General features: G+C 39.4%; 2 protein-coding genes across 3 annotated transcripts; one reads left to right on the forward strand and one right to left on the reverse strand.

Annotated features, from left to right (window-relative positions):
- Positions 1-1,356: 1,356 nt before the first annotated feature.
- On the forward strand, positions 1,357-26,495 carry YME1L1 (YME1 like 1 ATPase). 2 transcript variants are annotated; one of them, XM_067291827.1, is made up of 19 exons: positions 1,357-1,481; positions 4,173-4,304; positions 6,774-6,936; positions 9,046-9,144; positions 10,994-11,103; positions 12,330-12,480; positions 12,572-12,679; positions 13,530-13,612; positions 14,759-14,849; positions 16,898-17,050; positions 18,794-18,926; positions 19,430-19,492; positions 20,064-20,176; positions 20,554-20,709; positions 21,353-21,504; positions 22,415-22,541; positions 22,640-22,713; positions 23,390-23,476; positions 24,665-26,495. In XM_067291827.1, exons 1-19 carry the CDS (start codon positions 1,452-1,454, stop codon positions 24,806-24,808), a joined length of 2,169 nt encoding a protein of 722 aa, XP_067147928.1. In that variant the 5' UTR covers positions 1,357-1,451; the 3' UTR covers positions 24,809-26,495. The 2 variants fall into 2 exon arrangements, with proteins under 2 accessions (XP_067147928.1, XP_067147929.1); XM_067291828.1 differs by lacking the exons at positions 1,357-1,481; positions 4,173-4,304 and adding an exon at positions 5,027-5,047.
- A 3,203-nt stretch (positions 26,496-29,698) lies between these two features.
- LOC106490030 (patched domain-containing protein 3) lies at positions 29,699-38,353 on the reverse strand. The gene is made up of 4 exons (XM_067291834.1): positions 37,537-38,353; positions 37,277-37,398; positions 34,581-34,726; positions 29,699-31,641 (listed from the first exon to the last, which is right to left on the reverse strand). Exons 1-4 carry the CDS (start codon positions 38,257-38,259, stop codon positions 30,020-30,022), a joined length of 2,613 nt encoding a protein of 870 aa, XP_067147935.1. The 5' UTR covers positions 38,260-38,353; the 3' UTR covers positions 29,699-30,019.
- Between the last annotated feature and the right edge of the window lie 33,393 nt (positions 38,354-71,746).

Below are 71,746 nucleotides of genomic sequence, written 5' to 3' on the forward strand. Positions count from 1 at the left end.
GGTGCTTTCAGTAGGGAAGAACAATGAAGAACAGTGATCAGACAAAAGAAAGAAAATAGTAAAAATAACCAAAAATAATTGGAGAGGACATGGAAAAATAGCACAAGGATGATTATCAAAGACCAAATTCTGCCATATGTAGAGGCATGTGCCCATAATGACTTTGTTTAGATTACCTTCTAACTGAATGTGAGTAACAGCATTTAGTTTATTGATATGTATTTTAATTTGTACAGATTTCTTTCTAAATATCGTTTACTCCAACTCCCTGAAAAATATTTTTAGTACTTCAGGAAGTCATCTAGAATAGTGATTATAAGGAATGTGACCTAAATGACTGCATGTGACAAAACCTGTCTAGCTCAATAATCAGTAAAGAGCCTCTTCTGATATTCTTGCAGAGCCCTCGGTTTTGGCTATTGATTGTCTGTAGGGCTGACATGGCTTTAGGATCTTTTCCTTAAATGCCAAAGCTAAAATTAACTTACTTCTGCTGATCTTAATCCATGTAGAGTCAACTGTGGTCAAGAACCAAAAACTTAAGATAGGTCTGTAATACGATGGCAACATGAAAGCAGCACAGGCATTCCAGAGAGGGCTTAAACGGCCGAAGTCAGGTACCAATAGCAGCCTGGAGCTCAGCACACACTACCTGCCTGGCTACAGGCGGTACATACAAGGTCTCCAGTGGGTTGTGTGCTGTAGCTAAGACGCGAGGGATACCGCTGTGGATACCCAGTGCGTTGGCAGCTACACTGCACCGCGTTTACCGTAGCGGCTCGTCGGACACACCTTGAGCTGAGCGCTGAGGCAGCATTTCCCACCCACCTACACCCCCCTCGCTGGAAGTGTTTGTCTCAACAGGCATCCTGATATTTGGGGGTCTAGATAGAGCCTCCGGGCTCCAAGCGTGCTCTGACTTTGCAGCGGCGTCAGAGCTCAAGCACAGCCCGGGCCCGCCCCGGGCCGGCCCCGCGGGCCGGCCGCAGCCTCCTCGGTTGCCCGCCGCCTCGGGCTCCCCCCCCCCGCCCCGGCGCGCCTGCCGGGAGGATGGTTTGCCCCCCGCCGCCCCCCGCCCTCGTAGCTGGTGGTTTGACCCCGCGCGCGGCGTAACGGGCAAACGCGGGAGCACACAGTGGTTGCCGAGTGACTTGGTTGCTAGGCGGCGGCTGCGGGACGGGGGAGGGGGGAAGACGGAAGGGAGGGCGACCCGGAAGCTCTGCCATCTCCGGTCGCTTCCGGGACAGCCCCAGGCCTGGTCATTGCCGGCCGCCCGGGGCGGCCATCTTCGCGGGGAGCGGAGCGGCGCGGCGCTCCGTCTGGCGGCGGCGGCGGCGGCCGCGGGGGCTGGGCGGGCGGCCGAGGCTGACGGGCGGGCGTGCGCGGCCTCTACTTCTGGCGCGGGGAGCGGAGGAGGAGGCGTTGTGGCCGCCGCCGTCCCAGCGGGGAGGATGTTTTCCTTCTCCACCGTGCAGCCTCAGGTGAGGGGGCCCGTGGCGGGGCGCGGCCGCGGGGCCGGGCGGGGGCACTCGGGAGGCCGGGAGCGGCGGGGTTGGGAGGAGGAGCCAGGCCCCGGTGTCGTCGTGTTTTTTTGGCTTTGGAGGGTGGGGGCGCCTCGCGGGGCGGCCGTGGGCCAACCCGCATCGAGTGCCGCAGCGGAGAAAGAGCGGGTGGGACCGGGTGGCGTTTGCACGCCGTCGGGAACACTGAGCAGCTCTTCCGTGAGAGACTGTAGCAGTTCAGGATTCTTAACTTGGGGGGGAGGGGGTGTTAATAGACGAGGGAGAAGGTACAGTAAAAGCTTATAAAAGTCAGAAATGAGGCAACCAGAAGACTTTTTAAAACCTGTTTTTATAGCAGAAATATGTGGTATTGTTCCCCACCCCCAGCTAATAAATTATGCAACTGTCACATGTTGTTGGGAAGGTCAAAAATAAATGGCTGTAAAATTAGGCAAGTTAGTGGAGGAAAAGTTCTTTCGCTATTTGTTAAATAGAGCAATATGGATGCGATCTGGAAGGCATCTTTTATTAACCAGTGAGTAAGATGGGACTAGCGCTTATATGGGCTCTGACCCAAACCACTGCTTTTATTCTCACGTTTTGTGTTAGGACATTAGTGTGTGATAATCCTGTTCCACAGTGGGATTTAATTGTTTTTTTCCAGATGCAAATTTGTTCAGTATTTTTGTTAGTGTAGTAAAACAATAAAGTTGTGATATTTTCAGGGATGTGTCATTCCACCTTTTCATAGTGGGAAATGCAGAGGAAAGCTTGCTTAGTGGTTAGGATGCTAGCTGGAACCTTAGGAGGCTTTACTGTTTTACCAGGAACTTCTAGAGTTTAATTAAAGGCTTGTACAATTAACCTTGAGTGGGTTTTCATGCCACACAGCTTTGTCTCTCTTGATACTCTATCTAGTTAACCCCAGAGACAGAGGTTTTTGCAGAAGGACATTCATAGCAGGGGCTTAATCAGGTATTGCAAGGAATGCAAGGAATTGTGCCAGCAATAAGAGGTGCATTCCAACTCTCTCTTTCTTGCATAGCAACACACGTAATAAGACTAAGGCTTTTTTTAAGTGTTGGAATTACTTGTACCATGTATTGTAAGCATAGTCATGTGCTATAGGAAGGGCCTGACATATACACTTGGACTTATGTACTGATCCGTGAGATGGATCTTACTGAAATGACTGAGTGCTGCTGAACTGCAGAATTAACTGTGGTACATGTATGTACTTTGTATTGTCCAGTTTGATACTTAGGTATGTTGTTAAAGTAGGAACCCAAGGAAGAAAACACAAAGGAAACTTTTGGGAATAACCTGTATAATGCAGGAAAATATATATATATTTCAAGTTACATAAGTATTAATTTGTAAATTAAAATAGGTGATGTTTGGAAAACATTTAGTACGTGAGGCAGTAGTACTTAAGAATGAAGATCTCTGAATTAGTAAGTCTTTGATAAAACCTTGTGGTTCTCTGTTGTTCAAAAGCAGCCACTGAACTTCCTGTTCAAGAGAGCTTGATGCTACCTGCTTAATCATACCTCTTGGGTAACTGTCCATGGATAATCTAGAGTCGACTATGTAATGATATTTCAGATTAATGTCTGAAGTTAAGACCTACCACTAAGTAGATGATGTACCTCATTTACCATTCTTGGCTTTTTTCTACATATGTTGTTTGAAGAGCATTACTACTTCTTCTATATAGCTGTATTATGAAGTGTATTAGAAAGGTGATCTTCCAAGTTTTGTCTTGGCAGACACCAAGACAGTCTCAGGATTATTGTGAACAAACATTTCTTTCAAAGAAGAGTAAGTGTCTGAAGGACAATAACTGTTAACATGTCTTAAACGTTTTGAGAGATGGTGTCAGCTTGCAGACTTTTCAGTATAAAAGTAGCTTGTTACTCTTTTTTTCTCTTTTTCTCCTCGTATTGATTGCATTTCCTTTTCATGTATGTCTTTTGTTGCTGTGTAGAAAAATTGTTTGAAAGGGAGGGAACCTATTTGACTGATGGGGGCTTACGGACTATAAAGGAAAAACATTTTCAGTTCTGCAAAGTTTTATATTTTATTTGCATGAACTGATTTTACGTTTGTAAGGCGTCAGCAGACTGCGGCAATTCCCACTGGGTTGTCATCTATAGCAGCACATATCCAACTAATACAGCAAACGTGATGTAAAAAAAGTTAGATAAAATTTCCTGAAGGAAATGGTAAGTGTACTAGTGATATGTTTTCCTGCTCTTCCAGTGGAGAAGCATATGTAAGAAGCTGTCCATTAGCTTTTTGTAACTAAACATTGTCTTCAGTGCAAATTGATGGCAATGTTCACATTACGTAAATACTGATCTGTACCTCACTTCCCTATTTGAGTGTCTAGTGATTAGTTTATTTAAACTACACTCATGTTTGAAACCCAGGAAATGTAGCTTCTTTTTTCTTTTCCAAGTTCTGTGAGTTTCTAATTTGTCATGCATATGTACACTTTCTATTTTTTGTAACTAGAGATATCAGCTAGCAATGGGATGTTGAAGCTAAGTTTATAGGTATTATGAAATCCTCAAAGAGCAGTGTACAAGACATGTAATTACAAATCAGTATTTGGAATGGTGATATATTTAAATTTTTTAATGAAGTATTTCCCCCCCCCCCTTTCAGGCTACTGTTCCTCTGAGTCATCTTATCAATGCCTTTCATTCACCAAAAAGCTCCACTACTACTGCCAGCACAGCTTCCGTACAGCCTGTTCAGAGGGACACCACCCAAGAACATGATCCTCAGAACAGTGAGGTACTAAGAACCTTGGAGAAAGTGGTGGCTTACTTATAACTGATTTAGATGTAAATAATAACAGTTTGAGTGAATTTAATATTTGACTCATTCTATAAAATAATATGACTAAATAAAACAGCATGTGAGCAGATAGAACAATGTTGACAGATAAAACTTCGGTAAGTCAATGTTTTTAGCCATAAAGGTTCTACAAAAATACAGGATTTCATTAATAAGCAAAAATCGGCTAGTGTTTATCTTGGTAGTAATTTGCAAAGGAGGGAAGGATTTTTTCCTTTCATTTTCAACTTAATGTCTGTTACTATAAAGTAACAAAAGAGTGGATTTTCTTTTTGTAAACCTGATTTTGTGTTTTCACTCACTGAACTTCAGCAAAATTAGTTTCTGTATATATTATGAGAAAACTGTTGCTTAAGATTATGTTATTGGGTTCTGAATAGATTAAATAGCATATTTGAGTGTTGTTATTTTTTTCTATGAGAAATCTTTGTCGTGATCAGATGTTGTTTGTTCTTAATGAAGAATCAAAATACAGAAGGTACAAAATAAGTATGAGATCTTGCCATTTCTTTTCTCTTTCAACTAGCTTCTTGCAACAAATTTCATAACTAACAATGTTTGGGAGGAAAAAACTGGAGTCAACAAGGAGTCTCTGTCTGTAACTGCACAACTTTCTATATCAGCTTGGATGCCATAGATGTATTCATATCTCTGTTTTGTGATTCCATATAAATACAGAGGTATTTGCTTCTGGCAATAAAAATTGATTTCAGCAGGAGACTTGGACTGGTGAATGGAACTTAAAAGCATGTTTCATTTATTCAGTTCCGTTTGTTGTTCTACTTGGGGAGATAATCTATTGTCCTTTAAATCCAGAGGGTTTTTTTGCTTTTAATGTTTTCTCTCTATTCCATTGCATACCAGTTTGCTTCTTTCTAGGATGATAAAATTATAAAAATAACCTTTAAAAAGTCTCTCCTAATTAATGTAACTATTGTTAATAACTCTTTAAAAGTTGACTAGATTGTTGACTAGATAGTTGGACTGATTTTAAAATCAACAAATATTTAAACAGTACATGCAGTTTGGATTATTAAAGTTAAACCAGTGGGATGGCAAAAATCACTTTTTTGAGAACTTGAAGCTATATACTCCATGCTATAAGATTAAACCTGTATTTGAAAGTAGTATCCTCTTCTGAAGGGGCATGGAAAATGTTTCAGGATTTCTTGAATTTCTTTACTCTTCACGTTAATTTCAGTAATTCTCCAAGTAATTGTTGAGCTAAAGCAGGAAGGCTTGATTTACTCTTCTAAACCATGTATAAAAGTCAAATGATGATAAAAATGTGCTTGTTCTTATCTTGTATAACAACTGGATGAGCAACAATCTGTCTAGGCTCTTAAAACAGAGTACTTTGTTTACTTAATAAATCCATTTTAAAACACAAACTTTGAGTACTTTAGATGTCTAGTTTAGTTTTTTTTGGCATTTTATTCAAGTAATTTCATGCATGCATTTTTATTGGAAATCCAGTTTCACCTTGAAAGTAGTTGAACAAAAAGCTTATGTAAAAAATCTAGGAAAAAAATATAATCCATAATATTCTAACAATAAAAAATAAAGATTAAAAATCTGTACAAATACATATTTAGATAACTTATTCTAAATATATACTTATATATCCGTCTCTTGGTTAAGAAAATTAAGTCTATCTTCTTATAGGTATTTTTAAAAGATACTCTCTTATCTGTAACATACAAGTTTAAAATTACTTTAATCAAGGCTACTTTAGTATCTCAAGTGGATGTGCCTTACCTCTTTTTTTTTTTTCATAGATATCTTGCTTTCCTTTGTAGGAAATATGAGACCTAGCTCCTACCCCTTTCACATACAAAATTTTGCATTTCATTATGTGTTTACCCAGCTCCTAGCTGTTTTTTTATTTTAACTCTGGGCTTTTAAAATCCGGTCTTTGTGCTGCTGCTAAATTTGTACTATTTTAAGCCTTTCTGTGGAAAGGCTGGCCAAAAAAAAAGGGAGTTTGGGGGAATTTTGCAGGCTGCTCCATTGGATGAAATACAACGGGTGGATATTCCTGTACATCTCTGCCCTGTCCTGTACTCTATCTTGCAGACTAGTAAGAGTTGGAAAACAGTGCATTTGTTTCTGTGTCTGCTCAAATCAGGGAAGGTGTTAGAAAGAACATTGAACTGGGAAGAAAATTTACTTGCTATAAATTTACTTTGACAGTAAAAATATGAATGCATGCATATGGAAAAGCTAGTCAGTATTCCTTCTTTAATTGTATCCTTTTATTCATTTCTCTTCATTTAAAAAATGTTTCAGTCTGAACTGTATAGTACAGATGCTGCAGAATAAGTTGAAAAGTAATTCATTAAGTTTCCCCCCCCCCCCCAAGGGAATCTTAAATACATTTTGAACTCTTATCTCTCTGTTTTGCAGCCTATGCTGAATTTAAGAGATCTGGGATTGTCTGATTTGAAAGCTAACCAGTTCAAAGAACTAGTGAACAGGTTCCTTCCTGGCTATTGTGCCGAAAAGAAAGTCTCTTCCCAGTGGCATACATCCTATGTTTCTGCAGAGTCCTTCTTTGAAAATAAGCATGGTATGTTTTGAAGTGACATGCAAATAAAAATTGATGAGAGTTAAATTCTGAAAGTGAACACAATCGTTTTTCAGTTTAGTCTCTTGTACTGTAGATAACTAATAGTTTAAAAATAGAAAAAGCGCTAATGTCTTTGTTATATACAGGTCATCTCTAGAATTGTGCTTTTTCTTGGAAATTTGGACTCAGATTTTTGGGTTTGTTTCTTCAAATTCAGATTTGAAGTTGTCTGCTATTTAACTTGTCTGAACTAAACTATGGTACAAGTGCATTTTCTCTAATGATAAAACTGAGCTATTAATTTTGTCAACCAATTTAATTCACCAAATGGAAAAACTAGATTGTGGTAATTTACTAATGAAATGCTCATGAACACTTACAGTTTTATATAAAAGTTATTCCTTTTTTGTTTGAAGGAACATTACGTTGGGACACTAAAAAGGAATTTGAAGCCGTTAACAGCCCATGTAAAGCGTTTCATTACTGAAATAAACCAAGAGCAGTTCCTTACAGTTTGAGATATTTTGTTGAGGTTAGTCTTAAACATTGCCCCTCCCCCTACATAGGGGAGCCTTACAAAAGGAGTAAAGCCTCTATAAAGATGCACAAGAAAGCATTATCGAAAAACATGCATGTAGCTGGCTTTTGAGATGCTACCTACATGGTACTGCAGTTGGGAGAAAGGACAGGAATGATGTCTGAGGGCTGCTATTAGAGAGAAGGTGTTGAATTGTATTATGATGTGGCATTTTAAAAAGCGCTTCCAAAGGCACGTCCCTCAACAGGAAGAAAAAAGTTGCGAATGCTTCCAAGGCTTTACAACTTTGATGGATTAACGTGAAAGTTCACCAGACTGATCATTTCGTTCACAGTTGAGAAGGCAAGGTTACAGGTGGAAAACTGCCACAGTCCAGGGAAATACTAAAACTTCAAGGATGTACTTTTGGTATAGGTGACTCAGAATCCTGTGCATGACTGTTGGTATGCTGATAGGTTTATATTGTGTATATACTTGCCTAATCATAAAGTGATGAGAGTGTTTATATTTTTAACTGATGTGTTCATAATTAGTTTGTATTAGATTCTCCAGTATGCAGCATTGTAGAAGATTCTGCAATGTACTTTGCTAGAGAATTAGCAACTAATCTTTTTCTTTTCCCCTGCAGTTTCTCAGTATTTCAGTTGTTAGCTTGTAAGCAGTTATTGCAATAATGTAACTTTAAAAAATGTAGTAGGAACCTTCAAGATTCTTTTTTGCTTTTCTAGCTATATCTAACTTATGTAATAACTTTCTCAGAATATGTAAAATAAAAAACCTTTTTTGTGACTTATCTTCTGAATCACCACGGAGGAGAGTGTATCTAGGCCTAGTCTACTCCTGCCCATGGTCCAAGTCTCAGATGTTTCTTAAATAATTCATACCTGCTTAATGAGAATGCTAAAATGAGTTCCTAGGCAAGGCAGTGCTTTTCAGTCACTAAACAGATAAATGACTGTCATCTTCTCTGCAGTCTATTTATAGTATGCTTGAAACAGTATCTGCTAATTTTTTCACTGCAATGCTTTTTATTTCTTGTTGTTTGTGTATTATTGGAGCTATACAATAAAGCAAACTTAATATAGTCTAAAGATGTTTTTATGCTTTACACATAGCGCATTCAAAGTAACCCCTAACATGGCCATGAGCAGTCCGCTCTTTCCAGTGTTTGGAACTGAATGATTGGTTGAATGCTGGTGCTATGGCTTTATGAATGTCTCTGGGTTTGTATCCAGTCTGGGTAGTTTTACTTAGATCTGTACAGGAACGTAGAATTTCCCACACAGGTAGAGCTTCAGATTCAAGATTTTGGATGCCATGCAGTTTGGAAGTTTTAATTTAAAAAAAAAAAAAAAATCTGGTGTATTGAAAAGCACCTGATATAGGTTAATGCAAGAAGCTAACTATCCGTGTACTGGTAATAGTTCATTTATTTAAATATAGATTCCTGAAGGACCATAGTAAAATACAATTTGTATTCAGTATAATAAAGAAAAAGCAACCTGCCTCAGAAGTGATGTTTAGTTGCCATTTAAAGTGGGATGTTTATACTTTGTTTTATCTTTTTACAGGTTTTGTGGATGTTTTTAGTACTTTACGCTCATCTTTCTTGTACAGACAGCATCCTAATCCCCTCCAAAGTTTGTGTTCAGATCTACGGTGTTGGCCAGGTATGAAACAATAAACTATTTTTAATCTGTGTAATATATATTTTTTTCTGGGAAAGTTTTTTTTTGTCTTAAAGAGAAGTAATTTGAGAAGTACTGGCAAACTTTCAGGAAGAACCTTTAAAATTATATTAACACTTTAAATCATAACATTATCTTTGCCTTTGAGTTTCTGAATTTGAAGATCTCTATAGTTAACTAGTATGTCTCCAGAACGAAGTTAGTAAATATGGTGTTACTAGAGAATCAATAAGATTGTCAGTATTTGTGGATAATATTCTTGAAAGATGATAGATGAGCTGACTACTTTCTAATCAATAAATATGTTGAACCTGGTATTCATCCAGGTGAGTTTTCTAAGGTGTTTGACTTGTTTAAACTACTCTTGGATGTGTGATAGGTAACAGGGTCGCATTAGCAAGAACGAAATCAAGAGCTCAAGGGAAATGACTATTGCCTTCTACTCGGTGCTTGCGAGGCTCTGTCTGGATCCTGTGTCTGGTTTGTGGGTCCCCCAGTTATGAGAGAGACTGACAAATTGGAGAAAGCCACAATTTGGAGATGAGCCACTAAGAAGGATGCAGGTTTTAGAATATTTAATGTACAGAGGGAAGCTGAAAAATGTGAGATGTTTATAGTCAGCAGAAGAGAAGGGAGGGGTGATCTAATTGCCATTGAAACCATATTCTTACCCTTTTCCTGTGCACCTCTCAAAAGAGGTAACAGTTATTAGCTGCAGAATGGGAAATTCCTGTTATGAAATTTTCACACTGAGAATGGTTAAACACTGGAACAGATTGCCTGGAGAGGCTGTGTTGTCCTAATCCTTGGAAATTTTCAAAACTGAGCTGGGCAGGACCTTGAGCTACCTGATCTAATGTTGAAGTTGGCCCTTTTTTGAGCAGGGGGTTGGACTAGATGACCTCCAGAAATCTCTTTTAACTGATAGTGTTCTATGATAAGAGAAGGCTTGGTTAAAACTGCAGGATTAACTGGAATTCAGTGGTTTTCTTAATCTTCTTTCTTGAGGTGTGTGGCTTTTAAAATTATTTTTTATTTTTATAGTATTCCTGACTTTCCTGACTTATATAAATACAAAGTCTCAATGACAAGGTTACTGAGGTGTGACTGAAGAAGACCTCCAGCACTATAAGCTCCTGTGTTTAACCAGCCTCATTTCTTTTGTCAGCTTCTAAGTTAACAGCACATCCAAGGTGTTCTTGATCTCTTTAGGATACCTTACTAGCTGAGCTTTTAGAATTTGCCTTCAGAAGCAGGAACCTTTTTTTCCTGTCCTTCTGGATTATCTTCCAAACGTTTCATCTTTCTTTGTCAGCATTCCTGGATTCAGTTCGGCAGTGTTTTTCTGTTCCCTGAGACGGTGATAGGGTTGGCCATTATCCGTAATTCACAAAGTGAATTCATGAATATTTAGCAGAAACTTTATGAGAAAAATATATTGTGAAACAGAGAGCAGTTTACTTGCAAGTTTAGGTTACAAGCATTGTTCATGATTACCTAACCATTTATAATACTGCAGTTTATTCATTCATTTGTCCAGCTTATTTCTGTTTTTGCATACAGGTTGCTGTATGCAGTTCTTTTTCCTACGTTGGATCTGGGGCAGCTATGGATAATGACTGACATGAAATCCCCCACCTTTTTGACATAAGTTGAGGAAAATCATCTGCTCAACTTGGTGGGGGAGGGGAATTATGTTCAATTAAACCATAATAAAGAGTCTTTTTCATGTAATAGGTTCTGAAATCTTAGTGCTGGTTTTCTCGTGTGTGTGTGTATGCAGTGGTAGTAATGAAAAGCTCTCAAATCTTTTTTTTTTTTTTTTTTTAAGTTTACATACAATCCCGAGGCTTTAAGACTTTGAGATCAAGAGCAAGACGTCTGCAGTCAACATCTGAACAATTCACAGAAACAAAAAACTCACTTTCTTCACTTCTGAAGGTAGTAACATTATGATACAAGTAACATTATGAAGTTGTTCTGAATAAATCCCATACTTTCTTTTGAATTAATCTTCACAATTTCTCAAGGATATTCTGTACTAAGGTGAAAAATTTCTTAAGCCAAAAAGTTGAACTGATGACAATGTTTTGCTTTCCTCATTAATACACAGATTTGCTTAATATATTATGAATATAAAGAATGTTTAAATTTTATGGTTGTTTCAAAGTAAAAAATTCCTAGGAATTAAATTCTTCATACTCTAACTTTGTTTTAAAAATAGTTTGGAGATTAATAGAATATTCATTTAAATGAAAATACAGCTAGTTTAACATACCAGAACATACTTCTTTTTAAGCATTTCAGTATGTGATTGATTGCTTTAAGAATTGGCTTACCTGTGGCTAATGTCTTTGAGGTACAAAATTTGTAGTCTCAATATTTTTGAGTTCAAAGCTCACTTGTATAACTTTTATTCAGTAGATAGCTATCCAGACTTGGAATAACCAGACACTCACCAAGACTTGTTACCCAAACAACATTAATCTAGTTAGTCTGATTAGTTTCTAATTGGCTGTACAAAAGTCAGTCTAATGAAAGCATTTGTCTTTTATTTTACATGTAAATTAGCTTTGAACTTCTCCTCCCTCTCCCCTTCCTCTAGGCATGTGTGGTTTATTTCATCTGTGGACTAAGTACACCATGGATGATACACCAAGATAGCTCCATGCAGTGGTGCTTAACTTTGGTAGGGCATGTTAGGTATATTTGATTAAGCTCTATCAAAACTGTACTTGTGAAGACGTTTCCTCTTTGGAAATAACTCTAGCTTCATTTCGTGAAGCAGAAAGCTTAAGGTAGTAACTCCTGGACTTGTGCTAGCTGTGTACAGAGCTGTCCCTAGGCTGCATTTTCTTTTCAGAGCTGGTGTACAAAGCATAGATATTCGAACAGCTGCCTTTGGTCCTTTGGGGTCTGGGAGGGCTCTGAACCTGGTCAGCTCAAAGCCAAAATTAAGAAGCCCCTGCAGGAGCCATTATGATTCTGCACTTCAAGCTACTGCCCTGTGTTGCTTAACTAATCCTATAGCACCTGAATTATATGTTGTTTTGCTTGTTTGCTTGTTTTTCCTCCCCTCACCTTGGGCTAATGCTACTTGGTTTATGAGTAGTTAACTATATATCAAAACTCAGTGTAAACTAATGCTGCTATGCAAAATATTTTAGGGTTTCATCCTGAGAAAGCGAAGAATTGATGTTGAAAACTTAGATATGTTAATGAAAACAAAAAACATCCCAGAGGCACATCAGGATGCTTTTAAAACTGGTTTTGCAGAAGGCTTTTTGAAAGCACAGGTATTCCTGCAAAAAACACTTGGTAAGTTGTTTTAGTTTATCTTTTTGTCTTTGCATTCAGAAAATAGTTTATTTCAGCCTATTTTAAAATATTTCTTTGTTTTCTTTTACAGATTCCTTGAGGCGATCACGTTTGCTTTCTTTCTTTCTCTTTGTTCTTTGTTTTTATCTTGCTGTGTATTCCTCATTTTTACCTGGGAAAGGCTCCTTTTCTGATGCTGGTTAGTAAATGTTTCTTTCTTTTTTTCTTTTTTTTTTTTTATTTTTTTAACTCTTTCACTCACATTGTTTCTTCCAGCAAGCTAAGCACATATGGACTGTATTTAGGCAATGTGATTGTTATAGGGTAACATTTCAAAGTGCTAATGGAACAGGAGAATTATTTACTGCTTTTGGCTCCAGCCTTTCAAACAATAGCACTACAAAATGCTTATGAAGACAAAGTTATCTGTTACTATATAATTTTTTTGTATTCTTTTGGTGAAACAATTACATGTTTCAAAAACAATTACAAAAAAGCAGAGGAGGAGAAGCTGGATAGTTTACAGGCTATGTATTTGTCTTCAAATGTAGATGGTGTGTGATTTAGATCAGCAGTAGGCAAAATGGTTTGATCTTATTTGTAATCATAGCCTAGTTTATAGTGACTAGGTACTTGTATGGCCAAACTGCCATCATAAGAAATTTGTTGGAAATATCAGAATGATCAAAGGCTGAGCTAATATAAACACAGAATTTCAATATCATGCTAAGTTAGGGTCTGGTCTGAACAAATGCAGAAACATCGAGGGAGGACTTCTGGCTTTGTGTACCTACCATTGGATACAGGGCTTCTGCTACAAATGACCAAAGAATATTCTTATCATTGAATTCACTGAAAATATTTTGATGATTTTATATATATAGTAGATCTTTTTCTTGCTGGACACTTGTAAATGGAAACATTGCTTTTTAAAATGGCAGGTATAAAAGTAGAAGCTTAACAGTGTACACACTGATGTGCAAAATGCTATCTTGGAATGAAATGACTTCATGTGTAAACTTGTTCTTCCTCTTGCTGTTTGCTTGTAGTACGTTTTCGAACATCAAGCATCTTTGATGCAGCAGTTGATCCAATTCAGTTGAAAAATGTCACCTTTGAACATGTAAAGGGGGTAAGTTCAAAACTGTGAATTCTTGCTTGACTAATCATTGTGAACCTGAAGAATGTCTTATTCTGTTACATAAACTTTCCTATGAACTGTTTTTAAAATCAAATGTCTCCTCATGTTTCGATAAGCTTAAGACCTTAAAATTGAAATGAACAGAGAAATGAACACCAGGATAGCATTTCCCGATTTTGTGCAATAGAGAAGCAATGCAGTCTTGAGTCGCTATGAGTTGATTATTTGCCTCCTTCCTCCTCCTGCCCTGAAACTTTCTGTCAAAAGTGCTTGAATCTAAGCAGAATTATATACCAGCCTTTCTCCAAGGAATGATCTCTAGCTTTCTAGAACAGAGAACAAATACACAAAGTAAGTTAGAGGAAAAAAACATAGTCAGAAATGGTGGTTGCATTTTTTACTTAGTGATGGAGACAGAAGCCTAATATAATACTGATTGCTTCCAGACCTGGAAGGTTTGTACCACTGTTTTTCTATTCTGCTTCTTTTTTTGAGGCATTTAATAGCTTGTAGAAGACTTGTAAAATCAAACTTATTGAAGGCTAGAATAGCAAGTAGGTAAGTTGGGATATGCAAAGGGAGGCTGGAAGTACTCAGTTTCATGTATTTCTTCAGAAGCTGGCTAATACTATAGAAGATGGTAATGCCATTGAAGTCTCTTCTCTCTTAGCAGCATCTCTTTAAGATATTTGATATTAGGCTACAGGGGATATAGGAATTTCCAGAAAGAAGTGGAAGTGACACAGCTGATAGTAAAGCTTTTTTTTTTTTTTTTCCTTCCCTCTTTCTATTCAGCTGTGTTCTTTGGGTGTCAGCAGCACAATAAGGATCTCCCTCTTCTTCTCCCCCTCTCTCCCCCCTAGGACATAGATAGATTAATCTCTTTTTAACTAATCAGGCTAAATTCTTGACATACAGATTTCTGATTCCATGTCTATCTTGTTGGTAAGATCTGGTCTTGAACTGTTAAGTTATTTAGTCAGTTTTTTTATCTTTAGTGTTTACCATTTCCTATAAACAATTATAGGAAATAGGCTGAATTAAATTCAGGATGCTACTATGAAGTTCACCTACAAAAAAGATGCAATGTTTTATAAATGCTTGGTCATGTTTTCTGGCTTGTTTTTTAATGTGTAGGTTGAGGAAGCTAAACAGGAATTGCAGGAGGTTGTAGAATTCTTGAAAAACCCGCATAAATTTACTGTACTAGGAGGCAAACTTCCAAAAGGTAAGAATCATTGCTCAACAGAAGTGAAAATTGGATATATCAGATATATGGCTACCTTTGTAGCATTGTTCTCTATTGAATGACTAATTTACAGTGTGATCTCTGAATATTTTTATTTCATTCAGGGCTAGGGAATTAAAAAAAGAAAAGAAAAATGGTCCTCAGTAGATAGTAAAATAGTGTACGATATTGGTGGTGGATATTCTTGCCTCCCTAAAATATTTGAGAAGAATAAATGAATCTTCAGGAAGAGTTGTAAAAGTTTTTTGTTTTTTTTTTTTTTTTAGTTAAAGGATAGTCCTTTAAATAAGGTATTGCTTAAAAAAAGAAAGGCAATTATGTTGCAGGCTTTCTGTCTTAGCTTCAGTTCCCCATTTATAATTCTCACAGAGAATTTGAGGTGTTTGAGGTATTCTGATAGAAAGAGGAAAGATGCCTGGGTACTGCTTAATTTTGGTAAAAATTCAGTAAGAATTTATTAAGAACTTTAAGGCTAATAAGCTAGGATGGCACAAAGCAGTGGACTGTATAGATATTGTGTTAACCAGTCAAAAAAAACTCCAAAAATCAAACTGGTTTCATAATTCTTAACAGCCTTACTTACAGGAATAAGAACCAGTACTTTTTTTTTTTTAAGTCCCAAGTAAACTTTGAGATTATTTCCTGGACTAGAAAATTTCTTCTACTTTGTCAGTGAACATGTGTTATATTTCAGAAACATCTGTTGATTAATTTGTCACCAATTATGTAATTTTTATCTCTTTTTTTTTAGAGTTTTAGGTAACCCAGAGTTTCTTTTTAGGTTGATCTTTCTTTTTTCTTTTTTTCTTTTTTTTTTAACCTTCTCTATAAGGACTTTTTTTTAATGGTAATACTATTAAATAATTACCTTTTTTTTAATGGTAATACCTTTTTAATAATAATACCTACCTTTAGTCTAAACCCCATGCAAATTAATGTAAAACTTTTTAACCGTCTTATATGAGGAATATCTTAAGGTTAGAAAATAATACTGCGCCTTCTTTAATTATTCAGTTAATGTGCATTAGTTCTTTATCCTGAAAGGCAGGGTGGTGTGTGTGAGTGTGATGTGTGGGTGTGGTAGTTTTTTCATTTTGTTTTTTTTAATACTCTTCTTGAAAGGCCTTTCTTCCTTCACTACTGCTTTCAGCACCCTTAGCACTTGGTAAATGCTTTAGATGGTTCAAAACAAGTGTTTTCATTTAAAAAATATGATTAAGCTTGGTCATAGTAAAAAAAACAAGTGAATCTGGAATGTGTAGACCTGGTAAGTCTGTTTGCTGTCAGTTCTCTACATGTTTTAAAATTAATGACTTGGAATGCTTTAATAAGAAATCCACTTTCAGAAAGGGCTTTACCATCTATTTTAGAAAAGCCACAAATCTAGGACAGTTGTGAGGGTGCATTTTGAAAAAGAAGAAAATGAAATTCTGTTAATTCTGAAATGTAATTCCTGTTAAGACTTAAGTGGATTATCTGACAAATAGCTTTTTTTTTTTTCTTTTGGTTTCTTACTGATAACCTTTGAATGTTTAAAAAAAAAAAAAGATTGCTAAGCATATGACAAAAATCTGTTACTGACAATCTAACAAACCACGACATTATGATATGAAATACTAGATGAGGATGCAAGGATTTTTCCTTTCTTCTCTCTGTTATAGACCACAGCCTTTTTTATATTTAGGAAGTCTAACAGTGTGGTAGCTAGGTAAATGTCCAATATGAAGAGGATGCTAGTAGTGTTTCAGCTGCTAAACACAACAGTAAGTTTATAGAGTACTTCAGGGTTCTGCTTTTATTTAATAATCTTACAAATCTTGTTGTTGTTTAAAAATGTATTGGAGCGTATCTAGGTCTGTTTAAGGAAATCCCTTTGCAGTGCAAATAATGAGAGTATCTGAAATGCAATGTTAACAGTGTTTTGAAGCCAAATATAAATTACTTTTTTGTTTAATTCATGGAAGATGCAGAAGCTGTATAGCAAGACTCTGTGTGTGACTATGCGTATGTTTTTATTTTGTTTTCAGGCATTCTGTTAGTTGGACCACCTGGTACTGGTAAAACTCTTCTTGCACGAGCTGTGGCTGGCGAAGCCGATGTTCCATTCTATTATGCCTCTGGGTCAGAGTTTGATGAAATGTTTGTTGGTGTAGGAGCTAGCCGCATCCGAAGCTTATTCAGTAAGTTAAATGTTTGTATTCTTAAAATCTTCTAATAAGAAGGATAAAGTATTTAGTGGTGCTGTTTACAAGTAGCAGGAGTAAGTGCTTTGATTAGCTGCAGTTTTGGTTACAGGAAAATAGAAATGTCTGAGGCTAGTAAATAAAATTTCCAAGTAATAGGAGAATCTCAGAATTCCATAAATAACTGTTAACTGCAGAAACTTGGCTAGTGGTCAGATTGAAATTGTAGCAAAAGTTATAACAATGCTCCCAGTGAGAACAGAAATTGTTTATTTAGAAGTGTAATGTCCTATAAATTAAATGAGGTATTTTAAATGTAAGATAAAAATAGCATTAACCTTCTTAGTTCCTTTGTATTTTTATGTTGACTTTATTTTTCTGAACTAAAACTTGTTTAGTGCAGAATCAGAGTATAGCATCTATGGATGCAATTGTGTGTGTTTTTTTTGTTTTTTCCTTTGGTAGTGAGTTTTTATGTCTTCATGGCTAAGTCATCTGCTGCTTCTTGTGTCACATATATTAGAAAAAATAAGCATATTTTTAATATAGGATAATGATAAAGCAACAAAAACAAGGTGGGCCTTAGCTTTGGTGTATTATTGTAATTTGCTCCTTAAAATATGTTGCTTGTCAAGTTGATAGTATTCCTTTTGAGTTTAAAAATATAACTGGCTGTTTTGTAAATAAAAATCTCTTCTATAGAGTAGTAGTTCTTCTGTGTATTTCAGATATGGAAGTAACTGTGGTAGCTTATTCCACCTCTGTATGATTAAAATCTTTGATTTAGTATTTTGTTGAAACAGAACGTTTTAAGAAGTGATTTTTTTTAACCAAATTAAGGTCTGCTGTGACTAATTTGAAATTTCTTTCTTGATCCCATCAGTAGGCTCTGAATACAGGGCTTTAAAGTGATCATTAATTAGTAGGACCAATGCCTGTTTAGTTTGATAGCTTTCATGTAGCAGAAGAGGCTTTCCACTTTAAGTATGCAAATAGTTATTAGAAAGGGAAAAAATCCAACTTCTTTCTTTAAATTGTAGATGCTTGACATTATCAATCTTCTATGTAGAAAGTAGTATGCATTTGTAGAAGAGATGTGGCTTGTTTCATGTGGAAGGTATGCAAGATGCGGCAGATGTTTTGCACTTTATAAATGCATCTTTCTGTTGACGACAGAAGGAGGTTAGATGACTGACTTGTACATCAACAGATGTGTCTGGTTGGGTGGGATGAATTGCATCCTAGTATACGCATACTGGTGTGTGGTCTTAAAGTCATATTAATACAGTTTTATATTCTGTTGTTAATACCTGTAAACTTGAAGGTACTTTGGTTTTAAATAACAAGCAGGATCTATGAAAATAAGTTACTGTTTAGACCCATCGCATTTCATAGTATTTTTAATATATCAATGTTCTGTACCTGAGTCTATGAAATAACCTGTTGTGTGCAGTTGATACAAAATACAATGAATTTCTTAATCTGTTTTACCAGTAGTTTCTTGTAGTGGGGTAAGAATATACCAGCTGGCAGGGAGATGATGCACCTTACTTCTCTTTATTTGTTGCTTCATTTGAGAGAAGGATTTAATTCTGAGAGACTGAAATCAGGACAGTTCTGGTGATGTCTAATAGAACACTTCATAATCCTAGAATAATAGAAATAGAATCCTAAATTAAATCATACAGTTTAGATTACTTTGTGTGACTGAAATGTCCTTCAGCTATTTTTCTCTGTCAGGGGAAGCAAAAGCAAATGCACCTTGTGTTATATTTATTGATGAACTGGACTCTGTTGGTGGGAAGAGAATTGAATCTCCAATGCATCCCTACTCAAGACAGACCATTAATCAGCTTCTTGCTGAAATGGATGGGTAAGTATATGCATTTTGAGCTTATAAAAAGTGCTTGAATGAGTGATATTTTGAATATTGGGTGGATTTATTTCTTCTCTGACAGCTTTGATTTTAAAAACCTAAAAAAAATTGTTTAAAATATATAAATATACAGTGCTTCTCATAATTGGTTTCCAGTAGTGCATGTAGTGGCATAAATGACCCTGGTCTAAAGAATATAAAAGGCTATAAGGCTATATATAGGCTTCAGGCTAAAAGGCTATATATAGCAGTAGAGTAGCTACAATTATTTAAAAGTATTTCTCAATTTTTTTAGGCTGTCTATAGAAGGAATGTCAGGGCATGTTTTTACCAGTTATTGGGTTAAATGTGACCGCTCAGGGGTCGAATATGGTGGTTGACGGGTCTTTTTTAATTGGCCAGTTGACTTCATTCCAAATAAGAAATACAACTATTGACTAAAGCTTTAAATTCTGTTTAAAAAGAATTTAATTATGTTCTTACTCTTTTTTTTCTTACAGCTTTAAACCCAATGAAGGTGTTGTTATTATTGGTGCAACAAACTTCCCTGAAGCACTAGATAAGTGAGTAAAATCTATGGATCAATTCTGCAGAATAGGTATTCAAAAAAAAAAAGGGGAGGGCGGTGGGGGAAGGGAACAAAAGAAAAGGTAACAAGGATCAAGTAACTAATTAGGTACTTGGTTGTGGTAATTCCCGAATTCCACTTGGTTGTGGCTGGGGCTTTTTTCCTGAAAAAGGATGGATGCTGGCCAGTTTTTGGCATTAAAATGTTTGTTGAATTAAACCTGATAAAGTAAGCAAGCTGCTTAAATAAGCATCTAAAATATCTGCAAGTTTTTATTCTTAAATTAACAAGCTGCGTTCCTTGCTTGCAATGTGTTTTAGTAGTGGTTAATAGTAGTTTACCTTACTTACAAATGCAAAAACTTTTAAAATTGGTAATAAATGTCTGTTTGAGCTATCTTTTAACATACAAATGATTGGAAAAATGCATTCTTGGCACTTATGTGCCAGAAGTAGTGTCTGTAGATGTCTTTAACAAAAATCAGTCTGATCATCCTATTCATGTACGTTTAATAACAGAACTTACAGCAGCATTTAAAAGTTGTATTAAATTGTCTTTTCCCTTAGTGCTTTAATACGTCCTGGTCGCTTTGACATGCAAGTTACTGTTCCCAAGCCAGATGTAAGAGGCCGTACAGAAATTCTGAAGTGGTACCTTAGTAAAATAAAGTATGATCAATGTGAGTAAATACTTAACCTTTTCATGTAACAATTTGTTCACTGGGTCAGCCCACTGGTGTATCAATCCTTTATTCTGACAGTAATAGTGGCTTGTACCATATGCTTCAGAAAGGAACACAAAAATCATATAGCATTTAGTGTTGTGATAGTTCTATAAAGCAGCATTTCTCTCTAGTTCCCAATAGTTCATAGTGTCTTGACCCTCAAGCTTCATTTCTTTTAAAGCTTAATATTTTTGTTATAACAAACTATTTTTAGTAGAACATGATTCTTGCTTGTAACTTGATCATTTCTTGATATTTATTCATGACACATCACAAGCTTTTTCAGGAGAAATGTCACTAATGTCAGATTTGTTTTGTTTTGTTTCCCACAGCTGTTGATCCAGAAATAATTGCACGAGGCACAGTAGGATTTTCTGGGGCAGAACTTGAGAATCTCGTAAATCAAGCTGCCTTAAAGGCAGCTGTTGATGGAAAAGATATGGTAACCATGAAAGAACTAGAATTCTCTAAGGACAAAATTCTAATGGGTAGGATTTTAAATACAAGACACTCATATATCTTACAGTCCACAGTTTTATTTTGCAAGATTCATACTTTTACAGAAAAATAGATTTTGTTGGTTTTTTAACAAGTCTTCTATTAGTCAATTTTGAATAGAACTTTTTGAAACCACAGAGTAAGTAGTATGTTAAATCTAGTACAAAGTGGATTATCAGAATCACTGCATACTGTACTGGGACCTAGAGGAAGTCACAGAATTGATAACATATCTTCTCCATTGAATTAGAAAGAAGCGGGGGAGAACAGATGACCAGAAGCCTGGAACTCCTGTTTACCTAGCTTGGCATGTAGTAAGGCAGAATGTAAACATCTGAGACATGCACACCAGAAATGCTTCTGGTCCATTCATGCTTGAGAGAGGAAATGGAGTTTTTTTAGACATTCAGATATTGTTTTAATATATTCATTTAAAAGCAACTTGACTATAGAGTTAGGTCCATTCTAAACATTAAAATCCTACTTGTAAACATTTAGCACTTAATGAGCTTTAGTTAATTTTGACTGCACACTGTTCTTAGCTACTTTATGCTCTGTTTGCATATGTATAGTCTGTGTGAACTGTGGTGACAAACTGTGAAAACAAGTTTATTTCATGTTCTTCCCTTTAAGGACCTGAACGTAGAAGTGTAGAAATTGATGATAAAAACAAAACAATCACAGCTTACCATGAATCTGGACATGCTATCATTGCATATTATACTAAGGATGCAATGCCAATCAACAAGGCTACAATCATGACACGAGGAACAACACTTGGACATGTGAGTATTTCTAAAAAATTTTTTATTGGTCTACTGTTAAGCATTTTTGAGGAATTTGTCAACAGTGCTATTCATTGAAATCAGTTATAATGCATATTATAACTTGTAATAATCAGTTACAAGCAATCTCTTGGAAAACTCCTTGGTCATCTTTTCTGTGTGATAGAGAGCTCTCGTTCTTAATTTGAAATATGCTAGCATGAATAATAGATAAAACATGCAAGGAAAGAATTTTAAGTATGTGTGATTCTGCTGCCGTTAACATAGCTCCCGTAAATTAAACTCCAAAGAAAGTCTAAAAGATTTGAAAACAGCAATGTTGCTCAAATGTGCTTTAACACAAACTTAATCAAGTAGTTCTTTGTCCAGTGCAACTTTTTCTGAAAACTAATCTGTTACTTTGTTCTAACATAGATATTCTTGCTTGAGGTTTTTCTATTCTGTCTTTTACATACTGAGCATTTGAACAGAAAGTTATCTCCCTTATATCTGTTTCTGTGGAATATTATCCAAGTTAATGTGTTCAGTTAAAGAAAAAATGTTGGTCTGAATTTTCCAGGCAAGTTAATTTACACTCAGTAAAAAGTGTAGGGAATAAGGAGAAGTAGATAGACTAGACTTCTGTGCGGTTCCCCCACCCCACCCCCCGGCCCTAAATGTGATATTTTGGGGTTAGGTTTAAATTGCTTCCTTTTATATGCTGCTTATGGCCTCAAGGGGGCTATTTCATCTGGTAAGGCAAGCAGCTCCCAAGCCAACCTGATGAGCGTATATAGTAGATTGAAGCCCAGAGCGTTCAAATTGTTGTGTAAAAAGCTTTATATCCACTTTGGATGTAAACCAGGGTGTTTTTCAGCTTATTTCAGTATTTCTGTTTATTGTTACCTGACCAAAAGTGTTTATCTTACAGGTATCTTTGCTCCCAGAAAATGACAGATGGAGTGAAACTAGATCCCAATTGCTTGCGCAGATGGATGTCTGCATGGGAGGAAGAGTAGCAGAAGAGCTCATATTTGGAAGTGATAACATCACAACAGGTCAGCTGATCAGTAGTTAAAGAATTCCTGTTCAGAGCTCAGATAGGCTTGTTTAACTTTTGGTTTTAGTAACTAATTTAAGCTTATTTAATATCTAGGTGCTTCCAGTGATTTTGACAATGCTACTAGAATTGCGAAGCTGATGGTGACTAGGTTTGGAATGAGCGAGAAGGTAGTATCATTGTTCTTTTAATACCTATATAGTGTAAAGAAATTTTCCTCTTCTGTAACTAATTGCCTATTTGGCTGTCAGGGATTATGGAGATCAAGTAGTTCTGGCAAAAAAGATATTAGGCCTTTGATTTGACTATTTTTTTGGCCCTACTATGCAGAACTCAACAAGAAAACCTGTATATTTGGCAGTTTAAAAATTAACATAAAGAATCTTCACCTCCAAATGACCTTGAAAGTTACTATTGTCTACAGAAAATCTTCATAATAAAAGCAAATATTTTGGAATTGAGGATGGACTTCATTTCTTGTTTTTAGAAGGGGGGATGAAAATGCTAAGTTTTGTAGACTTCTGAAAAAAACTTCTTTAGTCATCCATTATTAAGTGCTAGATCTGCAGTGGTGTGTGTGGCGGGGGTTGTTTGTGTGGGTGTGGTTTTTTTTTTGTAAGGCAACACTTAATTAGGATTGAGGCTCTGCTGTAACCTATGAAAATAGAACTCTTCAGTGACAATATAGTACATGAATAGATGTTTTGCTTTTCCTACTGTAAGCACTTCAGTAAGCTTTTGATTAATGTTTTTTATTTGTTCGCATGTACAAGCAATAGGTGGTGAAGCTCTTAGAGTTTTATTGGAACAGTGACAAGACAAAAATATCCTTTGTTTTTTGTTTAGCTTGGTGTTATGACCTATACTGATCCGGGGAAAGTTAGCCCTGAAACTCAGTCTGCAATTGAACAGGAAGTGAGAACACTTTTAAGGGTAAGATAAATATCTATATATAGAGAGAGAGAGAGATGTGTAAGTGTAGGAAAAAAACCTGTCTTTTGGAATGAGTTGAGCATCAGCTTGTACATTAGAAAACTGAATACTCAAATAGCATTGAAAATACAGTGGTGGATGAAACTATTCCCCAGTGTTTAAAGTAGCTGCAACTTTGAATCTCTGCGTATTGTAATTTTGTTAATAGTCATGTACAGGCAGTGAGAAACAGGTTGATGGTGTTAGAAGTTCTTAATATACTCATTAACACTTCCTTTTACACTTAGTCAGGATTTGTATTTTGTCTATTTTATTTCTAGGAAAAAAGTCTATAAATTGTTTTGGAACAGATGCAAATGCTTTGTGTTACTCCCACATTTCATAACTTGCAGCTAAATCTTTGAGTATAGAAACACCAGAATGGCCATACCAGATCAAATCAGAGTCACTTGGTCTGGTATCCTGTTCCCCGTAGTGATCAGTATCAGATGCTTAGGGAAGTTTGTAAGATCAGTCACAGAACTTCCAGATCGGAGTTCTAGTATTCTGAATTAGCTTGGTCAGGCTGGCAGGTTACCTGTATCCAATAACATATAAACCATTAACACTTTTGCTGTGGCTGTTTCTGAACTGATTACTTAGCTGACTAAGAACTATCTGCATAGAATTAAAAACTGAAGTTGAAGGTTACAATGCTGACAATGTGTTGCTACCTGCAGCAACTAATAAAACTTGCCGGGTAGCTTCCGGTTTTCTAAAGGTACATAATCCTTTTAGAGCTTAGTAAGCTTTTAAAAACTTTAGTCTGAGGAACGTGCCTTGAATGCTGTATAATATGTATAATGTGTAATCAAATATATTTAATTTTAAGTAGCCACTTTTCAGATCTAGTCAATCTTTTTAAGTCTTATATAAAACAAAAACAAAAAAAACCCTCAGGTTTGTCCCCATGTTCTGTTTTTAGTCCTACTTCTGCAAAATGCAAAGGTGGCATGAAGTTATAAAAAAAAATATTTTTAGAGCAATTATTACATCTAGGTTTTAAATCTTTGGAACTGGAGCTGTGCCAGCTATGAAGTTTAAGGCTCAATTTTAAATGTTTGTGAAGAGCTGTATTTACATAGAGACAATTTTTAAAATCTTTTTGAATTGAATCTCCCCCCCCCCTTTTTTTTTTTTTAATATTAGGACTCATATGAGCGAGCAAAGAACATCTTGAAGACTCATGCAAAAGAACACAAGAATTTAGCAGAAGCTTTACTGAAATACGAGACTTTGGATGCCAAAGAAATCCAAATTGTTCTAGAGGGGAAAAAACTAGAAGTAAGATGATAACATCCTTAATACAGCAACTGATAATTTGAAGAATGTACATCTAGCAATGCAGTAGTCTTATGCAGCATAGCTTTTTTTCCCCTACCTGATGTGTGTATGGCATTAGTGACACTTTAAGATTGCTCTGCAGTCTCTTGTCAGCTTCTGTTACTTATCTATTTGTTGTGTCTCTTCAGAATAAGACACAAAATAAAGCAAGTTCCTCATTCTCCCTCTACTCTTCCCAGAAAAAAATTTTCAGAAATATAAATCTCAGGGTTGAATTCAATGTTTTGGTCTGGTCAAATGTGCTGAAGTTGAGAAGAAAGAAATGTGCAGGTATACTGATGTGTTTTGGTGTAGCTTCCTGGGTCACACTGCTATATGTGCATTTGAAGTGGTACCCCATAATATGTACTGTAGAATGTTTTATGGACAATGACACCATAAGTGCTAAAGGATTGACATGTAAAACTGTAGTATGTAGTCTGACTAATAATGTTCATATGCTGCTTGAAGATAAAGATCAGTTTTCTTATTTAGAAATGTAACATAACATCTGTATGAATGAAACAGCTACACAGCGCATCTTTAGTAAAGGGAATTGTGAGAGCTCCAAGTTAGTTTTAAAAAACAAAACAAAACACCCAGTGATTGTCCTTTGAGTGCTCTTGGGGTTAAAATACACACATGTATGGCTGGGAGAGAAATTTTAATGCAAGAATAACAACAGGATAAACATGTCTAAATCTCTTTGGGCCATGTTTTGGACAGAACCATGGCAGGGGTAGGAGAAATAACTGTGACCTCTGATGTGCTGCTGACAGAATTCTCAGAGTTTTTATTACTGCAGTAGATGGATGTGATTTGAAAACAGTGCTTTTATACTGCTGGAGATTCTACTGAATTAGTTTTTACTAATACTATATATGAGTGTTTGATAATCCAACAGAGGATTTCTTCAAAGAGGACAATATTGCTCACTAAAGAGTAGTTCAGAAAATGCTTCAAGCATGTGTTGTTTCAAATAACATTCCCAGTTCTCTTGTTCAGTAAAAGTAGAGAAATAACCCTCTTTCAACCCTTACAGATACTTTCTGGAGATTCTAGACTCATAAGAAAATGTTTCAAAAACAAAACCAGTTTCCAATCAAGTGGAAGTGATTGCTGTCAATTATATCTGCCAGTATTCTTCTGATCTCTTGGAACTGGTTTTTAGGAATAGTATTGTTTTGATCATAATCTTTCTGTGCAATGAATTGTAGACCCTTGGGACTATCAACTTCTGTTGCAGAGAGGAGGCCTTTTTTGAAGGTTAACATAGTTGGGGGTTAAAATAGTTGGGCTGGTGCCAATAAATGTGAATGGATATTGGTAGCTACACTTAAAACTAGAATTAACGTAACTTTTAGAATTTTCTGAGTGTAACACTTGATTATAACCTAGTTCTTTTTAGTAAGAGCACATGTGTTTTTCTTTCAAAACCAGGATAACTTTCTATTTGCTTATTTTCCATTGTTGGCTTAGTATAGTGACATCCCAGTGCAGTGTGGGAGAACTTCCAAATGTTATAAAACAGTATACCAAACTTCTAGGCTGACTAGTTACAGTTGTACATGTATTTTAAAATATGCCAAGAGAAACAGACATATACTGCATATTTGGTGTCTGTTTTTGGAATAATAAAGTTAATTTTAATTATGCATATTGGCTTTCCTTTTATTCACTGTTAATTGCTACAAGATGTAATACCAGGTACCCTACTATGTAAACTGAGGTGTATGAAACATTTAAACTTGTAAATAAATTTAAGAATTATAGCAAATTTGCACTTTTTCTAAATAGACTTCTAGGAAACTTTCTTCCTAGAAAATCAGACCTTTTTTCCAATTGCTGCTTCAGTAATGGGACTTGGATGGGAATTTTTTCCTACTTAATGTGAATTTTTTATTTAAAAAAAAAAACTTTCATTTTTCAAGTCACTAAAATCTATATCGAATGATGTGTTTTGGGGGCAGATCCTTGAAGTCTAATTTATTTTTCTCTTTCAAAAGCTTCTTGCTCTATGCAAAGAGCAGTCGAGTACAGTGTCTTTCAGAAAATTGGTCATATCATTGGCTCGTGAAAGAAGATTTTTAGAGATGAGCCATCAATTGTAAACAGCATTTTCTCTGGTTTCTGGCCAAGTTACCAGAAGATTTGTGCCACTGAAGTGTTTACTCTCATTCCTTGGTGGTTGTGTGCATGTGACAGTGTGGAGTTTTGGAGAAACTCATTTTGTCTGTTTTGGGCATTGGGTTTGACTTCTGGTGTTCTTGGGTACATCTGGGAGTCTAAATTTCTCTTTACATAATCAGTGGAGAGAGGTAGGTGCCTGTCACAGGCAAAATCGTCCAACTTGGGGAATTCTATTTAATTTAATCTATTGCCAATTAAACTTTTGATTTACTGATTTAGGTATTGAGGGGAAAAAAATAGAGGATAAACAATTAAACACTTATGGAAAACACCTTTCCTCCCCCTTCCCCAGGCTCATGCGTTCCCTGTTCCATTTCTGGTCTCAGTGTTCCTTGTTTTTGCCCTGTGGGTCACCTCATGGAAGGAACTGGGAGGGATGAGTGGTGCGGGAGGTTGAGGTCAGTGTGTAGTGTTTTCTTTCTCCTGGTCCTTGCTTCTTACTGCTCTGGCACAGGCTGCCCATGGGCTGCAGTCCCTTGGGGGTGTCCTGCCCCAGTGTGGGTTGCCAATAGGCTCCCCCTGCAGAGGCATACCTCCTCTGGCATGGAGTGCCTCTTTCCAAGAGTGTGTCTCTAGCCGTGTTCCCAGCAATGTCCCCTTGCACAAGTCTCCTCTGCTTCCTCCAAAAATGTGCCTTTTCACACTTTCCTGGTGTCCTCTTGTGTCTCATCTGTCTTCATTTTATGTTTTCATGTGCATCCTCACATGTCTCATCCTGTGTCTCTTGCCCCTAGTGGCTACTGCCCTTTCTTAAATACATTTGAGCAGAGGTGCTATGCACTCCTCTGGGCAGTTGATATTTTGGTGTGTGGCGGGCTGTTTCCATTTGTTTCAGAGCCAACTGGAACCTGCTGTGACCAGCACAAGGCAGTTCATGGCCTTCTCCCACACCAATCACCCCTGCAGCCCCTGCTACCCAACCCCTGCCAGCTATGCCCAATACAGAGTCCACAAAGGACACTTCAGAGCCAAATGGTGCAAATGCCCCAGGTTCCTTTTAAATACTTGGCCTCTGCTGTAGAAGCCAAAGCAGAGCTAGGTGCTTGGATGGTCTGTTTGTTTTTTAAATTGCCCTGAACTTGTCACAAGCATTGCAGCACATAAAATGAGATAAGAACTTCAAACTTGGGTGTGATTCTGAATTTCAGCATTTTCAAATGACCATATTCATTATTTCATTATGCCATAACTCTGCCATTAATTTAACACAAGAAAGTGCAAACTTCTACTGAGAGATGTGGCCTGCTTCTTCTGGGTGCTTCTTAGCAACTGCGTCATGACTTCAGTCAGCTGAAATTTCACAGTAGCTTTTCAAGTCTGGATCCTTTAATGCTAGCCCTAGTGTGAGGGAGGTGTAGAGGTGAAGTGAAGCAGGAGTGTGGTGTGTGTGTGCTTTTTTTTTTTTTTTTAAGTAGATTAAATTGGCTGTGGAAATAGAGCAATCAAACCATAGGTAGCTAGCTCTCTTCCCTCTGGATTTGCTCAGAGACCTTTTGTAGTAGTCAATGCTTACAAAGAGCCCTCAAAGAAGTGAGTAGAGCTGTCTGTCCTGAGCTTTGTCATTTAGCTGTCTTAGTTGCTCTGAACTGAAAAAACTTTTTAATGCCTGTAGCCTGTGATTCACTGCTGTGAGAATTAGTATCAATATTTCCAACTTGTATTGAAAGTTTATTGTTTTTTTGAGTGACTTGATTTCAGGTCCATTGTGCTCATAAATAGATCATTTATTATAGAAATAGCAGTATTCTGCCCTGTGTACTAGGTCAAAGGTCTCAAAACTAGTCAAAAAAAACAGATGAAAGAAGCAAGCCACAGCTGCAGATTGGACTGAATGGTTTATAATTCCTAGACACCCCCCCCTTTCTAAAATTACAAATATTAGTTACCATCATTTATTTGATCTCTGGCAAGTAGCTCATTAATTTGTCATCAATTTATGTGCTGTCTTTTAATTTAGTGTTTTGTTCCTACAGGTTAATAAAACCCTAATTTATTATTAACTTCTATTTCAGTGAAAGCTCCTGGCTTTCTGCTCTAGTGGTGCATCACAGGAAAGGGTTGTCACAGATTAACACAATTGCATTTATAGGGTTTATAGTTTTAGAACTGACCATCTTAAACCTCAGTTCCTTTTTCATCAATGAGGGCTTGAGGTGGCATCTTTCTAGTGGATCCTTGCCCTGTCAGGCCACAGCAGACCTGTACCACAATGGTTACTCAGGAGTTCCACACAAGTTCCACCTCTATAGTTTATCCTTTTGGAAACTGCAGCCAACAAACTAAACACAAATTTATTGAAATAACATGTTGTTTAATCTTAGCAAGAAAACTGAGCAGCAAGAAAAGAAGGATTTTAATACAAAATAGGTGAGTGAGTTTGTCTTCCCTAAGTGTCCCTTGTGCCCTAGTTGCCCATATAGACTAAGTCCCCTAAAGGCTTATGAAATAGTTGCAGTCAGAGGCAGTTCTGACCCAACCTCTTGATAAGCTTGCAATAAATAACCTTGCCACAGGACCCCAAAGTTTGCACCTCCTGCGGAAACTTGTCGTTAGGCCCAGTATGGGGTGGAGTTACATCATCAAGATAAATAGCCAGGACATGCAAACAGTTAGGAGTTACTCCTCCTTCCTCTGTGCGTTTCCTGACAAACCTGTAACAGTACATAGAGCTGGTATAATATTCAGCATTTTAATAATTTTAATTTCAATTCAGTCAGTAAACAAGTCACAAAAAAGGTTTAAAAACATCAAGATTACAAAGCCAAACATGCAAGAAATGAGAAGATGCCAGAAATAAGGTTACAAATCCATCCTCTATGTTTTAATTTCACCTTCTGTTATTTGCTGCATGGCTTTTCTTATGCCTTTACTTCTCTGTTGTATTTATTCTTTATTTTTTATTTCTCTCTCATTTTTCATATTCTCTTAAGGTTACTGCATTTTAGTCTACACATAATAGCTTAAATATTATATATTTTACATTTAACTTAGTTATGGACAGTCTTCATCTTTCCTGAACCTAGTCTGTGGTTTGAGGACATCTTCAGATACTGTATTACATACTGTACTGTGGGGTGATCTGCCAAAATTTCCAAAAAAGGTTAAAAATACTGGAATAAAAACAAGACCATGAACAGCCCCAAACAAAATAACAAGAAACATAATCTTGAAAAATGTTCTGAAGATGTATGCTTTTGCTGCAGCCAATACAACTACTCCTAATATAGTAGAAATCGCACCTTGTAATACCGGATAACCTAACAGGTGCAGAGCTTCTACTGCACTTTCATTTGCTGATGGCTTTTCACTTGAAACAAAGGCATAGGAAATATGAGCAGAAAAATCTACTGAAAATCCTATACAGATGACAAGGTTGATCATGGATATGGAATCTAGATTGACATGCCAAAATGTCATGAAACCAGCAACACCAACTATAACAGAAGCTATAGCAAAAGTTACCCACAAGCAACAGAACGGATTGGGAATAAGCAAGAGAGAAACGATGAGCATTGCCCCAGCAGCAGTGAGAACGTTCTGAATGGTGTTCTGCACTATAACCAGGTACTGATCATAGTAGATGAATGCTGGGTGGTACACTATTAACTGAATACTGCACTGCTTGGCTGTGTCTCTCAATTGGTTTAAAAGATTTTTCTCATCAACAGCTGAGGTAACATTCACAGTTTGGATGAAGAAACGTGAAGCTTCGATTTTATCCTGAGTCTTGTTAATGTCCCACTCAAAATCTGGATAATAGTGGAACAGTATAAGTAAATTATTCATGAAACGATCCTTGTTATTTATATCCATTGAAGCACCTTCAGCGAGTTTTGTGTATACTGTCAGCCATGACTCCGAGAGGTTCCTATCTACATAGGAAATGCCCTCCAAGCTCTGCATGCAATTCTCAACAGCCATTCGAACAGACGTATTCCAGTATTCTACGCTTTCAGTAATGACAACCATGATCCTGGGTCCATATTCTGAGAAATATTTGTCGTCATCATCATAGTATGGAATAACATAAGAGTCATCGCTAGCCAGATTTCGAAGATCTATGCCTTCCCTGATCTGAGTACATCCATAAATACTACCAGCCAGATATGCTCCATACAGCAATACCACAAGTATCTTGACCCATTTATTTGTAAAGAAAGGACCATAATGGCTTTCAAAGAATTTGCTCATTAGATGTTCACTTTCTGACTCAGATGACTCACCAGAACAGCTGCCTATACAACATGCATTGTACAAGCAGGACTTTTCAATCTTATCTTTACCTGTTTTCACAGGCATGCAAGTTAACCAGTGTCGGTTTTTTTCCTCCCTTTTATGATTTAGTACAAGAATCGCCCCAAAGAAGGTCATGGTATATATATAGCAGAAGACAAAAGCAGTGCCTGTGTAGAGACAAAATGATCTCACAGATGGAAAAGCAGTCCAGGTGCCAATGAAGAAGGCTAAAACATCTGTCAAAGTGGTAATTGTAACAGAAACTGCTGCCTCTGCATAAGTCTCAGCCATCTGGGCTTTAGTGTCTGATTTTTTTTTTTCCCTTGCGCTTTTCTCCCAGCAAGCGATCATGATGAACATGTCATCAACACCAACTCCTGCAAGAGGAGAAAAAATTAACACAGTATTAGACATGGCAGCTTCCACTAGTTACCAACAAAAGTACAAAATAAATAGCATTTAAATCAACAAAGAATTTTAAGAAAGCCATGATACTAGCATTGCTTTAGTGCTGATGGAAGTTAAAGAGATACAGGAAAACAGAGCTTTGGTATGCAACTGAGTTTATTATGTTTCAGAAACTCAGAATGACCTGATGGATTGTTGATCCCTCCCCCTACTCTGCTGTAGGACTGAGCACACCTAGTCCATCTCTGACGAATGTTTTGTGTATGCTGTCCAATAGTCATGTAAATACATACATTAAAATACATTGACTATTCTGATGATTAACTATCCTTACAATTAGAAGTATCTCCTACCATCCCTGGTGTCTTTTCTCCATCATTGCTGCAAATTAGGCCAATACTTTCTTACTCTGTCTTCAGCAGACAAGGAGAACAGTTGCAATCATATAGGAGAACAGTTATCCCAGTTTTCCAGTGATTCCCCTTGTTAGGGTCTTTGCTTTCCACTTATCTTCTCTCTGGTTTATCTTAGGGCATTTATTCATGATCTCTGCAACCAGGTTAGACTTTTATATTTATGCTATTTCTTGACCCCTACTTTCATCACGATTCTTATTTTTAAATTCACTTTCCTATATCCATTTATCTTCACATTTATATTGATGTGCCAGCATATATTACTCAGTGATGTCCTGGGAAGCCCTGCCAGGAAGACTCTGGCTCTTGTACTAGAGGTTTTGCTAAGAAGCAAGAGTAAATGAGCAGAAGCTGAAACAGGAAGACCCAATTATTTTCTACCCCCTCTGCTAACTCTCAAGATTTTAATCACAAATCTTTCAGTATTTTGCCAATGTTACTGTATCAAGGGCTCTTTCATTCTCTGAAAATTAATCATACAAAAAGAGGACACAAGATCACATGAATACAGGAACAGGCATAGATCTGAGCAGCTATACAGCTGAGAGAAATTCCAAGCACTTGTGGGGCAAGATATCAATTCACAGTGAGTTTGATAAACTGGAGAAATACTAATTTAATTCTTTCACAATTACAGTATGATGTACAATGCAAAAAAGAATTCCGCTTGAGAAAAAGAAATAACAAATATAAAAGAGAGAATAAGTGGTTAGTTGCAGTACTACAGAAACAGATATAGTTGAAGGGGGGACCTGCTATGGGCAAGATAACCTCTAGAAAAGAGGTGGACCAGACAGCTGGGGCTGTATTATCTCTTTAATACTAATCTGTTTGCATTTTGAGGGACAGCATGATAACAGTCCTCTAATGAATAAAGGATTGTTTAAAAAAAAAAAGAGATTAATTTACATGTATATGGAAGAACAAGAAATGATCAGCTTAATTACAGATATGAAACCTACCTTGGGTATCAGCAAAACTGCAAAAGTTCTTCAGTTAATTAAATACTGGAAAAAAAATCCTGTTTAATTCCTGGTAAGTTCTTAAAAACATTTGGCAAAAGTGGTTTAGTTACATCCTGCCTCATAGCATGAGGGTGCAACCTCATGAGGTTCCCTCCAGGCCCCAGCTACTATGAGTTCAGTGAGATGATGTTCTTAAGAAGGCACCTGTCAGGATACAGTGATGAAGTAGCAATCTCAGCACCCAACCTCCCTGCCCATGCCTATACCTTGTAACTGTGAAGGAAGGCTTGAAAATATAATCTGAGCAGACTAAAACCAAACTGTATAAACCCACAAACCCAAACTAGAATATACAGAACTTTTTTATTCTAAAGAAATCTCATGATTTTTAACCAGGATCTTGACTTTTAAGTGCTTGTGATTGAAACCAGAAACAAGATAAGGAGGAAAGTCAAAAGGTACTAGATGCTGTAGAGCTAGACAACTACTGGAAGGCAGGCAGGCTTCAAAACAATTCTTCTAATATAAATGTAATCTGTGTGCCTTAATCCAACGAAGAGGAAGCCTGGCACTTTATAAATAAAGATCTAAAGAAACTGATTTAAGCCCTTTCTCAGGTATATAGAAGGATCTTTATTATAGAGGCTTTGCATTCAGTGAGCAATTCAAAAGCAAATACAAAATGCATTTGAATTGTGCAGGAAACAGTATGTCCTAAACAGCATTTGCATGAGACATCTAATAGAGCTACAGTTTCTATCAGCCTAAGAGTTCCATTTGCTTTCCTCAACATGAGATTAAGACCAAGAAAACATCATATAAATTTATAGTACAAGAGACCAGGTAAGGATTATAAAAGAACTATTTTATTTGCAGCGGATTTGAAACAGATTAAAAGCAGACAGTCATGGGATTCTCACTGTACTGCAAAAAGAAGTGGACAAATGGTTTTGGGAAGACCTCTGTATCTGCTTGAACTGCAGAAAATTGTCCCATAGGAACACTGTTAATGAGTATTTTAGGTAGACAAACTTATCCAGAGCTAACTATATAAGTAAATGGTTATGATATGCCTTTAGAAAACAGCAAGGGGTAATACAGAGGAAAGTGGTGATAGAACCCTGTAGAGCTCAACTGAACTATTACCGCTAAAATATTAGCGCTGTTAAATAAATTATTCATCAGCAAGACTAAATTAACAATGACGCTAAAATAATGCCAGAAATGCTAACATTATCATCTGATCATTTATAGCTTTCATGCCGTAGCAGTGGAATTACAGTGGGCATTATTTTCTGTGAAACGCACACCTTCTGCCAGCACAGCGGCAGGCTCCCAGCTTGCATGCGCTGAGCTGAATGGCTCCCCCGTCTGCAGGAGGGCAGAGGAAGACACATCTGCTCCTATCTCCCCCTGCACGCAAGATTGAATGTCATGATCCCATACTCATATCATAAAAGAGTAACACGCCCATGTTAACTCCACTTTTTTCTTCATATCTGTGTCTGACTCACTTTTTCTACTTACCTAGAATAAGAAATGGTGCATTTGCTACAGTGACGACAAATGGCACTCCACAGTACAGCATCAATCCGAAGCTGCTTAACACAGCTAAACCAGCGGAAACCACTCCACAGCTTGCAAGCCAGATATTATTTCTTACACAGCTCAGTCTGAAAACGTTTTAAGGAATACGTCAAGTATTTCACTAAGCAGATTGGCATTACAAGTGAACGTTCAGCATAGAAGTGGAAGTTACCCTGTTTCTGAAGAGAACTTAATGATACCTGGTATTTGCTAGGATAGCACCAAAGCATCAGGGAAAGCGTTCAGCATGAATTTCTTTAGCAATGCTAAATACATTACTGCTGTTCAATTATATGTAATAGAGCAAGGATGTGTATTGATTTTGCCTCAGTAATAAGAAACCTGGTAAAATGAAGAAATACTACCAGTGAGAGGCTAGGTTTAGGGTGATCCAAAAAAATGATTTGTTTAAGAAGTTCTTTCCTTTTACACAGGTTGTTATAGTATCATCAGTGTAGTACAAAAGCATCTCCCAGGCAGTAACTGCCATGCAGAGGAGCCCTCTCAGCAGACAGACTGGCTACCAGCCATTTGCCAAGATGCCCATAAAGGCTGGCTCTAGGATTCCCCATGAAACATTCCCAGTGGGAGACTTTAGATGTGGTGCTACTGATGGTATAGTTATGTGCCAGAGGCACGCTTGGCAGTGTGTGACTTCTGGCTATCCCATCTCCACAGGAAGCATTAAATACAGTTTAAGGTCTGCTCTTAATGTCCCCCTCTCCAGAAGAGTCACAAAGGCAGATAAGATTTAAAAGCAGCCTGTTCAGATAAGGTCTTTAGTGAAGCCTCGATTTCAGAGTGCTCCTCCAGGAGCTCTGTCAGGTCCCATACAGATGCAGCCACTGTGACTAATATAATCACGACTCTTTAGCTTTTCCTTGGATGTGAGAACTGGGGGATCCAAAGAAAATACGGCAGTATTTTTATAAAACCCTCAATATATATTCAGTGCTCTGTGTTCATATTAAAGAAGCCAGTGGATCCCAAGACTCTGCACTTGGAAGAAAGCATAGCAAGGTTCAGCAAGATCCAGTGACCCAGGTTTGGACCAGCCCCCAGGAAAGCCATCTGTTGAAAAGACAACTTTTACTCTAGGGGACAGAAAGTTGCCTTTTGCCTAATTAGTAGAATTTCCCAGGCTGTTGACTATTTCTCAACTTTAAGAGAACCTCTCACTTCCAGGGCAAGACAATAGTCTTATAAGCTTCCACTAATGCTACCAAGTCTTCTTCTGGTTGCATCTTTTGGGGATAAAAGATGATTTTCATATACCTAAAAAGCTAGAGAGGCTAGAATTGACAATGGTTGAAACCTTCCATCACTCACTAATCTCTGCAGAGCACAGCTGTCTAACTCTTGAGAGCTCAATCAATGTTGTAGAGAGAAAATCCAAGGAGGTGTATGTATGGATGTGTGCCAGTAGAACTGGCCTTGTTCTGTCTGTGTTCAGAAAAGACTGGATGTGAGCCAGCTTTATACCCCCAAATTGTATAGCCTAATTAGCACGATGCTGCATGGAAGTGCTAAGTCAATAAGCCCACCCTCTGAGCAGAACTTAATTCCTCAAGCACAGCATGTAAACACTGCAGTTCAGCTTTCAAAGGTACAATGGTTCACCTTCCACCAGCACAGAGAATGGGCAGAATAAGCTCTCTGCAGACAGTGGGTAAGGCTCAGCTTCTACTAGTAAGCAGAATGCCTAAAGCTGTACCCAGACTTACAGCAATTTGTGAAGCTGGTGTTGATTCACCTATATCTTAAGTGACTGGGTAGTAGAAAAAAAGATGCAAGCAAATTTTAACATGGTGTATTTCCTCCTCCCCCCCGCCACTTCCTTCCCCTCTATAACTGATCTTTAAAAAGAATTAACATTCAGTGGGCATAGTGTGAATAGAAACTACAAGTGAAGCAGAGAAAGAAATAAATTAACTTTAGAAACAACACCATTTATTCTTTCCCTCCCCCAAAATAAGGACTTTTCTGTTCGATTTTTATACATCTTTTCTGTGAATGTCTCCACTATATATGCCAAGTTGAGCTCGGAAGTTTTTTTTCCAAATAAAGCCAGAACACTTGTAGAGAATAATGTCGCCATACCAGCTGGCTAGATCACAATTTTGGTGATACAGCCCCCTTTCTGCCTAGGGCAAAACAGAACCCGGTATCTGTGCTGAGTTGTTTTCATAATTAAGATGTTTACTTTAACACAGTATTTTTCAGTGTTGAAACTACAGCATCTCAGAGCTCTTAAAAAGATAAGAGTATAGGTTTGTTTCAGATATTTAAATAGTTCCAACACATGTGAAACCTACCATTACCTACAAGAAGTGAAAGGGAAGCTACATAAAGGATTGATGGTTTCAAAGAACAGACTAATGGATACCAGTATTCAAGTTGTGCATGTCTGAAGAGAACGCTAACCCAAACATGAACCCCATTTAAGCAGATAGGGAACATACACAAGTAGAAGGTAAATAACAAAAGAATACCTTTCGCCTATTATTAAACTTCATGTGAAGTCTGCAGCTTCAAGAATGATCTCACTTGACAAGACCAAAAACTAATTTAAGGAAGATGTAAGGTAAAGAAGTTTGGAGTTTATTACTCACAGATCCATAGCTTAGAAGTTTTACCTTAGGCAAGAGACAATTGAAAAGGTTATTGTCAAAAAATACGTTATGGAAAAGAGCGGGATGACCGTCTTGGTGTTTCCTTCAAACTCCTCCTGTCTGGACAGCGAGGTAAAGTAGGTCACCTGCCACGAAAATAAAAAGGAAAAAAATATATTTTTTCTTTTCATCCCTCCTTAGAGGCCCTTCCGCGGCCCGGCGGCCGGGCTGCCCGCGACCCCCGGCGGCGGGAGCGCCCCGAAGGAGCCCGCGGGGCTCGCTACCTCGATAGCGCTGAGGTTGAGGGCGCGCAGCACGCCGGGGACGAGCCGGGTGAAGTTCTGCAGCCAGCGGAGGCCGGACGCCGCGGCGGGGCCGTCCTCCCGCAGGTAGTACACCAGCTTCAGCGCCCGCGCCGCCAGCAGCCGCCCGCCGCCGCCCGTCTGCGCGCCGCCCAGCGCGGCCCCCAGGAAGGTGCCGTTGCTGAGGGGGAAGGTGAGGCCGCCCCCGCCGCCCAGCAGCGGCAGCAGCGGGTTGGCGGCGGCGCAGGCGGCGCCGCGGCGGGCGCAGAGCTCCTCGTAGCCGTCCAGGGCGCGCACGGCCGCGTCCAGCCGCCGCACCTCGCCCAGCGCCGCGTCGCCGAGCACGGAGCCGCCCGCCGTCGCCGCGGCGATGAGGGCGGCGTAGGCGCCCTCCGTGGGCAGCCGCGGCGCGGAGAAGTGCGCCGAGTCGTCGGCGGGGAAGTGGCGCCGCACGAAGTCCCGCTCGGCCTTGGCGGGGCCCTGCGTCGGCGTGAACTGCTCCTCGATGTCGTTCGCCTGCAGGTGCCGCAGGCGGAGGAAGCCGGAGCCCAGCCCGGCCGAGAGCAGCAGCGGCACCAGCAGGAAGGGCCAGGGACAGGCGGCCACCAGCCGCCCGAGCCCCTCGAAGAGCCGCGTCAGCGGCCGCTCCACGCAGTTCGTGTTGCGGCAGGAGCAGCCGCCCGCGGGGCGCCGCGGCGGCTCCATGGGCTGGCGTGGGGCGGCAGGCTGCTTGTGCGCCCGGCGGCGCGGAGCCACCGCGGCTCCATTAGCGGGCGCAGCCGGGCCTGCCCCGCGCCGCCCCGCCCCGCGCCGCCCGCCCGCCCGCGGGGGCGGTGGCCGCGCCCTCGCCGTGACTCACGCGGCCCCGGCCCCCGCCCCCGCCCGGCGGCTCCCCCTCCCCCCCCCAAGGGGCGCTTCCCGCGCAGGGCCGGAGCCAACGTCGCCTACGGCGGCCGCCGCGGGGGGGGGGGCGGCGCTGCTGCTGAGGCCCCGGCGCGGCCCGCTCGCGTGGCCGTTGACTGGCGCGGCGGGTCTAGCGGCGGGAAGCTGAGGAAACGCAGAAGTGTCCTTCCCGCGGGGCTTACTGACTGCAGGCGCGTTGTCAAGCGAGGGATCTCTTATCTTGTGAGGTCTTTAGTTAAAGACTGGCCTCATAACCGAAGGGATTTTGTTAGACGCGTTTTGGGTCCAAAATCAGGAATAGTGGCGCAAAAATCTATGGGCCGGAGAGCGAGCGAGTCAGAGTAAATTTTTAAGGACCGTTTCACCTTAGAATGTATAGCTCTGTAACCTTTCCTACTTAAGAGTCCTCTTAAAGCAAAAGTGGACTTATAACTTCATTAAAAATCCATCAGCTTCATTAAAAATCTCACTGTTGACAGGAAGTAAATGAAAGGCAAGCTTTTAGGTATATTACAAGTTAGAATGCATTTCTGTTCTTGGTTGAGAGGTCCTTATCTATTCCTGAATTAGAGGAACAAAGCCCCAAGAAGGTCTCGAGACTGTTGTCCACGTATGTACAACAACAAGTAACACATTACACTGCTGTTGAAGGTATATAGCAACCATGACTGCCATTCTTTGGCATTGCTACATGGCTGCCTACTTCAAATTCATTATTAAAAATCAGCTTGAGAGCAAATGTAACAATAAAGGGTTTTTTTAAATTTATTTATTAAAGAGTTTGCCTGAATTCTCACTTGCCTGCAGTTTTGGCATCACGTGGCTGGGAGCAGCCTTGCAGGGCTTGTAGCAGTAACTGCTGTTACGTTAGGAAGCCTGACTCTTAATTCCTGGAAGTACTTACTTGTCCATGGGGACTCACTGTGGGAATGCAGTGCCTGCTGACGCAGATGTCTGTACTGCGCTTGTGGACTGTTCTGTTTTCCAGCTGCCAGATACAAACAGGCTCTCTAGTCCTCTGTCTTTCATGCAAAGTCAGACCAGTGAAGTTTCCGCTGCCTGATGTCATCAGTCCTAAAGCACAGAGCTAGACCAGGCTACACAGAGGGGACTGTGTCTGCACTGGGAGGGACACTTAGGCATCCCCCACTAAGCTGAAGTGCATCTGCTGCCACTGTTAGGGTTACATTCCTAAATGTCCCTTTGATTATTCCTGTTGTTTCTCCTGCTGAAAAACATTCTGGTAGTACAAGGTTATTTCCTTGCAAGAGAAAACTGAAATAATTAGATTTCTGTGGATATTAGTGCATCAGCAGCTGATCTGGGACGAGCTTATCGCTTCCTGTTGCTCACTATCCCCAGTTGTTTATCCACTTGTGCAATAAACAGTCAGTTTATTTACCCTATAGATGAGTAAAATGTTATATAACTGTAGTAAATTCTATCTCTGTGAGCCATAAAATGATAAAATGATATGTATTGAATAGTTTATGAAGAAAAGTTTTCTAACACACAAATGTTTAACCTTGCTGCCTCTGCAAGATACTAATTCTTTTCCTTAACTGTTATGTGGAGCCAAGTTCAACACTCCTGTAAAGTCTGGGAAGGAAAGTGTCTCCGGGACTTCTGCAGAATCTTTACACATATAACTTTAAATTTTAAATAGAAACTAAAATTATAGATTTACTTTCCAGGCTCCAGATCAAGATGGTGATAGCCACAATGTGGTAGGCCTAAAAGCCATAAAATCTACAAGAACAATAGTAGTGTTGTTTAGCTTATTAACTAATTGACTATTAATTGAACCTTTTACTCATAACACTAGCCTGAGTGATCATAACGCTTTCTCTTCAGTGTGAGTAAGTAGGCTTCAATATGGATAATATTTACAGGGAGTTGTAAAGTTTTGAAAGTAACAGGCAGAAATCATATTCTGAAAATCATTTCCTGCTACAACAGAGTTGTTTCTCTGAGTAGCTGTTCCTTATACAGAAAGCAAAATGGAGTACTTGATTGAGTTAGTCTTAAGTAAAACAAACTATCAGAGATGGTTTAAAGAGGCATGCTTGTGGATTGTGTCAAATGATGCTAAAGCATGGAATAATATTGTCCACAATCAAACTACATTTGATATTGTTGTGGGAGGGACTATACCATAAGCTATTCAAGTGGCACTTAATTTTGTGAGAGGAGACCTTGCTAGTTTAGAAGATCTTGCTAATTTAGGGAATGCTTAGAATGTCAATGCTTACTGATATTAAGTTCAGTTTGTGTGCCTTCATTCACATTACACAGTTCATAGTTGCTGTAAAATGTATATAATGTATATAATTCTCAGTATAATGCACATTCTGTATTTATGTTTCAAAGTCTAGCAAGTCCACAGTGCATTAATGATACACAAAAATGAACATGAGTATGTGGCAATTAGTCAGTACCATTTTGTTGCTCATTTTACAGGTAGCCCACAACATTTGTAGTTCTGTAGAACTAACCAGACAGTTAACTATGTGTTCTCTATGGCTCTGGAGTCATGCTAAGTAAATATTACCTCTGTTCAAATACACCAGATGCACCTATACACATAAATTACAGCTGGTGTTAACTGCATTTTAGGACCTCATTGTGCTTCATACAAATACTTGGATCTTCATAGGTGCCTTTCTTGTCCTCTGGGAAGAAGAGAAGGTGCAGGAGTTTTTAAAAAGGAATATATATTTGTAAGGGAATTGTTAAAGGATGAACAAGAAATATTGTAATTGGAATTATCTTCTAAGGCTGTATGTAGTTGACAATGAAAAGCCACTTCAGACCACTGGTGCAAGCCACACTGTAAGTTTCTGGTGGGCAAAGGATAACCAGACTCTGCCACCCCTCCTCCCCCCCAAAAAAAGAGGAATTTGCACTGGCCTCAGATGCTAGAAACCTGGAAGACCTAAGAAAAAAGAAGAAACCAATTTTCAGACCCACCCTGCCAGCCCTTGGGTAGGATTTTAGCAGTAAGTACCTTTATTTGATTCACTAGTGGTGCTTGCAGTATACACACAGTTGGTATTTCATAACATCAGTGTCCTTTTATGTGAACAGCTAATCAAAAATTCAGGCTTATAGGCTTAAAATTCAAAGTTTCTTCCTTTTTTTCTGGGTTTATCCCTTCCTGGATGATAGACTTGGACAGAACCTCTCCTAGCCCAGGATATCTTCATTTGTTAGGATGCGAGAACTTGAAGAGCCATTGTAGAAGCGCAAGAACTGTCCTCAGTCTCTTTCTCCAGTACTATATGATGACAATTGTTTAATCACTGCCAGCAGCCCCTTTTGGGATGCCAGAGTACTTATGTTTTTGTTCTAATAGGATATTGCACTGTTGAAACTTTTCTATTATAACACTGGTACCATCCTAGTTAGTTAGCAGCAATAGTGTCTTATAAGAGGTTTTCAGGCAGGAGTAGACCAATACAGACACAGTCTCAAGACCTTTTCTCCGTTCTGAAAATGCTAAATCATGATCTGGAGACTTCTACAATGAGGTTCTTCTTCCTTATCCATATTATACAGTCATTTCTCAAAGTAGGCCACCTGAAAATAAGTCCTGAGTGAAAAGAGCAGAGTCTAGTGAAACTCTGCAAGACTGTACATGTTCTAGCAGATGACCACTAATGACAGAAAGAAAATACAGGCTGAACAGTGGAAATTGGTACTTACCAATTTTGTGTTGTAAGATGAGATAACTGCTTAATGGATTAACATCGTCCAGGACAGTGTTCTGGTGAACTAATGCAGTCTCCAACCAGGATCTTTTTGTACTGGGAGAACAAGCTGTTACTGCTGCTCTTTCCCACACACCTTGCAATGCAATGGAACGAATCCCACAGACGCTAAGGGGACTCTCATTCTGCGCTTGGTTTCTACTTGATCTCTCAGTTCATGAGAGGTCACTGTTCAGCACAGTCTCATTTCAGAAACTTTAGGCAGATGAACAGCTCTCCAAGACCCTGGTTCTCCAAACAGATATCAACCACGGCAGCTTTCCTGTTAGGCCATTATAAGCATTAATTATAAGTAATTAATTACAAGCAATAAGCAAGCTGCATACTATACATGGCCATCTCAAAAAACAATTTCGTGTATTGTTTCTGTCTCTTGGATCCCATCTTTAACAGGGATTTTGACAGGTACTACTTGCAAGACACCTTTCCTGACATTGATTATAATGTCAGTAATCATAATGGATTCTAAACCAATAATAGCTCCTCTATTATGTGATCTTCTGCTCCTTGCTCAATTTTTTTTGACAATTTCTTCATTCTTTCCTTTTATGCAATTAAGTGGTTTCATTTTGGATCATCTGTTTTGTATACTTCTCAGAAAGGTGATCTAATAATGGTTATGTTTTTCAAGTCAAGTATTGCTTCTATTACACATTCAATGCCAACCTCCTACTTTGGCTGTTTACCATCCAGATCTAAAAAATGATTTTTGTACATTTGAGATTTGTTCCTAATGTTAGCATCCCTCCATTTACTGCTTTAGAAGAGAGATTTCCTTAACACTTTTCTTTTCTTTCTTGGTGAGCTTAAAAAACTCAATAGCTTTTTATGGCCACTTTTTACTGTGCAAGCATTTAGCTTCTCTTCATGTCTGCTCAGTTGTCAATGGATCATCCACAAAGTGGTCCTCTGCTAGCTTATCCTAGCAGTCTTCTTGGAGTCTGGATATGGAGTTACGTGAACCTCTGAAGTTTATTTGCAGATACAGATCTATTATTCTCTGGACTTATCTACACATTAGAAAGGTTATCTTCTCCAGCTGAATGACTTTTTGACAATGATTTATAGTGTGTTTACAAGACATCATATAACTTACCCCTTTTTCTGAGGACAGATTCTGTCAATGTGAAGAGTTCTTATTCTAACATGATATACATCAGTTTAAGGAAACTGAGAAGAGAAAGTGGGAAAAGTTATCAGTTTGGGGCCAGATTCATTAAAAGACTTAGATTTCTACAAGTTAGGAGCTACAGCAAATAGCTTTTCAGTGCCTGTCTCCCAGAAAGAAATTCAGAACTCAATTAGCTGCCTCAAGACACCTGCACATGGAAAAGGGAATCACCAGGAGCTAATCAATGGAAAATGCTGTGCACGGTGGGAGATCCTGTAATGCTGCTCAGAGCTGGGATGGCTATTCTATGTCTGTAGTTGGAAACTTTGTCTCCTTAGGATAAGAGAGAAGACAACAATCTATGACTTTTCTCTGCAAGTACTAGCAGGAGAGGAGAGAGTCACTTCTGAAGAATGACAAGAAGAAGAAGAAGTGCCTGTCTGTTACATATTAGCTAATATGTAACTAGATGATTATTCAGGAAATGTCACATCTATGTTTAATTTTCTTATCAGCCAGAGGATATTCAGATCACTGTCTTTTAACAACATGAAGAACACCAGGCTGCAAGGTATTTTTTGGAGTTTAATGCTGGGACTTTTGTTGCTTGTCTATTTTGATCTCCAAACCTTGTTTCAAAGTCTTTTCTTTTTTCTTCAGCTCATGGTTCCGTTTTGTAAACTTTACTGAGAGAGCAAATAAAGTAAGAAGTATGTAATCACTTTATATGCTTTGCTGCCAGGCAGAAGAATAATAATTGGTGCTGTAGTAATAAGTACAGCAGATTTAGGGAAAACAGTTAAGAAGAGGAGGATGAAGTCTAGTGTTCTCTGATCGTTGCTCCCAAGGCTTCTTGTACATCCTCTATTTTGTTATTTGATTAAAAAAAAAAAAAGGGGGCTAGTCCCATGTGCAGTAAACTTACAGTTCTGGCTTTTTGAATTCTGTTTTCTACCTCCTTTACCACATCAGAGTAGTTAATACCTTTCTATTGAGGGCATGCTCATAGAAAGTGGAAGATGGAAATCTGAAGATCCTTCAGCAAAAAAGATTGAACGTGAGTCTCCCAGTTCCCAATGTGTGCTCCAATCCCTCTGCTACCATATGAAAAGAGGATTGCAGCCACTGGTGCTGGCAGGTATGTTTAAAAGGAAAAAGAAGGCAACTCTCACATGCTCCTGTGAGGAGATGATGCTTTCTCTATCTGTTAGGCTTGCTCTAGGCTCTCTCTGTGCTGGCTCATGTTCTGGGGCTGAGGGAAGAAAGTAGTGCTAGATCCTGTGGCAGGGGCAGGTTTGCTCTGCTGCGAGTCTGGGGAGCAGGTGTTTCAAGGCTATGGGGGGGGGGGACAGGGGCAGGGCTCTCCCGGGATGAGGTGACCACTGTGCTTTCAGAGGATGGATGATTCATTTTCAACCTATATGTCTGAATGTGTCCATTGTCTCTTTGCTATCAAATATGTATTGGCAAATGCCCTTGATGCAAATTTGCATACTACCAAGGTTAGTATTTTCTTGAAACTCTGACGTAAGATGCTGGATTTGAGAGGGCTTCTGGGATCACTGGCTCATCTCATGCAACTGTAGAGAAGAACTTTATGTAATTCCTTTCTTAATGAAAACTCTGCTTTAAAACTGGCTATGTTTGTTTTTCCCTTTCCCCGTTGCTGCAGAACTTCACTGTTCTTGTGGTATTCACAAGAACACTTATCCTCCACTTATCTGCCCTAAACTACTAACTGTGACAACATTGTCCTTTAGACAACATTTTTTCCTCACTCAGCGTGTCAGCAGTCAGCTCTCCTTTGACCTTTGCTAAGATGAGCAAGTTCTTTTTTTCTCCTTTTGCAAACAAAAGGTAAAGAAGTCAAGGTGCTGGGCAGAGCTGGCAAAAAGGAATGGGCAAACAGTCTTGAACCAACCTTGAGTAAAGATTTGTACACCAGTCTGGCTGTCCCTGGCACCTGGGGAAGGTGCGTCCTGATGAGCGTGTGTGACTTGATTCCTGAGTTCCCAGTTTGTACAGGCGGGTTGTGAACACGGAGCAGAGGGATAAACCCCATGAAATTCCAGGGATGCAGGAACTATTAGCCCCTGCTCTGTTGTCTGTCCACTATGATTGCTCGTGCTAGTTCTAGAGTCATTGATTTTCAAGCTACAACCCTCTATTTTGTAAACCTGACTTTACTAAGAGACCCAGTGCAATAAGTACCCAGATCATAACTGTGTTATTTTGGTGCTGCTTTGGTCTGTAGAAAAAGTTCTTAATAAAATTATATTGGATCATAGCGCTGTCCCACTGGTGTGATTAACATCTTTTCTAACTTGATTTGCAAGCCAAACCCTACTGGATCTCTCCTAAAGTCTAATAAATGGTTTAAAGAATAAATGGGACACAATCCACAGTTTCTTATATGGGGGCTTGTGAGATATACAGCTGAGCAGGTGTGTGAGAGAAAAAGCATCTGCAGCCAAGACTGAATGAGGAAACTAATTCCTTTGCCTGCCCTGAACTCTGGGGTCCTGCTCAGTTCATCTTTTTAGGGGTAGACTCAGCCTCTCACTGTCTTTTCCACAAAGCTAGTGCTTTTATGGTACTTATTTTTGAGGGAAGAGCTGCACTCAGCAGCAATAAGTGAGCGTACCAGGGCTTTTATTGTCGGATCTACATTTTTTTATGTGTCTTTAAGCTCCTAAAAGAAGTACCTTCATAGGTTAAATTTGTACGTAGTCATACATTAGAGAGTAACCAAAGCTGACAAACTGAAACCATCTCTGTGAGTATTTGTTTTCAAGCTCACATGAATTAAAATTCCCAACATGTCTGAGATTTTAGAAACCAAGAGCTTCCTTTTATTCCTGTATGTCTTGCACATTATGGCAGTGACATATGTTATTGTTATAGACTGACATTACAGACTATGATACATTATTTGTACTCTGACCTTTCAGAATACATGACACTATTTATAGCCTGGCATTTTATTTGAGTGGTTCAGTTGTTTCCATTTCATTTAGGAAAAAATGTGAATATTCTCTTTCACATTTAGCACTGTGAGGCCACAAATGCAATAGGGAAGATTCCAGGAAGTGTTTCTGCTTTACACAATTTCTGGTTAAATTCATAGTCATTCATCTAATTTTGGAAAAATTTTGTGGAATATTAGCTACACAGCAGTATATACAGCAAAACCAGATGAATGAAATCTGCAATTTTTAAATGCAATAGTAAGTTTTCGTCACTGAAAGTATGGATACAAAAACTCATAAAAAATCCTCAGTGGAGGAGCAATCTAATGAATTCCCACTTCAGAGAGGAGGTTTGGAGAAAAATACATGTAACCTTAGACCTTTAAATCAGAAAAGAGAGGGTCTGAAAAAGGCCCCAAGAAGTTTAGGAAGGCAGTTTCCCCCCCCCCACCCCCTTTTTTCTCTTCTAAAGCCTGATTCAAAAAAACTGAGAACTTGGGGAAAACTAAAAAGAAATTTTGACAAGAATTGTTTTCTCACCAAATGAACAGCACAATCCTTTTCAGAGTTGGCACTGTTTCTGCAGCAGTTCGCTCCCTCAGAATATTCTGTGATAATATTCGAAGGTTTTTCTCCAAATTTCCACTACAATGCAAATATATTTCTGACATACTGTAAGCCAAATTTACTGCTGATCTTTAATAATGTGCTGGGTTAAATATTTTCTATTGAATATTCTTAGGGTTTTCATGTTTATTTTATGAGCTTTTCCTTCAGAAATATAGGCTTCTTCTGTGTCAATATATTTATATACATATTTCTATGAGTTTATCTAAATAAATAAAAACACTATTTATTTGTATATTCTTTATTTATAGTCTTTATTTACATTCTGGGTCCCTGGAACATAAACTTATTTTTTCACAAGTCAGTAGCAGTCCTGAATTGATTTTTAATGTTTTACTTTTTTTCCTTTTTTATAGACATTTCAACAGGTAAAAATACCTACAAATATTTCAGTGTACAGAGTGGATCTATTACGTGTGCTAGGCAAACCTGCATAATACAAAAGGAAATAATTTTTATATTTTTAGTTCACATAAAGACTCTTTGTGTGCTGTGTCATACACTTCTCATTCTCAAAGATGGTGTCAATGACCAAGTAATTACTGTACATATTTAAATTTCTCCAGAATTTCACACTTCCCCAAGTTACCACCCCCAGCCCCTTTGTTTTCTCTTTGCCTTTAAAATGTCTTGAAATGATGTATCTTTACTCAGCAGTGTAGGGAATTCTGATCTCAAAGCATCTAAGCAGATATCACCTGCAACACTTGTGGATCTGCAGATTTTGTGCTGGAGGCTGCCTCAGCCTCTCTGCCAGCCCAGTGTCCGGGCTGTGCAAAAAGCCTCCTGTACAGCCTGACTCTTTCGTGGACTGTGTTTGGTAATGTGTGGTGCAGAGTTTATGGCTGGCGCCAGCCCTTTGATATTGCCTTCCACAGTCATCTCTTGGGAAAATGTTATTCCCTGCTTCTGCTGCTACGGAGAATTGGGCTCAAGCCTTTCAGCGCTGAGCAGACGGTGGTGCAACTCGTCCTGCTCTGATCAAATAGACTTTGGCTGAGGAGAAGGGCTAACGGGGCTCGAACAGCCCTGCTGTTGTCTTGTTTTCCAATCCTTTGTCATAACTCTAGGAGTTCATGCATTCCCAGGGAAGTGCTGAAGTTTGTTTCTGCCTCCTCAGGAGCTGGAGACAACCTCTGATAATGATCAGGAGGTAGGAAATGGTCTGATTACATGGCCAGCCCACTCAGGGTACCCAGTATATTGGACACAGGTAGTTGTCTATAATTTTACCTTTTCTGAGGCTCAGGGTCCTGACTCGTGGCTGTGGCTAGATGCCTTCACCAACTCTCAATTCAGAGTAAACTTCAAACAGAAGGTACTTGTTACTCCTCTCTGTAGGAACCTGGGTTCTTGTCCTCGTTCCCTGGACTATTCATGCATTTTACATTAACTTCTAATAGGATAAAATCTGAAATGTTCCTTGAGGCAAGACAAGAAACTGGACTCCAGGATTTTCCACTCCCAGCAAGTCATGCTTTTCCTACCTTTGTGGATGAAGGCAAAACCTCTCTCCTGATGGTTATGTTGCATTTGCTGGTTCTAAGACCACTTGAACTGAAGAGGAAACTGAGCACAGATCTCTCCTCAAATAGGCAAATGTTCTTTCTGCTAAGCTAGTATATAAAAAACAGTGACATTGCCAGCTCTTGCTGCCAGGCTTTGCAAAGAAAGCAACTATTGTTTTCTCCCTTTCTTGATACAGATGGTCCATGTTGGATGTGCACTGTGATTAATACTGAGGTTGATCCTTCACATAGCTCCTGTTTACCAGAGGGCTTAGAGGGGATTTGGAGGCCAGATGCGAAGTCAGTTTCATGTGCATGGAGAACTGTGGTATTTGGCTCTAGAGATTTTAAAGATGAACAGATAGGAAATAAAGGAATTTTGACTTCCTGGTTAGGCCCCTGCCTTTGAACGTCAATGTTTAAACTGATATAAGTTGTATGTTGGATATCTGAGATCTTTTTTGATTTGGCTCTTTACTTCCTTTATTAACAGTAGAAAACATTAACAAATGTGTTTTTTCTGTGAATTTGCATAGCTGATGAATACACAATGAATAGACTTCTTGGGGACTGTGCCATAATACAGCGAGATAAGGAGAAATGTTCTTGAACACTAAGTCTCTGTGACCACAGCTAATACTGCCTTTTGTATGAGGTTCGAAGGCCCCCCACCCCCCATAAAACCAGAAGACATATCTTGAGATATATATATCTCCTAGCAGTGCCATCTAACCAGTTTTGGGGAGGATCCTTTATAGCATCCCTTTTCTTTGCCTAGAAAAGGTATGGTACATTTTAAATTTGGGTCCTAAATGTAATCCTGCCATTTTTTATCTTCTGGTTTGGTTTAAAATTAACTTGTGTATTTGAAAGCTCTTTTTATGTTTGTCTTTTCACCCTCAATTTCCCTTTACTTAGAATAGGATCCACCTTCTGCTGTATCTATGCCTGCCTATCTTTTTTGCTCAGAGACTCGGTGTAGAATAATTATTTTCTTTGAAGGATAGGCTGTGCTCAATAATGCAAAAACAAACATGTTTTGATCTCTCTCTGTATCAGTGCATTTCTGTGTCTTCTGAACATTTAATAAGAACAGACCTGAGTCAAACAACTTAACAGTATCACAGAATAATTTTGGTTGGAAAGGATCTCTGCCAGTCATCTCGTCAAACCCCTGCTCAAATAAGGACTAGCTTTGACATTAGATCAGGTTGCTCAGGACTTTGTCCAGTTTTGAGTATCTCCAAGGATGGAGATTCCAGAGCCTCTGTGTAACTGGTTCCAGTGTCTGACTACCTTCATTGTGATTTTTTTTTTCTGTGTATCCTGTTGGAATTTCCTATGATGCAACTTGCAACTGTTGGCCCTTGTCCTTTCCAGTACACCTCTGAGAAGTGTTTGGCTTCCCTACACCCTCCCATTAATGTAGCTGAGGACAGCAAGGAGATTCCCCCTCAGCATTTTCTTCTCCAGGCTGGAACCAGCTCTCTCAGCTGCCCGTGGTATGTCGTGTGCTCCAGGCCCCAACCACCATGGTGGCCCTTCGCTCATCTCACTCCAGTATGTTGATTTTCTGCCCCGTACTGGGGAGCCCAAATTTGGACACAGTACTGTTGATGAGGTCTCACGTGCTGAGTGGAGAAGAACAGTCACTCCCTGTGACATGCTGGCCACACTGTTGCTAATAAAGCCCACTGCGTGGTTGGCCTTCACTACCAGGTCGTACTGCTGACTCATGTTCAAACTCAGCTGACTCATGTTCGGTTGTCTGGGTAACCAGCGCAGATATAAAATAAAATTAACATGTACATTCTTGTGAAATAAGGTGTTAGGGATGTCAGCAAACTCAGCACTCTCTTTTCTCAGCTCTGTTTCCAAGCTTACACTAATGAATATCCTTACCTATTCTGGGTTTCATAGGCAGAAGATACCTCTGTGATTTCTGTCCTTTCAAAAAATCCCATAGCCTGAAGTAATTTCCATATACAATTGCAAAGATCTTCTAGAATAATGCCCTTTGAAATAGTGCCATGAGACAGCATTTCATATGAGTATTCTGCTCTCTCGAAAACATTACAAGAAATTTTATCTTCCTTGCTCCATTGTTTGAAACTTTGAGCTTACAAATCACGGAATCACAGAATCACAGAATGGTCGAGGTTGGAAGGCACCTCTGGAGATCATCTAGTTCAACCCCCCTGCTCAAGCAGGGTCACCTAGAGCACGTTTCCGAGGATTGGGTCCAGACGGCTTTTGAATATCTCCAAGGGAGACTCCACAACGTCTCTGGGCAACCTGTTCCAGTGCTCTGTTACCCTCACAGTGAAGAAGTTTTTCCTCGTGTTCAGACAGAATTTCTTGTGTTTCAGTTTGTGAGAAATGATAATATATCTTTGCTTCTTTTTTATTTATATTAGTATCATTCTTTAACTACCTTTATTCTTAACCATCTGCTTTCATAAAGACTTAGGGAAACTGGAACTTCATATTGCTTTGTAAAGTAAAATTGTACCAATAAATTTGATTTTTATAATTATAGTAGTAGTCTAGAAAAGGTGTAAAACCTTATGAGCAATCCAGTATTGCTTGGATTGTGTATCAGGAAGCTCAGGACTGAATTTCCTGTATTTGTCGATTGCCATAGAGTCCTTGAGCTCCATAGCTGACCTCTGCTCTGTGGTGTTAGAGAAATAGCTGGAAGTGAATGTTGCGGTGAAGGGAGGGAAGAAAGGCCCTTCCTTATCCTGGTGATTTACATTTGCCTGCCACAGCCCCTTGTTCAAGGACTCTCCCTGAGTCAGTTTTGGAAAGCTGTAGATTTTATTAAAGCGACAGACACAACAGGTTCAGGATTGCCACTGATAAATGCACTTGCGGCTACAAATTTTCTTTCTTTGAGCTCAAACTAGCAATTAAGCGCTTTCAATAATACTATATTTCCCCGGGTAACGTCCGATGTTGTTGGAGGCGCATGTCTTACCAAAGAGGCGTCCCTGTCTGGGGGAGGGAGGAAGGAGGCTCGCTCGTCAGCAATCTCCGGTGAACAGGTCGGGGGTTCGGTTTTCTTCCCTTCCAAAAACCTGAGTGGGCTGTCCTCTCTTTTATAGTTGCTGAAGGTGGGATGTGGAAATGCGACAGTCAGACTTCATTGGCTAGACTGCCATTTGCGCGGTTGTTGGGGGTATGCTCCCCTTATTTACACATCATTATGCAGCAAAGGGCATGTTTTTTAATATGGTAATCAGGGATAATGAGGCTAGAGGCACTATAGGTCAACACTTAGTCCATGATCAGCAAATTTTTTGGTATGTAACCCTTTGCGGTCAGGGGTGGACCGTGATACCTTCATATTGCTCCCTCCTCCACCGTGCAACTGGATAAAAATTTCTGGCCTTCACCAGCTAGTTTGTTACTCCTGTTGCAAAAGGGTGGTGTGTTTGGCTGCCGCGGACTGTTTCTCCTTGGTGTCCCCCTTCTTTCCTCCCAAATTCTCTCCTTACTCCACATTATCCACCCCGTGGCTGCCACCACTTTCACATCCCACTCTCAGTCGCAGGTGTATCGATAACCTGTTGGAAGGGTGATGTGTATGTTTCCGGACTGACTTCCACTAACGGGGCGTAGTGGGTGGTGAGCGGACGCAACTCTAGGGCACGGCTTATGAAAGTTTTTAGGCAGCTAGCAGTGATGCATAGCAATATTATCACAATGACAATGATAACCCCAGTCTGTAACAAGCTTTGGATCCATCCAGTGATACCGAATCTGAACCAGCCAAACAATTTCGATCGCCAGCTGTTGTTCATTGACTCTCAGTGCTCGTGAGTATCCTTGGCCACCTGTCGTATGGTTTCTAGTTGGGTGTTGAGGTCCTGTGTGACGTTTGGGATGTAAACACAGCAGTCCGTGCTCAAGAGGTTGAGGTAGCCACACAACCCATTTTGGTGTAATAACATCAAGTCCAGTGCCATGCGATTCTGGAGAGCCATTTTCGATGTAGCTTGTAATTGAGAATTGACTAAAGACAAACTGTCTTGTGTGGCATTGGCTAAAACTTCTACTTGGTAGGTTAATTTACTTATCCACAACCACATTCATACTGTAGCAGACCCAAATCCCCCAAATCCTTCCATTCCGCATGCTATTTGGATGGCTGTTCCCGAGTCCTGTCACCCCTCAACCTTACCTCCCAGCTCCCTTTTTGTGCGAGCAAACCAGTCGGGCTGGACTGGGGTCCTCCTCCATACAGGGCACAAAGTGGGGACACCTAGTGTACATTGGGGGTTAGGCAGCCTAGCAGATAAGGTGGTGTACATATGGCTGTCACTACAGGCCCAGATTAGGCTGGCTGGGGCATCTTGGGTGGCAATGTTGCAAGAATTGCGAGGAGGGGGAAGGCTAGGGTGGTTAATACTGTGGTTACGGCACAGACAGCCCATTTTTAAAGTGGTGTACACAGGCCAATAATATTTTACCCACTCATATTGTTCCCAGTTAGAACAGTTTATCATGGTCTGACAAGACCACAACGTGGAGTGGTTAGCATAAGGGGATGGTACAGGAGAACTGAAAGGTGCAAAATGAGTGTTATTCAACCTGTACCAGGAACAGTTGAGAGAGCAATTGCCTCCCGTGGTACAGGTTAGCAGACAGTCGTTCCCCGGGTGATTACTCCATGTAAGACACCATGGTGTATTAATTGGTTGGGTATAAGGTAGAGTTAAGGGGTCTCAACCCCATGGTATGGCGTCTTTTCTTCCTCCAAATTAAATTCCCCGAAAGGGGCCTGAACATTTATCTCCGGGAGGGCATGCATCAGAATATTGCATGTGGTGTTACTGATACTAGTGAAATCAAAAGGTTCAACAATATGTACTGTACAATTGATACACATTAAGCCCAAGCATATTTTTCCTGAGGCAGCCTATGTATAACATCAGGTTCTTGTTGGAAGTATTTTAAAATCGATAGTGCAAGCGAGGCTTTGATCACAATTTTGGCCTACAGACAATCATAAGTGTTAAAAATACAAGTACCCGGCAACAAAAAATTATCAATCCTTGGGGGCACTCCAAGTCAGTGTAAAGGAGCCCTTTATTCCAGGTGCAGTTTTCATGTGAAATACCTATGGAGGCATAAAGGAAAAAATGCTCAGTTGTCGCCCACCCAACGAAATTTATTTTAGAAGGTGGGTAAAGCCAAGGCACAGTGCTGATCACAGTCTACTCTGGACCACTGCCCATTCGGTTTCCTCACCGGCCAGGCGGGAGAATTGTAGGGGAAGCGCGTGTACCACCCCATCAATTCCCACCTGTGCAGCTGCAGAAAGCATCAAGGAGCTGTTGTGGAGCTAGCACCCGCCAGGCAGGGTGGCTCACTGCCCTCCCGGGGGACCCAAGTTTTTTTTACGGGGCATCCGTTAAGTCAGTCAGGTTCCGTTGCGGGGCTGAAGGCTTGGATCTGCCAGGGACTGAGTCATGCCTCGCTGGCTGAACCCTCCCGCTTGTGTCAGTCCTTCGGCTCATGGATTGTACCAGAGCCCGAAGGTCATTATGCTCCCTGTCGAATTTTGGCTTGGGTCCAGGCTGAGCCCGTACCTGGCGGACCTGACAGGGAGGTTCAGACAGTTCTCCAGGCCTACTTCCAATCCAGCCCATATGGTGTCCGTAATTTATTATTTCTTGCACAAATTCATTCCAGGTGGTCACGTGAACCTGATCTCATGGAGGATGTGCAGCGGCTGTGCCGGCATTCAGGACGCGAGCGGTTTGTATGAGATCCTGAACATTGGCCACATAAGTTTTCAGACTATCAAGGAGACCGTCAATAAGGGGTGGGGTAACCTTGCCGGATTGATTGGAGCTAGCATGGGGGATCTCCTTAACGCCTCCCTCTTGGACATTGCTGTATGCAGGCCGCTCTCTGCACAGAGGCAGCAAGGTCTGAGAAGCCTGCAGTCTCAGTAACGAGGGGGTCCCCTCGCTCCTGCGGGTCTATGCCGCCAGCCCAGTAGGCGGCTCAGGCGGTCAATGAATAGTTGTGGTCACCCAGAGGGGTGGTCAGAAATACTCTGGGGCCCCAGTAGCCCTCTGCCTCTCCTTCGCTCAGCAAGATATGATCTTCCCCCATGAGGGAGACTCTCCATACATATTCAGTCTCAGATTCTTCCGGCCGTCTAGAGTACTTTTCTTGCAGTTTGGCCAATTCTGCTGAGGACCAAGGGATTGAGCGTACAGTAGTACGAATGTTATCATGTCCCTCATCTGCAATCTCAGTTTTAATCAGTGGTCGTACTGGTGCAGGTTCTTGGGGGGAGTATAGCAATCGGAGCTTTCCAGCAAATCGTCATTATCATCATCGTCATACCAGATGTCTCCGTCCCAGGTCTCAGGGTCAGCCCAGCGTACTAGTTTGCGAATTTGCTGAGCCGAGACTGTGGATGGCATTTGGTTTAGGAGTAAGTCTAATTTTGACTGCAGCTGCCTCTCTCGCCTTTCTGCTGCAGCTAGCAGCATTTTCAGCTCCCTATTTTCTGCCTTTAAATTCTGATTTTCAACTGTGACGCTGTTTACTTGTGTCCCCAACTTTTCTTGGGTCTCCTTTTCAAAGGCTAATGAGGTTTCCAGCACCTCGTTAGCTGATCTTAAAGCAGCATATTGGATGTCTGCAACCTTTTCGGGGGGAGGGGACTCTCTATATTCTTTCTGTGTGCAAGATAAGCAAGCCCCCGATACCGCACAAGCAATTCCTTTTCCTTTACCTTTCCTGATCTTTTGCTGGCTTCTACACTGCTCTATTCGCTCTACCACTTTATCTTCATGTCTCCAAAATTCCCGGGCCCATTCTTTCCCTGCCTGGGATGGTGCACACTTATCTTTATGCAGCAGTTTATCCATGGCACTCCTGCCGACTGCGCCAAATTACTGTTGCTGTGAAGGAAGGGAAGAAAACCGAACCCCCGACCTGTTCACCGGAGATTGCTGACGAGCGAGCCTCCTTCCTCCCTCCCCCAGACAGGGACGCCTCTTTGGTAAGACATGCGCCTCCAACAACATCGGACGTTACCCGGGGAAATATAGTATTATTGAAAGCGCTTAATTGCTAGTTTGAGCTCAAAGAAAGAAAATTTGTAGCCGCAAGTGCATTTATCAGTGGCAATCCTGAACCTGTTGTGTCTGTCGCTTTAATAAAATCTACAGCTTTCCAAAACTGACTCAGGGAGAGTCCTTGAACAAGGGGCTGTGGCAGGCAAACGTAAATCACCAGGATAAGGAAGGGCCTTTCTTCCCTCCCGTCATGGCAACAGTGAATAATATGGTTGCTATACAGCCAAGTATCTGGGTGTGTTGTTGTTTTTAATTTAAAACCACAGAGATTTGTGCTTACACCAGGGATAGATATTTGCGCTTTCGAATTCTCAGTAAGGGCAGGGATGGCTCATTTCTGCCCCTCTCTTTGAAACTGCAGGACAAGGGGGTATTTGTTTATCAAGTCTGCCCATGGAAAGGGCTCTGCAAATTGTCTCAGTTGCTGTGGACCCTGGCACAAAAAAAAGGGGCCTCCAGAAGTCAGTTGTGCCATTCCTTCTGCCACAAAGTAGTGTCAGGTGCTATGCTGTTTCTGAAAGAAATATGACTGCCTTGTTCTTCAGAGCGCCCACCACAGTGCCCCACAACGGCAAAGCAGTTGCCTCCTCTCCTGTCCTTTCCCCTGCACCTGGGTGCAACAGGACTGCCTAGCTCGTGCTAGGTGAAAAAACAATTTTGCTCCTTTGCCAGGCAGTGACAGTCCAGGGGCCTGAGGATACACAACTGCAGATGACAGGTAAAATCCAGCACTTCAAACCCATATATCCTCAGCGAGCACCTTAACTGTCGAACCGCAGGGTATTTGCGGGGAGACGTGTGCCCTCTGTGCCCATGCTAACCAGTGTGCAAGAAAGAATCATAGATCAGGGCCCTTAAGGAAAATACACACAGCAGTGATAGGGGGTGGCCAGGAGGAGAGGGCAGGCGGGTGGGAGATGAATTCCTGGTTTCTTCTAGGGCAGCTTATCTTTCTATACTATATCATGCTGAAGAAAACCCAGACGCTGGCACCAGGACCCGTGACTAACAGATGTGCCTTTGTATTGGAGGTCTGCTGTGCCTGGCTTTGGAGTATGCAGCAGCTCTGCAGCTGGCATTCCCAGAGAGGTGGTGGGATGAACAGCCCGTGCCCTCTGCCTGATGTTGAGTCTGGTGCCTGCTGTGAGCAGAGTAACCTCAGGCAGGATGCGAGAGGAGGCAATGCCAACACAGAGGCAGCCGCATTTTATAAAAAAGCTATGATTGCCTTATGTGATGTCTCAAAATTGTCAGCACGTGGTAGGCATGTTCTGAGACAATCTGTATAAGGCTCTTAAGGAATTTCTATGTTTATTTGAGTTTTCTTTTTTATATTTAGAAGAATGAAATTGTATAAACTGTTTCACTGACTAGGTGAGCTGATGTTTTTATTGTACGTTATAGCGATGGACATTTCAGCTTGTTAATACATGATACTAAAAGGCAAGGTGAGCTGACAGATTTCATTACTTAAGCTCCAGGAATATTTCTTCTCAAGTTGACATGAACAAAAATGTGATTACACCATGACTTCGGAATCACGAGGCTTTCCTTTAGGACTGCTCTAAATCATACTTTTAAAGCCCTGAAGTGGTATGAGTACTACGTAACATGAAGATACTGAAGAACTAATCTACTTTTGTACTTACAGTTCATTATTAAAGGGCCATAAAATGGAATTTCACTTAATACATTTAACATTTCAAAACTTACTTGAGAACTTTAATCAGTACTTTATTAATTAGGGGAATGTTATCTCTGTAGGCTGCTGTTTTATTAAATGTTTATAAACTTCCTTGTAAAATGCTCAGTCAGCTCTTTGACTTCAGGAATTGTAACTTCATGTTATTTATGGAGTAAAACTCTGCAGAATAAAACCTAAGTGCCTCTCTTTTACCCTTGTTTTGGTCAGCCAATGTCTATTTTGGCTTTGTCATTTTTTTAGTTTTTGGAAACACTTAACTTTTTTTATGAACATATTTATATATGTGAGAATATGGATCTGGAGACAAACTTGAATTCAGCAGAGCTCAAATACACAATGAAGATACTGCAAGGCCTAACTTGAGCATTTATTATGTTATCCATACAAAGAGAGACCTTTCATACCTCTCCCTATTCCATCTAAGGGAAGGTTATATTATACGTCCCTGAGATGGAAAATTTCTGCTACCACTCCAGGTATAAACATTGCCATTGTTCCTGTGCCAACAGGGTGTGTGAGAAGTGATCTCCTTCTGCTCAGGTCCATCCAGGCTCTCCTGGCTTTTTAAATTGTGAGTGTGCCTGTCAGAGCAGTGTGTTCTTCTATTGCTAATACACACACATATGCATGAAGTGCGCCTGCTCGGATCTGTCTGGGTCTGTATACATTTATCTACATGTGGATCTAAACTTTCTGGGGGAGCCAGGTGGTATGCAGGAATGACAGTTCTCAGGTACTCTGCTTTCCATGTGGTGCAACGGAGACCTGGGAGAATTCCAGCTTCTTGAATTCCTGTAAGCTTGGAGAACACTTACGAGAGTCCTCATGAGTTGAACCTCTCTTTGAACTCATCCTCTGGAGCATTCCTTTTTAAACTTAGGCGAAGGAAAATCCCTAGGCTGTATGAGATTTCAACACCTGAGGTCTTCCTGGGTCTCTTGTGCCCACTGCTCCTTTTCAGCCTCAATTTATATGCATATGTGACTGTCTAGGACCTGAAGTCTCCTTCTGGATTAATTTCTTATAAAAAGCTAGGCCTGTGAATGTTGTTTCAATTGTGTGAATGTTGTTTCAATTGATGCTTTCAAAATGAGAAAGTATACATATTTTGTTATCTTGTTCAGCATTTTGAGATTATATTTGAAAAGTGATAGCATTTTCATTCAGGAAAACATTTTCTAGTAAAACTTCACTGTTTTCTGTTTGATTTCATTAAGACTTGTGGGATTTTTCCTGCTTCTGTAGGTATAGAACTTGTGAATGTAAAAATCCTTTATCATTCATTCGTGCTAAATTCTTTGCTTTTTATGCATTTCATATTAAAATGAATTAATTAAAGTCCAGACATGAACTCTGGAGCAACAACTGAAACCTAAAGCTTTCCCTTCCGGCCTGAGATGGTGCCTGTCATGCAGTCTGTAGGTTTATAGCATGACAGTTAATATACTGGGGGTGACACCTAGTTGGTTGAGGAGTTCAAGTTCCCCATTTCCTGAAAAAAAGTGTCTTAACTGCTCTGCTACTACATAAGAAATACATAGCAAGCTCGAAAACAGTCATATTTTTGAAGAGTTAGCTCACATTAGCCTAGAGGGCCAGAGTGGTTGGCATTCTGGATGGGCCCACCAAGGTCTTACTCTTTTTATTCCTGGAACTTGCAGGGTTTGGGGGCCAGAGCTAATAAAAGGGAGCAGTCCCAGACTGCACAGAACTGCAATCACAGGTGAGCAGTTTTAGTTTTGAAAAAGTAGCTTTTTTTTTTTCCCTCCACTTTACACTGTTAGGGATAGTTTCGCTCTGAGCAAAGGATGGCTTTTTTCAGTTGAAATTTTGAAATTTAAGGTCAACATCTGGATGTCTGTAACCCTGATAGATGTCTACCTATGAGTGAGTCAGCCTGTGCTCCTTTTAGAAGTCAGCGGAGACTGAGCAGATATCGTCAGTGGTGTCTAGTGTGCAGTTTGTCTCATCCTAAAGGAGACATTCAGAAATGCATATTTCTGTCCATTGACTAGGCAAGGTGTGTAGGGTGATTCATTGTTAAAGAGCTCTGCTTTGTACTTGTTTCAAATTAGATGACGTGAATCCTGCTCTTTCTGAATAAAGGTCACCATATGATGTTTTCAGCATTTCAGAACTCTTTAAAGACTTGGTGACTTATCATTTTATTTCTAACACTGGTAAACAGTCACTCACTGCAAAGGATATTTCTTATGTGGGACTGCATTCACTAGAATGCTGACATGTTGCACAGAGACTGTATATTGTTGAGAAAGGATTTGTTTGGTTCCTGAATGGTGACAGCCAAATTAGATATTACTTCTCATAAATGAACCAGTCTGCATCCTGAGACCACTTTGATTTTCCTCTGATACCTTCATCTTCACCCTTTTCTTTTTTCTCACTAGTCACCTATTGGAAAGTTGTTCAGGGACATCACTCCTGTTCGGTTAGATATCTTTTCAGATTACTAATTTTAAGCTAAAATTGTGATCCTGGCCATCTTATTTCCCCTGTTCTTGGATGGGAATTATCCTTTAACTAAAAGGGCCCTTTTCCTTGTCTTTCCAGCCAAGTGCTCAAGTGCTTATTGCCTCCTCTTGGAATGATATCAGTGACATTCATATCACCTAACTTTAGATGTCTAAAGAATAGTTATCTTTGTCTGAGTGAGCTAAGTTCCCATTATACTCTTAGAGACCTAAATGTTGTGAATGGAGTCATAAGTGACACCTGCACTGGTCAAATGGCCAACTCTCTGTAACCCTCCACTAACTTTGTTGACCAGACCTCCACAGATTGTAAAGGGGGCTTAGAGACCTGTCTCCAGTGTAAGTACATGCTTATATTGTCAGTATCTAGGATGGGATACAATTCTAGGTAAAGACACTACAATTCGTGTGCGCTGTGTTCAGATATTTAAATCTGGAGCTGACTCCCACCTTTACGGTCCATGTGCCTGTCCACCAATTCCATAAAGTCAGTTTACAAGAGTAATTTCTTATTAAGGACTAGCCTGAGAATTAAGCAAAAGTTAGGCTGTTCAGATTCTTCTAGCTCATTATAAGATTATGAGACTACAGAAACAAACTTTTAGGAGGAACCAAATTGGCAGGAAACATTTCAAATCACTTTGAGGTCTCTTAAGCATTATTGTGAGTAGACTGAGTTAAAAAACAAGAAACAAGAACAATAAACCAGTTCATTCCCTTTTAGTAAGGAGAACTCTATAATTGGTCTGGAAAAGAGCCTCAGCAAGCTGGTGAAGAAATTCTCTGGTGAAGGAGCGGTTACTCTTAACACAGCAGCCTCTTATTGGTCCCCACCCAAAGCCTCCTTGAACATCTGTAATTATCTGTTTTCCTTTCTCAGCTTTGTGATTGTCTTCTCAGAGAGTTTCTGCCACGCAAGATAGCCTAACCCTGGTGGAGAGTGCCCTGCTGAGGGGTAAGTAAGGTAATTCTCCCTTAGGGGAATACTAGGGCAAGTATCTATCATCTTCCTTATGCTTTCATTTGGAGCAACATCATGGTATCTGTCCCTGAATGGGATCTTCTCTGTGATTTTGGAGGTTCAAAGAGGCTTTTTTGGTCCTCCTCTTTTTTTCTTCTTTCATATGCAGACAAATGTGTGTGTGCTGAAGATTAGATTACGATTCTTTTTAGGCTAATTCTCTATGACATGATGTGTTGCGAAATGCCAATTCACTTGACACTTTGAACTTATTCTACAGCTTTCAGGAGAAATCATAAATTGTTTGCACCTTGATCCTACTTGCACCTGTGGAATATCAATGGGAAAAATAATTAACTGTCTTTGCAGGAAACTTTTATTTTATGCAACTTCAGTATCAAGTCTGCAATTAAGGTCATGGGCAATTGTAAGTTCATGGCATTTTACACATTAAAACTAACTGTATCAATGCTGAATGTTATAAATATCATGGAAAAGTATGCCACATAAAATTGTAAACATACTAAAAAATATGCTATGACTTTTTTTATCTTTAAGGAGAAACTTTTTACTTAGAGCAGATCCAGGTCTTCAAAGGGGCAAAATGTGATTTCTTACTGTTTTCTGAATGCATCAGGCAGAGTCATTGTCCTCAGTCCAGCTTCTGTCACAGCTGCAACTGTGCCTTTGTCCAGCAAACAACCTCAACAGACAGGGAGAGAAAATTGAAAGTGAATTTTTGGCAATGATGTGGGAAACCCTAGACTCTTTTCTTTTATACAGTATCCTATGGTAAGTGGATCTGTGGAAGAACATTGGTATTGGCTGAGATCTGAGCCTTAAGAAGATTTATGGTTACAAGCAGCATCTGAGGTAGAACTGGCAGAACTGCTGCATCTTTTGCCTGAGACCCTTTGACCACCCACTTGCTGGGCTACATATAGAAACACTGAGGCCCCTAGATGTTCCCCTATACTATGTATGCAAGGTTGCATGCAGTGTTTTGCTCACCCGTCTTTCTTCTGTCCAAAAGTCTTTATGCTCTGTGGCAGATCCCTGTGCTGCACTGGTGCACTCCACATATAGCTGTCAGGCTGTACTGAGTTAAAATGAAAAATGACTGTCTGGCTGTACCCTTACAGCAGGAATTGAGCTTTGCAGTTTCAGATTATGAGGGCAGAGCTGAGTCACTTCTGCTCTGTTGCCAATCCCGGAACTCTAGCACAGAGAGGTATTTCTTTATCATGGTCCACTCTTGGAAAGTGTGGAGTTTCTTCTCAGAGGCACAGAGACCTCTGTCATATAGTCATAGCATCAGAAGGGACTTGGAGAATCTGTTCTTCCATCACAGGGTAGGGTGAACTGTGCCCATATCCTTTCTGAAAAAAGTTGTACCAGCATTTTCCTTTTTAAAAACTGCTGTGAGGCAGATGGGTACTTCTCTTTCAGCTTCTGTCTTGGGTAAACTGGAAATTCTTGGGGAAATTTCTCCATAACTGTACATGCTCAGCATCCTCTGTCCATTTGCATACAGCTTCCCTATGTATGGGGCAGAAAAACATAACAGTGCCCTCCACTTTGGGCCATGAAAGCCCTGCAGGAGGAAACAGATGACTGAGAGGCACTGTCAGTCATCTTAGGCTGGTGAGTGGAATCAGAAAGGGGATGATTTGCTTTTCTAGAACTGTGATATATTGCAGTTTTCCTTTTCTATTTTTTTTTCTGGCACAGTAGAAATTTCCAAATATTCCCAACATTGGCTGAACTCTGCTGGCAGATCTCCACTGACTCTGCTTGGAGAAGGAAGGGGTAGATCAAAACCATTTGGAAACTGTGTCATTTTTGTTCAGACAGATCTCATTTTGACATGCTTGCTGAAGAGACCTGTGGATTTATAAGCAAGAATATAGCAGAATGGGGGATAAATTGTTGTGTGGTAGATAGATCCACTTTAAGACCTTGGTGATAACACCTAATTTAGGATTACGGCCTGAATCGAGAAGCTAAAGCTAGGTGGCTATAGTCCCCCAACAGGAAGAGGAGACAGGTGCCTCAGAAGGCCGAACAACAAATGCAGAGATTAAGGGGTGGGAGGAAGTCACACCTACCAGTAAACAAGAGAAAATGACAACTCTGGGTGGCTCCTGTAATCTCATGCCTTGCATGCCTAACTTCAGAGTGCACATGGATACTTTTGTCTACTTAGGATCAAAAAGAAGTGAACAGCAACCAGATGAGGAGGGGCCCACTTCTTCAATATAATCCTAGTAGTTAGAGCCCCTATCCAGGAATGGTAGAGCATGGGTTTGAGTCCATGCAAGTTGGGTGTCTGTGTAAGAAGAATGAAGAGGACACCAAGAGGGCAAGCAAAAAGGAGCTTGGCTCTGAAGCCTAGAGGATAGGGCACTCAGCTGGGAGGTGGAAATGATTCATTCTGGTTCCCAGTCAAGACTATGGGTTTTATCTGAAACAGTTACTGCATAAAATACAAATACAATTTAGTAAAGAAGGTACAAAACCTCCCCAGTGAGTCCCTGGTGGCTAGAAAAGTATTGCAGGACAAATAAGTTGGAATCTCTTCAGGCCGAACAATTTATTAGCTCTGGCTAATGACTGAAAAGGGGGGACACCATCTCCAGCATCAACAAGAACATAGCTAAATGACTGTCATTAGAGCTGTGTTTTGAAATGGCCTATACTTCTTGTTTGGGGTAGGTATGCTTTGGGTCTCATAACTAGATGGGACTCACAGGAGGCTACAGTGTCTGGTGCGCCTGTCTAATATCTCATAGGCTTGTCTAGAATGTGTTGCTTGCTTTTTCAGCATGCAGCACTTTTGGGTGTGCACAAGACAGTAACAAGAGCTCAGAAATCTTTTATGCTGAAGATAGAGGCATCCAGTAGGTTCACTTCCTGGAATAGATCAATGCTGGGTGAGCACTTTTTTTTTTTTTTAATTCAGTTTTTGTTTTTAGTGCTTAACATCCACTGAAATCTTGGTGTAGGTACTGAAATCTTTATTTGGGTTTGTTCCATGTTGTCTTCTTGTTGATAATGGTAGACAAATACATGGTTTGTAAGATGTTTTTGATCTGAAAACAAAAATGGTCTTTGTTGGAGCTCCAGCATGGGGTATAGAAAATAAAAGGGTTGCTGAATGCAGGCAACTACACCATGTAATGCCTTTCAAAGGTAAGTCAAATTTGTGTTCTGGAGTCTCACTTCAACTTTTCTTTTTTTGTAGAGTTCTGCTGACTAGATTTACGTATACTTTGTCTGGTTTTTTTTTTTCCTTTTTTTTTTTTAGTTAATTAAGTCCTTTTGGCCCTCCATGGTTCCCTGTGTCATCCTTTTCCTTTGTGGACACTGGCACAGTTGTCAATTTCCCCAGTCTTCTGAAATTTCTGTGGTTTTCCAAAGTTTATTAAAAATGAACACTAAGTATCCAGAGGTTCCTCAGCTAATCCTTTTAGGGTGGGTAAGTGGGAATCATTAAATGCCTGCTGAGATAAAATATTTGCAGCTAGTAGATGTTGTTTAGCAAACTCCATTAGCTTTCCTAAAGGAAAGTCCTTCATTGTCTTCAGATCATACAAACACTTTATTCTGCTTCTTTACAAATGCAGTCAATAAATATTTCACTTTTTTTTTTAACTTTTCTCGTTATAATAGATATACTCCACCTAAAAACAGGCCAATGCATTCATCGGTCTGCTTATGTATTTTAAAAACCTCCTCTTATAATTTTAAACCAGCCAGCTATGGATTTTTCCTCACTATCTTGATTTTCTTTGCATTTCATAATTACCAGTTTATTTTGCTGCCTACTTTTTTCCTTTCTTCCATTTATTATTTAACAATTTTGTTTAGTTGTTTGAAATTCCTACCTAAAGTTTGCTGTGAAGCAGAAAGGGTGTCGGCTTTTTGGCTTATATTTCACTGTGCTATTTTCCTTCAGTGATAGATTTGAGAAAGATCATATATTACAAAAGCTACAAAGTTAAAGCAGAATTTGGGTGTAATGTGTCTTCTGGTTCTTCTCCAGCCTCAAGGACAGAGTTATTAGTGATACTTATCTCCTACACATACCACATCAGCTTCAGTGTCCTGTGATGAAGACCTATGAGCTTGTTGCTGGACATGGTCACTGAATATGACTGTTAGGTGGCTTTACTGCCTCCTCAGCCTGGTATCCCACCTCACTTCCCTCACCTCACAGATTTGGAGGGTGCTTGCAATTCTTTTTGTGCCTTTGCAAATGAATTTTTTTTGTGGATCAAGAATCTGACACATGATAGTTGACCACCCTTGGGTTGGCCATACAGGGTTAGCCACATTCATCCATTTGGTTAAAAAAATGCTGCTGGAATAGTCCAGAAACTTCTTTTCCATGTGGACATGTTTTCTCCTCTCTCTTTCTCTCCTTTGTTTTTGGTTACCATATAAAAATAAGAGATACTACCCAGGCTGAGTTTGGATGAGCTGAGACTCTCATAAAACTTGCATTTCCTGCATCTTTTGTTGACCTGCCACTTAGTCATGTTTCTTGGGAAGTTAGAAACCACAGGTAAGCCACAGATGAGCAGAATGGCCATCAATGGTCTTTCTCCTGGGCTATGTTTCATCTGTTTGTTCCTTGTGTTGGACGTAGTGCGGTTAAGAATTCTAAAGAAATGCTGAAAGTGTACCTTGAACTACAAAAGTATGAGGTAGATCTTGCTTAGTTTACTTTGCTAGGAGACTAAAATAATTATAACATTGTAGGAAATCTTTTATCAGCCAGAAGCTCTGTCTCTCTCTTAGTGTTGCCTGTACCTTAGTCTCAGAGGTTATCTCTACAGGGGAGTGTCTGTCTTCATGTCTAGTCATGTGTTCACTGAATGCTTCTTGAAATGGTAAATATGAATGAGTGTTGATAGTGTACATGAGTTCCTTCAAGTGGCTTATTTAATTTCTTGATATGTATTTATCTCTCTGTTGCCTAATAGTAGTCATCTGTGGGTCGTGAGCTGGTGTATGTTTTGGGGCGTGTGTGTGTGTGTGTTTGCATTTCTTTGTGTGAGTGTAAGTGCAGTTTCCTAAACTAGTGAAATATTATATAGATTGGTAAAGCAACCTGTACATTTGGCCAGTTAGAAACTCCCTACAGTAGTTAATAGATGTATTTAAACAAAATGCAATGATTGTCTCACCACATGCATAAGACCTTTATGAATTGATAGAACACAGCAGTTGCTGTGAGAGCTTGTTTGCTGGCCGTAATCCTGTAACAGACTTCCAGGCTGCAAAGGCTGATAGGTGCTTTTGAGATGAGGGTTGCTAACAGGTGTATAGGAACCAGGAAGAAAAAATGCTTTTCCTGAAGAAACAGTTTTAACCTATTTGAGCTGTTAGTTCAGGCTACAATTCATTAACTGTCAAATAGAGAGCTTCTGCTGTGCTTTTACTGTGAATGTTTTAGTTTACAATTTACAGGGTAGATCTGAATTTATGCAATTCATTTTTTGCATTAAAAACTTCAATTATACAATGATTTAATACTGGGGAAAATGTATAAACTATCTGGTGTTAAATATTAAGGAAAATGCCTATTTGCATTTACTGCAAAGGCTACACATGGCTCTCCCCAATGGTTCAAGGCTGGCCTTACTTAAATTTCTTTTTAAAGTTTAACTATTTATGCAAAACTACTTTATATTTTTGAAAAAATTAACTGTTTAAAAATGTCTACATAAGCCTTGATACCAGATGCTATTACTCAATAGTAGAATTTCAGGGATACATTTTAATATAGCTAAACGCGAAGTTGTGAGTCAGGAATAGAGAAAGTTGGGGATTTTGAGAGGATGTGGTACTTCCTTCTGAGAAGCTGTGACTCTGAAGAGGAACCTGGTGGTCTTGTTAGATAATCAGCTTTTTTGAGGTCTCAGAACATTTCCATGGTACAAAGAGCATCCTTGCATATATAAATGAGAATGTGTAAGGAAATTATTGTACTACTGTGTTTATCAGTGAAAGTGGATTAATCTGACCTCATTTTAGTCATATAAATTGGTCTGAATTTCCCTCTGCATGCTTTTTGTCTCTTTTCTTAGAAGATGAAGCCTAGATGGCTAGCATAGGTGACATGCCTAATATTTAGATAGCTCAAGTGAAATGAGATGGATCCTATTCCTTGTGGCAGTCTTGCAATAATGTCTTCAGTTTCAGTATCCTTAGCTCAGGGAGGATGCTGATCCCATTCTTTCAAGATTTGGGAAACAATAGATGTATGAGACATAAGGTAAAGATACTTCCCTAAGTTTTTCTCTGCTGCTCAGTTTCTAGTGCTTCATATTTCTATTCCCTATGATTAGCTGGGTGCTGTCATATTGCACTGTTATTAGCTATATTAATTTCATATGGTTGGGGAAGCTACATAATGGAACTGCTGCTGTGACCTGGAGCAACAGAGCTCTTTGATGAACAAAACCTGTGCAATCTGAAGGACCATTTTTACTCTAATATGGTTATTTCTATTAATGCAACCCTGTGACCTTCAGATTTCAGAGTTTATTTATTGCATATAGCTGAAGGGAATCAGGAGGAGGAGCTGTAATCAACCAAAGAAAAGAACTTTTTCCTTTTTGTTTTCTGGAAGCATTAGCCATTGTAGGACTACTGTATTTCTGCATTTTTCTGTGTGTGTCTTCTTTTTATGTGCATAGGTGTCAGATTTTCTCTGCCCTCAAATCTAGGTGATGCTTTCTGAATGTGCTAGACACATCGTGCTCAACACATTCTGCACATTATGTCCAGCAGGTCTCAGAAGGAAAATATTGCATCCCCAATCCATTGAAAGCTTTTCTTTTCTACAATGCAAAAGTTGAAGAACCCAAAAGTTGATGGGATAATCTCTAGGACAGTCTCTCAATTTTTTTAGGTCAGACTTCACCTTGAGGAAATTAATATGAATCCTCTTGTGACCCTGCCTGTCCTTACCATCCACATTTTAGGATAATGCTGGCAAATGTCTCCATACTATGATCTTGTGTCTTCTCTTCTACCTGTTGATCATAAGGAAAATAGTTGCTTTTGTTCGCACTTAAACTACCAGCAATGGCACCTTGAGTCCTCACAGAACGAAAGGGGCAGATGGTATCTAAGAGCCTAGGTCCTAGAGACCCTCTTGTTTTGGGCTCTCAGCAAATACAGGCAGAGGGCTTTGCATCATTTGCTGTTATGTGGAAGGATTCCTTTTGCAATCCTAGTAGAGATTTATATTAAAAAGAACAGCAAGATCCACAGCAGATAATTTAGAGGCCAGGAGCTGCTTTTCCTCTTCCTTCTCCTCCTGACTAGCCCCATAGAGCACAGCACTGGAAACTAATAAAAGGAAGAACTAGGGGTGCCATACAGATTACTCTTTGTGGTGAGGACCTTCTTCTCATTACAGATTAGTATAGCTCCTGGCATAGCAGGTACCTGCTGTATGCCTGGGATCACTACCATTGCTCTAACAGCAGTGAAAATAATAATGTCCTGGAAAACTTACATGTAGCATGAGAAAGGTAAATACTGCCCCCCCATTCACTGACACAGCTTTCAAAATATTTTTTAATGATCAGTATATAACAAATTAATTTTTGGGATGTGATTTATTAAAAAAAAAAGATTTATCCAAGAGCTGTTTGACTTTTCTCAGTGCCTTTTCTTAGTAGGTTTTCATGATAATGCAGAATGAGATATTTATGGCCCCAGCTCCTAGCTGGTCAGAGCAGTGCTTCAATGGAGCAACAAGCTCCAGTGATTTGTACAGTGAATCCTTCTTGTGTCCTGATAGAAGCAGGGAGTCCGCAGGTATTGCTGTCCTAATGTCTACTTAGAACTTAAAAAAATGACTACCTTTTTTGCTTGTTCTTACAGTTTTGTTAGATCCTCCAGTCCATTCTTGCATTGTCTCTGAAATAAACCCAGCCCCACAGGCACTTTGCGCAGGCATGTTCTTCCACTGGAAGACAGGAAGATGATTGAAAATCATTATGACTAGGCAAGTGAATAACTATACTCCTATATATGAGTCTTGATAGGATGGTTTCCTAGCTTGGTTTGTAAACCTGCTGGGAAAAGACTTACATATTTTATTTGTCCCTTTGGATTTATCAGATATAGGTTTGGTTAGAACAAGAGCTGTTCACAGGTGGGCACTGTAATTACATGGGAAATAAGTTAAATGTAGTACCCCCGATATGATAGAACTTCATTGTTGCAATTTTGAACTTCCAGGTAAAATGCGTAATAAACTTGACGAATTCCTAAACCAATTCCAATTTCTGATGATTCAGTTGTAAATAGACGTTCTGTGTCAGTAATAACAGACACAATCCTTTGTTGCAATTTATGCTTATGTACTTAGCTTATATTTCTGTTACTGGCATTGCACAGAAGGATTGAGCAATTGTTGCTTTCGTTGCATTTAAAAATATACTCCGTGACGAGACTAGTGTAACTAGTCAACCCCCATGCAATGCTCTGATAACAGTGTAAATCAGTATTAGGCTTTGAATCATGACATTAACAGCACTTTCTTAGTTACTGTTGCACTAGTGTTCATATTGTTTGTATTGTGTTCAGATCACTAGTGTTCAGATAGGTTAAAGGTGCCTTGAAATGAATGGCCATAGTAGCGCAGGATTCATTTCAATATTCCTTCCAATACCTAACCCTGGAAATATGGCTTAGTGTTTGTTGCTTTCAAATGGTAATTGTGAAAATTTTAGTACAAATTCCAAAGTGCATTAGCAGTTAACCCGATAAACCAGCTTTCTGCTCTGTCAGGGGATGTTAATGTTACTACCATTGACATGATTGCTCTTTACATACACGTAAGATGCAGGAATACTCAAGTTAGCTTCAGATTAGGCAGCTTGTGTATCAGCCTAGTAATGACATAGTGGAAGCAGCATAGTTCTTTAATTAAATTTTAATTTAATTTAATTTAACTTTTAAATTAATTAAAGAAATCAATAAATAAGTCACAATAACTTCATAATTTGGAAAAGTGATTGACTGAGCTATGAAATGGAGAGCAGAATTTGAGCTTTCCAGAGCAGATTTCAAAGCTAGTCAGTGGCAGTAGAAATTATTTCTTTGCAGGAGAGTGGGTTTTTTTTTCTCTTTTTAGTAATATTTGGGTCAACATTACATACCAGGGCCAACATTAACAACGTATGATCTCTCCTGGCTACATCCAACATTGTATTTCCATTACAAAGTAAGAAGAGGCAAAAGATGAGTTTTAGTAGTTGGAGTGAAACAAGATGAGGAAGAGTTAAAAGGAGAGGAGTGGACTTGGTCCCTTCTGAATTTACCTCTGGATATTCTAATGTTTGTTTTCCTTTTAGGATTGCAGTTTAAAGAAAGGATGGATGGTATTGCTTTTAATTTCATGGTGGACTCATAAATATTCTTGAACTATTTGTCTTTTACAAGGCTTTTGTACTTGCATATTTAAACAAACACTATTGCAGTGTAAAGAACTGAGGGTGTATAATCAAACCTGAAACAAAGTTTAAGTTTATACACAGTTTGTGCTTAGGTGTCACAAATCATGCCTATAGCAAATACAAGGGGTTTTAATTGTTACTTTAGATTTGTTGATATAGAAAACAAATTAATTTGACCTGTTACTTAAAAAAAATATTTTAAATTGGATTCTTAAGATCCTAAGATTCTTATGGGCTATTTCATGGCAAGCATAGTACCTCCAATTTATTATTTGCCTATCTGTAAGAAGTTAGGTATGACAGGGATTTTACTCTTGTCCTGGTGTAAAGCTTGATTTCATCAAGAATTTATCACTTCAGGGAAGTAGTTTTGAACTTTAGTCAGGGTCACTGATGATTTAAATGACTCATTTGCTTTTTCTTCTTTAAAAGGCGTTAACATTTTCACCCCATTTTAGCATGGATATTTGAATAAGAAACCTCACAGAACACTATATAAAGGACTTCCAAAGACTCAGCATACTAGTACACTCTACTGGGGATGATATAAGGTAAGAGTTACTTATCTCACTTGATAATTCTGTAGCTGCTGTAGACATATTTGATGTTAAATTTGCAACACTCTTATTTTTCTATTATATGTTATTTAACACTTAATTTAAGAACAATGTTTAAAAGTACCTTTGTGATAGAGTATCTATCTATGTTGGCCTTTGCAACATTAATGAAATTAAATTCTGAAACAGAAATTAAATAGAAATTAAAGTAGAAATTAGTAGAAATAGAAATTAAAATCTGACGCCATTTGGGGAGGAAAAAATCCCAGGACACAAACACATTTACAGATTTTTTTCAACCTTTTTCTTTCTGACTCCTTCAAATGGATTTTTAATCTTCAAATTGGAGACAATTTTGAAAGAAATAAAAGCAAAAAATTACAGCGTTATTTATTATTATTATTGGTGAAAACAGAATTTACTCCTAGAAAGCCAAATTCTGGTCTCCTTATTTGTGTCAAGTGGCCCATTAACTTTCTCTGTATTAGTTAATGGAACTGTGAAGTAAATTTTTCAGAGTATGAATCTGAACAGTGATTTTTCATTTCATATTTCAGAAATAACCCCCTAGAAATCATAACCGTGTATGATCTCTGGGGCTGTAAAATGGCCTCATCTCTGCAATACCAGGCTCGGTATGGAGTTACTTCGCTGTGGTCAGTGAGTAACTCAGGAGGGCTCTTTGGGACCTCCTGCGGTATCACTTAGATGAGAATCTGCCATCGTTGCCAAACGTCCCAAAGAATCCCTTCCAACATTAGCCGCCTCGCCTTTGTGGGCTGATGAGAGTCCAGGAGGACTGAAGGGCTCTGAGGTGGGCCTCAGTGAATTCCCCTCAATTGAATTGAACTGATTTTTATCTCACAACTTCCCTTTACAGAACTAAAAAAACACAAGCTTTAAAATCTCTGAATCTATGCAGAGATATTTCACTTGATCCAAAACAAATTTTCCTTTGTTCATTCATATGCTGAAAAAATTCACACATTTTCATTTTG

This window comes from Apteryx mantelli, chromosome 2 (genome assembly GCF_036417845.1).
Source record: "Apteryx mantelli isolate bAptMan1 chromosome 2, bAptMan1.hap1, whole genome shotgun sequence".
In the NCBI taxonomy this organism is placed as follows: Eukaryota; Metazoa; Chordata; class Aves; order Apterygiformes; family Apterygidae; genus Apteryx; species Apteryx mantelli.

Bases quoted from the DNA above. Each gene is read 5' to 3' on its own strand.
- LOC106490030 (XM_067291834.1), bottom strand. From the start codon at position 38,259: ATGGAGCCGCCGCGGCGCCCCGCGGGCGGCTGCTCCTGCCGCAACACG. The intron at 37,399-37,536 runs GTAGCGAGCCCC...TTTTCGTGGCAG, and splicing joins TCAACCTCAGCGCTATCGAG to GTGACCTACTTTACCTCGCT. The intron at 34,727-37,276 runs GTAAAACTTCTA...AAACGTTTTCAG, and splicing joins TCAATTGTCTCTTGCCTAAG to ACTGAGCTGTGTAAGAAATA.
- YME1L1 (XM_067291827.1), top strand. From the start codon at position 1,452: ATGTTTTCCTTCTCCACCGTGCAGCCTCAG. The intron at 12,481-12,571 runs GTAAGTTGTTTT...TTTCTTTTACAG, and splicing joins ATTCCTGCAAAAAACACTTG to ATTCCTTGAGGCGATCACGT. The intron at 20,177-20,553 runs GTGAGTAAATAC...TGTTTCCCACAG, and splicing joins TAAAATAAAGTATGATCAAT to CTGTTGATCCAGAAATAATT.